The sequence below is a fragment of the Arachis hypogaea genome, chromosome 19, assembly GCF_003086295.3.
Source record: "Arachis hypogaea cultivar Tifrunner chromosome 19, arahy.Tifrunner.gnm2.J5K5, whole genome shotgun sequence".
Classification (NCBI taxonomy): domain Eukaryota; kingdom Viridiplantae; phylum Streptophyta; class Magnoliopsida; order Fabales; family Fabaceae; genus Arachis; species Arachis hypogaea.
The window spans coordinates 155,693,622-155,765,710 of NC_092054.1; the positions used below are offsets into that span (position 1 = coordinate 155,693,622).

Below are 72,089 nucleotides of genomic sequence, written 5' to 3' on the forward strand. Positions count from 1 at the left end.
TGAAGAACATATTATCAACTATTTGGATCATCCTATTTATGTAAGTGGGCAAATTTATTTTTTTGCTGTATTTAAAGTTTATTTTATTTTTTATGTATTTCTATTTTTTTATGCATATATATTTTGTAATGAGAATATTATTTTGTGTATTTTATAAATATTTTAAGAATATAACAATAGTTGGCTCAACCACACCATGCCACCTAGCTTCTACGCTCCCACGTGTTGCAGGCACCACGCTCTCTGCGTATTGTGCCTTCATCTGACACGTCTATCTATGTATAATACATACAGTTGCTCCATTTTCAACCAATACATCACAATGTTTTTTATATCTAAATTAATGAGCTGTAAGAACAATCAATTACAATAAAAAAAATGTAAAAATTGCAAAATTTGAGTTCACTAAACACAAAATGGTATAAGAGATAAAAACAAGTTGGAAATGCACGAAGAATTGGCCCGTAAGCTGTGTTATCCAATTTGCTATAAGCACCTGAGAAAAAAGAGACGCAAAAGATTGAAAAAGATGGAAGAAAAAAATTGAGATGCAAAGAATAGGAGAGAGGAAATTTTAGAAAAATAGAAAAAAAAATATATACCACTCAAAGTTTGTAGACGTAGTTCTCCAATCTCTTATTTGTAATTTTTTTTCTATTGTTACGCTTTAATATGGATCATATGCCATCTATCCTACTTTTGTAACTAAGTCTGCCTTCACAATTGAGGAGCCTAATTCATATTCATTGACATTGCTGTATTCATAAACAATTTCAATGTACCTAAGTTCATAGTTAATTATTACAAATTAATGCCTACCGATTGGAGAATATTATAAGAAACAAAAAAATAGAGTAAAATATCGTTTTTATCTCTAACGTTTGGGATAAGTTTTATTTGAGTCTCTAACATTTAAATTGTCCTATTTATATATTTAACGTTTATAAAAGTGATTCAATGTTATCCTGCTGTCAATTATACTATAGTTCAGATTGTATTTTTCAATTATTCTCACTTAGATGCATTCATTCTCAATTAGGTCTCACTTAAATATGTTCAATTTTAATATTGTACCTAAAATTTGTATTCAAGTTCAATTATGTCCTTAAAAATAGTGAATTATGTAAATGTTGTAGGAATTAATTTCAACTTTTAATGAATTATTATCCGGAGTGGATCATTGGTTTTGACCCAGACATTTGTATTCTAACTTTAAGGAGAGATTTTCAGAACTCCAACTAAAACTCATGATGTGTAATTGACGGCAGTAGGAGTGTGCATGGCCCGACCTGACCCGAAGACCTGTCCCGGTCTCGAACACTTTAGGGGCTATTTTGGTGTGATTTCACTGGGTTTAGAGTTGGGTAAGAGTCTCAAAAATAAATCTGGTCATTATTTCAGGTCGGGTACAGACCATGACTCGGGTCACCCGAACTCGGCCCGGTGGTCCAGTCATCGTACACAATTAATATTTTGTGTCATTAGTGATGGATGATAGCTATTCTTATGTGGAATTTAAATATTGTAAACCTTAATATTTTGTGTTATTAGTTATTATAAGACTATAAGTTAATGTTTTAAGTTTAAAATGCATAAGATTTTAGACCAATGCATAATATTGTGTTATTTATATTGATTTAAATATTTGGTGTTATTAGACAATATTAGTATTGATTATGGTTATGCTTTAATTTTAGAGAATAGTTTGTTCTTGTTATATTTTTCTAAGTGAATTTTACCATGTCAAATAATGGTTGGAGTCTTGAAAATTTGGATTTTTTCACATGCTAGCTTATAAGAAGGTATCAAGGTAATGTAATGTTAACGGCCCGATTTTCACCCGGTTTTTACCCGATATAATCGTGGCCCGAAAGTGTATAGGTTTCATCGGGTCTATGGTCGGGTTCGGGTCTAATAAAAGGTCCGATATATATTTAGGGCCGGGTCTGGGTCACATCAAATCCGGTTTCGCCCGACCCATGTACACCCCTAGACAGCAGGATAACATTAAATCACTTTTACAAACGTTAGAGATACAAATAGACCGATTTAAATGTTAGAACACAGATAAAACTTACCCCAATATTAAAAACAAAAACAATACTTTACTCAAAAAAATATTTTGACATATTTTGTAACATAATAGAGTTTGTTTTTTTGTATAGCTGTCAAGTTGGTTAGTTTGTTAGACATAATTATAGCACTATTAGTTAGTAATTTATTTTCCCTTTTGCTATATATATTGTAATTGGTACTCAGTACTCTGTGGTGGTTCTTTTAATCAATTATTCTCTCTTTTCACTTCTTTCTAATTCTTCTTCCATTACTTTAAATTTCAATGACCTGAGAGTACATCACTAACCTTCTTATTTTCTTATAATTATTTTTGTAATTCACTTGAATTTTAAGCTTGGTATCATTTTACATGGTATCAGAGCGAGAAGATCCAACTATAGCAGATAATTTAGCTAATCCGAATACAAGCCCTTCATCAAATTCCGCTGCAGATTTTGAGAATTTCACCGCTTTCATGCGTCAATTCTCTCAGTTCCAAGCACATCTTGGCAGATCTAGTTCCTCTTCTGCAATTTCTGATCCGATTAGCCCTTATTTTCTTCATCCAAGAGAAAGTCCTGGTTTGGCTCTAATTCCGCTTAAATTGACACCTCAAAATTATTATCAGTGGTCGCACGATATGTGGAGAGCACTCAGATCGAAGAACAAGGTGAAATTCCTCGATGGATCCATTCTAAAACCAGGTGAAGGTAATCCTAATTTTGAAGCATGGGATAGGTGTAACAATTTTCTCCTCCGCTGGATCAACCTATCTCTCAGCCCTGAAATCGCTAAGAGTGTGATGTGGATTAGCTCAGCTCCAGACTTGTGGAATGATTTAAAACGTCGTTACTCACAGGGAGATGTCTTTCGAGTTGGTGCGTTAAAAGAAGAATTTTATGCACTCAAACAAGGTGATCTTACTGTTACCTCTTACTTTGCTATGTTGAAAGCTATTTGGGAAGAATTAGAAAATTTACGTGCTATTCCTAGTTGTGTTGCTTGTGTTAATGGATGTTCATGTGGATTACGAATTGTTCGAGACTATGCTTCTGAGGAATATGTTGTCAAATTCTTAAAAGGATTGAATGAGCAATATTCAAATGTTAAATCACAAATCATGCTAATGAAGCCGTTACCTGAAATCAACACAGTACTATCTATGTTAACCCAACAAGAGCAAGAATTGAATTGTGACCCGTCAAATAGCAACATAGTGACTAAATCTTTAGAGGTGCAAACCTCAACTGGAGGCGGTTCATTTTCTGGAGAGGCAGAGGAGGAAATCAAAAATCTTATAGTCGAGGCTACACTTCAAAGTTTTGTAGCTACTGTAATCGAATTGGTCATTTAGCAGAGACATGCTATAAGAAAAATGGCTTTCCTACTCACCAAAAGCAGCGAGTAGCCAATCAACTTGGCACTGACGAGATAGTTGAGAATTCTAGTGCTGAGATTGCTGATTCTAACCAGGATAAAAAGAGCAATGATACAGTACTTGTGTTGACTCCAGATCAGAAGGAAACCTTACTAGCACTCCTTCAACAACCACGCATGCCAACTTCAAATAGTGTAAACCACATTACTTCTTCCGCCACCCTTACTCAACCAAAAGGTAGGCATTGCTTGAGTGTATCATCAAATTTTACTAAAACTTCTTGGATACTTGACAGTAGAGCTACTGATCATGCATCCTATATTCAAGAGTCTTTCAAAACTTTTCATTATATGAGACCAGTTTTGGTAAATCTACCTGATGGTTCTACCACTACAACAAACATTTGTGGTACTGTGCAACTCTCTAAACATTTGATTCTTACCAATGTTTTATTCATACCTCACTTTAAATATAATTTGATTTCAGTGTCTAAACTCACAAAGTCATTACATTGTGAATTAAAATTTACTGATTCTTTTTGTGAGATACAGGTACTCCCATCATTGAAGATGATTGGGCAAGCTAAAGTCATTGGTGATCTTTATGTGATGGATGCTCAACCTTGGAAACTAACTACACCAGAAGTTAACACACATTCTGTAAATGTTACAGTGCAGCAAGATTTAGGAACTCTATGGCATGCTAGACTAGGTCATTTACCATCCAAAAGAATGTCAATCATGAAAAATACATTTCCATTTATTGAATGCATTTCATCATCTCATGTTTGTGATTCTTGCCACTTGGCTAGACAAAAGAAATTGTCTTTTCCCATTAGTAATACAGAATCAGAATATATTTTTGATTTGTTACATATAGATATTTGGGGACCACTCTCACTTTTATCTACTGCTGGCCATAAATATTTTCTTACAATTGTGGAAGATAAAACGAGGTTTACTTGGATTTATTGCATGAAACTAAAATCCGAAACTAGAGTGTTAGTAGAAAATTTTGTTCAAATGGTGCAAACTCAATTTCATAAAGTTGTGAAACAAATTAGAACAGATAATGGGATGGAATTTAAAATGAACTCCTTCTATAACTCAAAAGGAATATTACATCAAACATCTTGTGTTGAAACTCCTCAACAAAATGGAATTGTTGAGAGGAAGCATCAACATATACTGAATATTGCAAGAGCACTTTTGTTTCATTCTAATGTGCCAAAATGTTTTTGGCACTATGCTATGCAATATTCAGTACATTTAATAAATAGACTACCAAGCACCTTCTTGAATCATCGAACGCCTTATGAGGCACTTTTCAAGAATAAACTAGATTTGACTCATCTTAAGGTGTTTGGTTGTCTTGTTTTTGCTACCACTTTGAGTACTAATAGAAGAAAATTAGATCCTAGAGCTAGAAAATGTGTTTTTCTTGGTTATCAATCAGGAACAAAAGGGTCCATTTTGTTTGATTTAAAATCCAAAGAAATTTTTATATCAAGAAACACTGAATTTTATGAACACTATTTCCCATTCAAACAAATACCAATCACTGATTTTTCTATAGATCAGCCTTCAATTGAATCATCCAATTTTGACCCTTTTGCATTCTTTTATAATAACTCTGCACATACTTCTTCATATGAGCATACTCATGGCATAATTGCACCTCACACCATATACACTACACCTGATTTATCTGCCACTTCTACATCACCTATGACATCTCTTCATGATATAACAGATTCTGCATCACCCGCCACCTTAGACTCAGCATCTGCATTGGCACCATTGGAACATTCATCCATTCATATTGAGTCACAATCTGCTGCACCAGTTTTGAGAAGGTCTGAACGAGAAAGAAAAACACCCTCTTATCTTAAAGATTTTCATTGTTTCCATATTTTATCACATAGAGATCCAATCAATGCGGCCCAATTACCTTCAACATGTAAGTATCCCCTTTCTCACCATTTGTCATATTCATTGTTTACTCCTAAGCACCAGGGCTTCACTTTTGCTCTCATAAATAACTCGGACCCCAAACACTATTCTAAGGCTGTTATGCATGATTGTTGGAGGAAGGCTATTGAGGCAGAACTCACTGCTCTTGAGCAAAACAAAACCTGGATCATCACTTCTCTTCCTCCTGGAAAGAATGCAGTTGGTTGTAAGTGGATTTTTCGCACAAAATTCCACCCAGATGGCACTATCGAGAGGCATAAGGCACGTCTTGTTGCCCAAGGTTTCACTCAAATTCCTGGAGTCGATTACATTGACACCTTTAGTCCCGTTGTGAAAATGAGCACTGTGCGTATTCTTCTTACCGTTGCAGCAGCAAAGAATTGGCATCTTCATCAACTTGATGTGAATACAGCTTTTCTCCATGGAGACCTACATGAGGACGTTTATATGAAACTTCCAAAGGGGTTACAGTGTTCCAATCCAAACTTAGTCTGCAAGTTGACAAAATCTTTGTACGGTTTGAAACAAGCTAGTCGCCAATGGAACATCAAGTTGTCTGCTGCACTTGCTGATCTGGGGTTTACTCCCTCTGAAAATGATCACTCGCTTTTTACCAAATCCACAGGTACAACTTTCACAGCTATTCTTGTTTATGTTGATGATCTTGTGTTAGCTGGAGATGATTTGAGTGAAATTCAAGCTGTCAAAATGTTTTTGGATGATAAGTTCAAAATTAAAGACCTTGGCCTTCTTAAGTTCTTTATTGGGATGGAGGTAGCACGAAGCAATGCTGGTATTGCACTGTATCAAAGAAAGTATGCATTGAATTTGATCACAGACTGCGGTTTGCTTGGTGCAAAACCAGCATCTACTCCTATGGAGTACGCTACTTCTCTGTCTAAGGCTTCAGGCTCCCCTCTTCCTGATGCAACCATCTATCGTAGATTGGTGTGCAGACTTCTGTACCTCACTAACACAAGACCAGATCTCAGCTACTCTGTTGGATGCCTATCTCAGTTCATGGATTCACCAACTGATGCCCACTTGAAGGCTGCCTATAGGATCATCCGTTATCTAAAACAATCACCAGCAACTGGCTTATTTTTCTCTGTCAACAATTCAATTCTTTCACACTATCTGGTTACACTGATTCTGATTGGGGGGCTTGTAAAGACACCCGAAAATCCATCAGTGGTTATTGTTTCTTCCTTGACCAAACTCTTATTTCTTGGAAGAGTAAGAAGCAGGCTATAGTTTCAAGGTCGTCCTCAGAAGCAGAATATCGCGCCCTTGCTAATGGCACTTGTGAACTCGTTTGGTTACTCAAACTACTAAAGGAATTCAACATTCTTCCTCCTCTTCCGGTTGATATCTTCTGTGATAATAAATCTGCTATCTATATTGCTTCAAATCCTGTCTTTCATGAAAGAACCAAGCATGTTGAGGTTGATTGTCATGTGGCTCGAAACAAGTTCAAAGAAGGGGTTTCTAATCTTAGGCACGTTGTCTCCAGTGAACAACCGGCTGATCTATTTACTAAATCCCTTCCTCCAGGACCATTCTCTCATTTGCTTTCCAAACTGGGATTACTTGATTTGCACAAACCACGTAATACCAGCTTGCGGGAGATGTAACATAATAGAGTTTGTTTTTTTGTATAGCTGTCAAGTTGGTTAGTTTGTTAGACATAATTATAGCACTATTAGTTAGTAATTTATTTTCCCTTTTGCTATATATATTGTAATTGGTACTCAGTACTTTGTGGTGGTTCTTTTAATCAATTATTCTCTCTTTTCACTTCTTTCTAATTCTTCTTCCATTACTTTAAATTTCAATGACCTGAGAGTACATCACCAACCTTCTTATTTTCTTATAATTATTTTTGTAATTCACTTGAATTTTAAGCTTGGTATCATTTTATATATTTCTTTGCCAGTAGAACTTGAAGTAAGCACAAACACATCATCAAGAGTTCAAAATAATGCCTAAGAAAATCTCAAATCTAACAACTTGATACATTTATGAACCAATGTCTAAACTTTTCTGTAACAATAACCCAGAAAAGGAAGGATGATCTACCATATTCCTTAGAACAATGAATCAATTTCATTTCATAAGTTTTGTACCAATGTTCCTTTTTATTTTTTTTAATTTGTATAACATAGGAATATTTTTCTATTGACTAAAATTAATATTCAAAACAGCCAAATCTCCAACCATGACAAGATCGTTTTTCTCAAAAGATATTATTTTTTTTGATAGTTTTCCTAATTAGCTTGATATTTCAATATAATAATCAGTGAATAGAATATATTTAATGAATTTTTTTAAAAAATAAAATAAAAAATTATTATTTTTTAATTTTAATTTTAATTTTTTAAATATGATTTTTTTTATTCAAAGTAAGTTCGTCGCATTTCGGCGATGAACTCCACTTTAAATTAAAAAAATGGCCAACTCAAATTTTTAAGCTTCATAACGCACAATAATTATTATTATCATCGTCTCCAAAGTACATAAGAATACACAAGAATAAGGTCCAGTTTGGGTAACCAACTTAATTAAGCTCCTTTTGATAAAATAACTTAAACAATAAATGACTCTGTTAGAAGTAACTTATAAATAAGTTATTTTGTGTTTGGATTTTTAACTCTAGAAGTACTTATTTTATAGAAATGTGATGAAAAGTAGAAGTATTATGAGAGAAGTCATTTTTTTTGAACTTCTCTATAAGCTCCAAAATAGCTTCTTAGAAAATTGCAATTTAGTTTTGAAAATTGCACCGGACATTAATACTAATACTTTTCATAAGTCAAAAGTTAAAAAAAAGTTACTTCTAAAGTTTCCCAAACGGGCCCTAAATCATATTTTTATAGGGGAAATAATAATTTTTTTATTTATAATGAAAAAAATTCTTGTTAAATATGGTTTATTTGCGTGCATCGGTGTATTTCTGGAGACTATGAAAATGGTTATCATAGCAATGTTAAAGAAGTCATGTTTATTGTTTGTATATTTTCACGTACTTTTATATACTTTTATATACGATGATAATGACTTAAAAATTTGAGTTTCATGTGTTTTGAAAAAAATTAAAGTGGAGTTCGCTGAAGGTGCGGTAAACTCTTCCTAAATCCCCAAAAAAAAATTGTATATATAAAATTAAAATTAAAAAATATAAAAATTTAAAAATAATAAATTTTTTATTTTATTTCGGTGAAAAATCCGAGATTTAATTGGTTAATATCTTCACTGTAAAGTTTCGAGCCACATTCAAACATTGATTCTTGGGAGGTGGTACAAAAAAAAAAAGCTGCCGTTGTTGTAGTTTTCATTACTCAACGAAAGGCCGGATAAACCTATGCTACAAATAGTTTTTTTTTGTGACTGAAATAAATTAAACAAAGAAAAACAAAACAAACAAAACAAGGAATTGCCTAAATAGAGGGACAGTCCCGTTTAAGACTACTCTTAAACTCCTCCCAAGGTGAAAGAAGCTCCACATGCGAAAGTTGTAACTTCATCGCCATCTTTGCCATAGTATCTGCCACCGTGTTTGCATCTCTCATAATCAAACGAAAGTCAACCCGCCAATTCCAATGCATGATATCTCTTATTTTGAGCACCAGTGGATCAATAAACCCAAAACCATCTTGAGTAACAAGATTAAATGCTTCCACACAATCCGTCTCACAAATAACATCTCGTTGACCCACATCCCAAGCTAAGAGATATCCTCTCCAAATAGCAAACAATTCTTCTTGAAGAATACTATTACTCTCAATCATTCCCAAACACCCCCTTTGCCAGCTCCCATTACAATCTCTAATAACACAAGCAAAACCAACACTATCACCCGAACCAAAATAACTAGCATCACAATTAATCTTAAAAGTACCAATGGATGGGGGATTCCAAAAACCATTTAGAGTAGAGGGAAGGGACATACGTTGTAATTCAAAGATATTCCTAAGCTCCTTTTCTGAAGTTAATGCCAGACAAATCACTTTTTCCGGAGGCCAAGTTTCATTGGGATTAAAGATGTCATTATTCCTTGCTTGCCATATCCACCAAAGTCCCGAAAAGAACTTGAACGGATGCTCTCTGCTATGATACAAGAACCAGTTCTTCAAATCCAAAGGATGACAAGAAATATCCAACCTATGCCAGACAAGCTGAGCTTTGGGACAATCCCGAATACAATGTAAAACCGATTCCTGGCTAGAAAGATATCTTGGACACTTATCCGACGACGACATCCCTCTTCTAAAGCGAAAACTTGCAGTAGGAAGAGCCTCATTAAGACACAACCAAGCCAAAAATTTATGCTTTTCCGGAACAAGCTGGCGCCAAAGCCAAAGCCAATTCTCCCGCTCCTCCCAACCAAACAGCTGCTTACACAACCACAAGTAACCATTGCGAGAGTTATAGACTTTGGCAGCAGACCCACTCCAATACCAACCCACTTCCGGATCTGCTTGTTCATCTGGATTGTAAGAAAGAATATTATCTTTCAGATTTTGAGATAAAGGAGAATAAAGAGTATCCAAATGCCACCTACCAACCGACCAAATATCCTGTATCCGGAGATTCGAATCAGAAATGTGAACATAATCGATCTCATTAGATAACCGTCCTTCTTTCCTCCAGCTAGAAAACCAAAAATTCTGGTTCAAATCTCCAATACACCAAGCAAACCCATCCTTCAACACTTCCCAAGCCTTGCAAAGACACCTCCAAATGGGAGAGTCCTTGTTCTTAGGATAACTAAAACAGTCATATAGAGATGATCGGTATTTGGCATCTAACAATTGGACCCATAGCTTGTTTGGCTGCTGGAAGAAAGTCCAAACTAGCTTCCCAAGAAGAGCAATATTTACACAATAAGGATCTCTAATCCCTAAACCTCCATATTTTTTTGGAGTAACCAGTACCTTCCAACTAACAAGATTCAATCCTCTTCCATCAACTTGTCATTTCCAAAGAAAATTCCTCATCATAGACTCCAATTTACTAATGATTCCTTTGGGAAAAATAGAGACCTGCATCTGGTACGTGGGAATAGCAGCGACAACAGAATTAACCAAGCAAAGTCTACCAGCCCGATTGAGTAAACTTCCTTTCCAGCTTGCTAGCCTACTCTGAATCTTATCCAGGACACCATTGAAAGCTGAACGAGTCACCCTAGAATGGCTAAGGGTAACTCCAAGATACTTGCCCAAGTCCTGGACAAATCTGATAGAGGATACCCCAGTGAAAACCTCTTTCCTTGTTGTAGAGACATTCTTGGAGCAAAGCGCTTTAGACTTCTCCACATTAATCTTCATCCCAGATGCTTTGCAAAAAGTCTCTAAAACCAACATCACATTTTGCACTTGTCTCTTTGTAGCTTTATAGAATAGAAGCAAGTCATCCGCAAACATTAAGTGGGATATTCTTGGTCCTCCTCTAGAAATAGCAACCGGTTCCCACAAGGCCAAATCAACCTGATGACTAATAAAGCATGCCAATCGCTCCATACACAACACAAAAAGATAGGGTGACATAGGGTCTCCTTGTCTAAGACCTCGGTTAGGAGTAAAGCCATTCAGACGACTCCCATTCCAAAGAATAGATAAGGAAGAAGCAGTGACACAATTCATAATCAAATTAAGTGTAGGAATAGGAAAACCAAAGCTTTTAAGGGTATGAGCTAAAAACCTCCAGTCAACTCTGTCATAAGCTTTCTCCAGATCAATCTTAAATGCCAGTGTGTCTTTCTTTGATTTAGTCTTCTTCATAAAGTGGAGGACTTCTTGGGCAATAATGATGTTGTCAGGAGTTCCTCGTCCCGGAATAAATCCTCCTTGAAGCGGGCCAACAATCTCCGCAAGATGAGGACGAAGCCTATTAACAAGGACCTTCGTGATGATCTTGTAAACTACATTGCAGAGACTAATCGACCTGAAATCTTTCATAGATACCGGTGATTCAACCTTTGGAATGAGAACTAGTAAAGTCTCCAACATTCTCGGATCAAGAGGAACACCGGAGAATGCCTGCTTAACCATCTTCCAAACATCAAGACCAATGATCTCCCAATATTCTTTGAAGAAGAAAGCTTGAAACCCATCAGGACCCGGAGCTTTAAAAGAGTTCATGTGAAAAACCGCTGCTTTGACTTCCTCCATAGTAACTGGTGCCGTAAGGTTATTGCAAGCTTCCTCATTTAGAGAAGGAAGAGGCACATCACCAAGGCAACCCAAATCAACATCATCCAAATGACAGAATAAGTTTTTATAGAAAGACTCTGCTTCTTGACTCAAAACCTCTAGATCAGTTTCCCACACTCCATCCTTGAGAAAAAGCTATGCTACAAATAGTTAAACTACAAGTTGAAGTCCTATTATGTGTCATTGATAACCCTCTCTATTTATTTATTTATTTTTGAATCTAGCCTAATATGACTCAACTCAATTTACTTCCAAGTTTGAGGTGAAAAAATTTAAAGAAAAAAAAAGTAAAAGGAGAATTTTAGATAATAATTAAAAATTTTAAAAATTATTATATACTTTTACATGTTATCTTTTATTAAATATTATGCATGAAAATATAAATAATAACAAATGATAATATAATACTTTATTAAGAATAAAATAATAAATTTAATTAAAATCGAATAAAAATATCCAATTAAAAACACTTAAAAATAAAGAATTTTAAATGCTAAAAAAATTTATAAAATCATCATTTTGTAAATAATAAAATTCGTCAATAAGTTATAACTCAAATAATATAATTTTTTTATATTCATCTAATAATTAAAAAATTACGAGTTCGAGTCTTTTTATCTTTGGTGAAAAAAAAAAAAAAAACTCAAACTTAAATCCTTTAAAATCAACCAAGTTGGGTTGGTCTAGTGGTTAGCTCACTAGTCCGCTTAAGCAAGTGTCGGGGGTTCGAATCCCGCCTTGTGCATGCAGCAACTCATTGGCCAGCGGCAAACCCTTAAATGGAGCTCAGTACCGCGACGGATTAGTCCTTGGCCTATCGGGTTGGGGGATACCGTGGGAAACCAAAAAAAAAAAATCCTTTAAAATCTTTCCTTTTACTTTAAAATTCTTAATTCTCCAAAACCATTCGTAAATACACCGGAACAAAGTATAACAGTGTCAGTGGCTTAGGTCTTAGGATGTGTACTTGCTAGTTACTACTCACCCAAGCAATAAAGTTGATATTTTTTAGACATGGAGATACCAAATGCATCTAATCCAATAGCGAACAATAAACCACGGATCTATCTAATCCAAATAAGGGAATAACCACGTGCTACCAGAGTATTAATAAAAAAAATACTTTACATATTCACTATATTTTGTACCTAAGAAATAAAATTGATTACAAATGAGTATAATATATTTTATTTTGTTCCTATTAAACATATATTAAAAATTTAAAATATGTAAAATAATATATATTCATTATAATTATATTTTTTACCTAATAAATATATATTAAAAGTAGGTAAAATAATATATAATAATTAAATTAATACTTAATTTTAATATACACACATTTTTAATTATTTTACATTCAATGAGACTTGAGAAATGAGAAATAAAATAGTCCAGCGGCGCTGCCAAATGCCAATACTACCCTGACACACATATGGGGATGCCCCCAAATCAGAACACACCCACCCCCTGCAGATTCCCTTTTCTATATTGCTTTCTCCATCACTCATATAACCGCATCAAGACATACCTTAAATAACGCAAATAAAGAATAAATTATGATTTTTTATAAATTATTTTATTTATAGGTAATTTTATTTAAATCTACCAACATTCAAACATTTCATAAATAAAATAATAATTTATTTGCAAATAAACATTTTTTTCCAACCATGTAGCGGTCATAGTAGTCTCAGAATGAGCATATGTCACCACCAGAATTGCAATCTGAAAAGATTCCATCCAGCCAATAAAAACGAATTGGTAGTCAAGGCTCAAGATCGCGATGACCATTCAGATTTCAACATAAAATACAGAACAAATTAATTCATTTTGTTTCGTGGTTTATCCTAATTTGCTATCTTTGCCACACTCACTGTGACACCTTGGTGTAAAATCAAGATTATGTAGCTATCATTGCAAATACTTCTCTACTGACTACTTTTTTTTTTTTTTTAACCAAAGATATAAGACTCGAACCCGCAATCTCTTAATTGAATATGGAGAAACTATGCTATTTGAGCTATTAATCATTGACTACTTTAAACCATAGTATCGATCTCAATGATAGAGATTTTAAGGGGGTGGCTAGATACGGTTAAAGTAAAATTAGTAAATTACATTTAAATGACGTAAGTTAGATAAAAATAGTAAACAACAGTGCCAATTTATAGGGCGCAAAATCAGGAAAAGTGAAAATAACTTACCTAACCTATGTGGTTAGTACACTTGTGAAATTTGAACGTTCACACCTTCCACTTAAAACACAGATACCTACAAAAACATTTGGACACTTCAATAAAAAACATTTTTTTATCTTTTTACTTAATGAAAAAATATATAAGTGTTTTTGGTACATTAACGGTTTTTAGATATTATATTCGTTGTAAAATTCATTAGAGAAATAAAAGTCTAACATTTTCATATTAAAAGAGATCATACTTATTTTTATGACCATTTATTCAATTGAGATTTACCGATTGTTTATTTTTTGAATAAATGATCATTTATACCCATAAAAGATGAAAACGCTGACATATGTACCCACACTAAATCGAAACTAAATTTATACTCGCGCAATATGCCTTTCGTGTGACAAAAGTACCCTGTCTTTGGAGGGTTGGAGTGCCACGTAGGGTATTTTTGTCACACGAAGGGTATCTTACGTGGGTACAAGTTTAGTTTCGATCTAGTATGGGTACATACGTCAGTGTTTTCATCTTTTATTGATACAAATGGTCATTTATTCTTATTTTTTATACCATACAAAATTATACAAAAAAATATATGCAAAAAAGATATAAACATAATTTTTATTCATTCATACCATGCATAAGAAACAATTTTATGTTTTTTTCAAAACCAATCATTTTACTGTGCTTTGAAACTAGAAGAGAGTTTATCTTCTTGTCTTAAAAGGAGCACATATATCTTGATTCTGATATCATGACCATCTTAGTCATGATGTTGGGCATTGCTTGAAGAAGTACTAAAGGTTGTGTGATACTAGAGATACTCCTGTGATAGTGCCTAGTCATAACAACAATAATTTCCTATGAACGAGGATAATTTTTGCCACTGTTTATTATTGTCCTAAATAATGGACCCTACATAGCGTGCCACATATGACATAAAGCTAAGATGTTCATTGATCAACAATTCAGCATGATGTTCTCACCACTAAGGCCAGCATAAATTGCCTGAGTTAGGTTCTACATCAAAATGTTGCAACTTGCAAGTATCCAAGAATGCAAGAACCATTAGTGGTACTAATGGAAACAACAATTACTGAAGATAAGTACCTTCTTCATGATGATGATTACGCAAATTTAGAAAATTAATAGTATAATTGTACTCAGATTGGTCATTAACTTACCCAGTTTGTACAATCTGTCTTTTAAGAACACTTGGGAATAATTAAGATTATATTACCATTTGTCTGATCTAATCAATGATACCTAAAGTCAACAGATTTTCTCTCCATTTCTTTCAAATATTTTAGTAATGTTAGAAGTTCAGTAAATTAATTATTTTTTGACAACAGTTAATAATATACAAAAAAAAGTGTTGGATAAAAATATATTATTGTACTGCTAGATTAAAAATATTATGTTAATGACAAAAAGTGTTAGCCAATGTAAAATAAAATTTCTTATTCTTAAAATTTTCTCATATTTTCAAAAGAAAAAAAAGTTTAATTTAAAGTAATACAACATTTTTAGAATGCTAATTATTTTTAATTTTAAATGTTCGGAACATGTTATTCAACCTTTTCAAGTTTTGTTTTTGGATATAAGATTGTTGTAATATTTTCACATTATTCTCTAAAAAAAAACAATATTAAAGAGATAATAATTTAAAATTAATTTATTTAACTTAATATTTATAATTTTATTCGTATAATATTATTACATCTAATATTATAAATTGTTTCAATAATAATTAATGAATATAAAATAAAATAATCTTATACTAATTTCGGATTGATTTTTATTGTTCTCCAACAATTTTTAAAAGGGAAAAACTACATTATTTTTTTTATTAAAAAATTATTTAAGAGGATAATAAATATCAGATTTGTCTTGCAATCATTAGCGATCAATTTTCCTTTCACTGTTTACAACCTCTATACCACTTGTCATTATCATCCCTACACATTACCTTTCTTTTCTCATAAAAACAAAAGAAAAATGTAGGAGTTGTAGATCTTGCTCACAAAGCAAAGATAATATAATAATAATAATAATAATAACTTTAATCAGTAGAATTGACATAAATCAGTTCACAAGGTTTTCCACTTTATATTATGTAGGTAATAAGTAATTTCATTTTGTGTCTAAGATAAGGTTAATAGTTAATTATGGCATAAGTATGTACAATAATAGATCTTGTGCTCTGATTCCTAAGGCTTCTTTGGACTTTGGAAGGTGAACCTCCACGAAAGAAAAGAGAGATCCTTTTATAGGCTTTCGGTGATTGGCCTCTCTTTACTCTCTCTCTCTACCTTCCTTTCTTTTCTTTCCTTTCCTTACTCTTTACCCTTTCTTCTCATAAAAACAGAGTTCAAAGAAAAGTATGATGAATCAGCCTCCAATGCTAAGCTTAAATGAATGTTCCTCTCGGTTTGGAACATCTTCATACACACACACCCCCCAAAGCTAAAGCTGCAATTTCTGACTTCCAAACCCTATAATTCCACAACCTTCCCCTGTTCTTTCTCTCTCTCACACTGTCTCTTTCACTCTCTTTGACTCCAAACACCTCTATATACATTTTTCTTTTTCTTTTTTTTTTCTTTTTTTAATTTTATTTTTTTCCATTTCAACTAACACCCTCACCTTACCCAATACTCACCATAAATTTTGAAACTTTTTCGCGGCTACTCCTCAAATCCCAAGAAACCAACACCAAAAACCTGTGACAAAAACAGAGTGGTAGTGGTTCCCCTGTTTTGAGAGTGAAGAAAGAAACTATGGCAATAGAAGTATGCTCTGAGACACCAAGCGCAGGAATCAGCCCTAGAATCTCATTCTCTCATGATCTCAAGAACACAGAAGGTGCTGTCCCGTGGAGAATCGCCACCTTGGATCAGACCTCTGCATCTTTGACTCAACCGGCTCCGATTTCGTGTTCTGCATCACAAATTCCATAACAGAACAACTCTCTTCAGCCGATGAGCTTTTCTCCAATGGCAAGATTGTTCCAATGGAAGTGAAGCGAGTTTCAAATGCCCCACGTGAACCCTTACCCCATCATCGACCTCGTCCTCGTCCTCGTTCTTCAAGCACTGGAGGAGGATTCACAGAGAAGAAGAGGCTCAAGGAGTTCTTATCCGCAGAATCCGATGATGCAGAGAACGAAGAAGAGAAGCCATCTTCAAAGTATTTCTGGCAATTCAAGAGAAGTAGCAGCTTGAATTTCGATACGAATCGTGGGAATGGGTTAATTCGTTCGCTGCAGTTTCTATCACGAAGCAACTCAACTGGTTCTGCTCCGATTCCGAAGCAAACAGAGCCACAGAAACAGAGGTTGCAGAAACAGTGCTCTGTTTCGAGCCGAAGGTCTTCATCTTCATCATCTTCTTCCAGTTCAAGTACATATTATTTCTATAATTCTTCTCAGAAACCTTCATTAAAGAAAAGTAATGGATCTTCTGCTAATGGTGTTAGAATTAGTCCTGTTTTGAATCTACCACAATCATATATCCCAAAAGCAACTGCAAGATTCTTCGGAATTGGTTCACTCTTCTGTAATGGAAAGACTAAAAGGAAGAAGAAATAATATTTATTTTTTTAAAAAACATATAATGGTTATTTATTTATTACGTATATTTTTAATTTCTCAATCATGATCCAATTCTTAATTGTAAGCTACCCTGTCTTTGATTTAGGTTCATGTACTATTATCATGTGAGCTTAACTGTAAATTCAGAAAGAGAAAAAAAAATGGAAAAAGGAAGGAAATTTATTTAATGAAATGGTTAAATAAGACTATAATTTTGGGAAATTGTTACTACTTTTTCCATAGGGGGGTGTGGATTGTAATTTTGGAAAGTGAAAACTACAGTTGATGGGTGGGAATGGACAAAAATAAATCATGCATATCACTATGTTTAGGGCCAAGGAGACAAATAAACAAGGAATCATTTTTTCTTGGTCTCTCCCATGCTATTTCCCTCCTTCTATCTATCCTTTCCATTAATTAATTTTTTTTCTGCTTATAATTACATGTGGCTGGCTTTTATTCATCTCATCACTGATTGAACATTTATTTGAGGGGGCTCTTATTATTTTTATTTTTATTTTTTTTTTCTCTTCCTACATAAATTAATTTAAATAAAATTTTGAAACTGAAGGGGTCCCTAATTTTTTGTTCTTTTTGTTTTATTGGACCATCCAGACAAAACAGCCGAGTCAAAAAGAACAGGTTAGATTAGAAAAAGAAATAATTGATTAAGATGATACCACTACATATTATATGTAACCCTTAATTCTTTTTCAATGGCGCCAGTTTACATATATAGTTGATCATTCATAAGTCATGAGACATAACCACCCTTACCTGGCCCATTCTTTGAGTACACAGTCTTAACCAATTAATGACTTCACAGAAGATTATCCCATTTTCTATGTCTTTTATTTTCACTACATGGCCCATTCTTTGAATATACAAATTTCTGGTGAATGACTTTTTACAACACTGTTATAGTATCTTATATATTTTCTCGTTATTTTCTTGTGAACTGGGTCCATGACATAACTCTGCCAAGTCACGGAAAAAAAATATTATCTCAAAAGAAAAAAAACGTCCACAACGTCTAAACAATATAGTGACACAAAAGTGACAATGTGTATGCACCATTTTTCTGTTGTTGTTTACTGTCATGTTTGGATATGCTATGGTGTATGCGTGAAATCTATTTTCGAAAATTCTGCGGAAATGTCCTATCAGTTCATAAAGGAAAGTGTTTTGTGACCACCATTGGATGTAATCTCACATTATTAAAAAGACTATTGATGACCAATTGATGATTACAAAACACAAAAATTATTGGTCCCCTAACACTCCTCGTTCGTAAAACTTAAAGCAGAGGAAGAAATGAGTTAGGTGGAAGTTTTGGCCTGGCAAAGCTGTCTTGTATGATAGTACAAATGAACAACAACTAAGGATTGCCTATTCCCATGAAAAAAAGAAGCTATGGTCCATTAATGATGTTTGGTTGTCTACTATATGTTCAACAACATCGCCAAATTATTGTAGCTCCATAAAAACGACTAATCGGTAGTGATCATATGCATGCCATTTGAATTTATATAGGGTCTAAGTTCACGTGACGTATTTAATTAAATTGTCATCTAACAACTTTTATCTGTCAACAACTTGAATTTTCACCCTTATATATATTGAATAATTAGAGCATGATGTTGCTTCTCCCAACTTATACTATTCACTTTCATTGAAATGTTCAATTAGAACATCAACGAGTACTAGTATATCATAATTATTGTTGAATTTTGACTTAACTTTCAGTTTATTATTTTTACATTTTTTTTCTATTTTCAATTGAGTTAGTTGCCTATAAACATATACTCATCCGTGCCTGACTCTCAGATGTGGATCATCCAAGATACATTAGCATGACGTACTTCTTCTGTTCGAACCGGAGTTTGAAACCAAATTTTTTCTCAAGAGAATAGATGGAGCGATTCAGGTGAGATCCAATGTAGATCTAACTTTCTATTCACTCGTGGGATCTGGATGGTTCGGAGGGAGATCCTTCTGAACGAATCATATCATTCCAATCTATTGACAATTAAAAAAAAACTGTTTATACTAAAAACATAGCATAACGGCGGTCGAAAAAGTAGGCCCCCATCGTCTAGTGGTCCAGAACATCTTGGAGAGCGCAGTACAACAAATAGTTGTATGTTGCGTTCGGGAAGGATGAATCACTCCGAAAACAATTTTAGTATGTAAATGACACAAGCCAAGTAATTGTGCTATATTTAATAGCGTGACCAACATTAGAAACACACATGTATAGTATGTACCTACATTCCAAAATACAAATTAAGAAAATAAATAATCCTATTTTAAGTCTGAATTTATTAGATTATCTGAATTCTGAACAAACCGAAACTTGACAACTATTCAATCTTGGGGTAAAGTAGGGTCTTATGAAAATAAGCATGTCCTGCTTATAGAGTTGTTGTAGCTGTACATTGCTTATATACATACGCGGTTTGAGAAAATCTAGCAGGAAAAAGAAAAAGCTATATATAGTATATAAAACCACATAGTCAAGATCCACATCCTACGTGTCACGAAATCTTCACGTGCAATATGGCCACAATTAACAAATAAAAACAACTTTCTATATATATGCGTGCATATTACACACTATATAGATGTTGATGGTGCTATTTTATATTCTCCCTTCCTTTGCAACAAAAACACAAACCCTTAGTTTTATTATCAACGTAACTTTGTGTGTTACGTTTGTGCATTAATTAATTGCAAGAAGGGAAGGGAAGAAGATGGGTGGCCATCATCATCATCATCATGAGCATCATGGAAAGGGTGGTGGTGGTGACATTGAAGCAGGGTTCTACAACTATGGGAAGGGGATGAATAGTGGTAATGAGTTGTATCCGGGGATGATAGAGTCACCGGAGCTACGATGGGGGTTTATTCGGAAAGTTTATATTATTGTGGCATGTCAACTGCTTCTAACCGCTCTCGTTTCATCCATCTACTTCATTTTCCCAAAAATTAAGGATACAATTCGCTCCAACCTCGTTTTCCTCATCCTTATGATCGTAATCCCCTTAATTGTTACGATAATCATTCTATTTGCATTGAGCAAATATTACAAGAAACACCCCGTCAATCTCATCCTTCTTGCCATCTATACCATCGCCACTGCTGTCGGCGTCGGCTTCTTTACTTCTTTTTCCAAAGGTATATGAATCGAGAATCGTTAAATAATTTGACAAATTTAATTAAATTATTATCTAAAGACAGCATACAAGTTTCCATAGAAATTTGTGCGAACTAATTTTTTTAATTAATAAATTAAGGTAAAAACTCAAATACAGTTGTAATTAATTTTAACGAATGTCTGTACAGGGCCAATCGTGTTCGAGGCTATATTACTGACGGGTGCGGTGGTTCTTAGCCTCACGGCATACACATTTTGGGCGGTTAAACGAGGCCACGATTTCAGTTTCCTTGGTCCATTCCTCTTTGCTGCTTCAATGGTCTTGTTATTTTTCGCAATCATTCAAGTAAATTAAATTACTCTCACTTATTTTCGAGTATATTTCTTCCCAATTTTATTTTAATTTTTCCCGAATCTAATGACTGGGTTTTTATGTATTTAGATGATTCACCCTTTGGGGCCAATCGGAAGGATGATATACAGTGGTCTTGGTGCACTGTTAATGTGTGGTTACATCGTATTTGACACGAATAATCTCATCAAAGTTTACGACTATGACGAGTATGTTTGGGGTGCAATCGCCATCTATCAAGATATCATCACCCTTTTCTTGCACCTGCTTTCGATATTGAACAATTAATTAATTTAGTGATTCAATCATGCCACCTTTAATTAGATGCAGCAGAGCAGAGGCCTCAGATGCTCAAATTGTACATCGATACATCTCTATTGTTTATTCAACAATAGTCCTGTATCTGTATGCTTTTTGTTTATTTATTCTAACTTCATATATTAATATAATTGATTTTCTTTAATTCTAATAGATGTCATCACTTTTACACGCTAAGGGTTTAAAATGGAATGATATTGCTTGGAATTTTTTCTTTCCAACTTATTAATATTAAAAAAAAAAAAAAGAGGAGGTGGACATATTAGGAGTAAAAGGAAGAAGAAATGAATGACTAAGTGAATTTAAAAGTTTAAAAATTTTAAACTTAAATAATTTTTTGATCATGGTAGAATACATATTTATATATTTCCTTTTTGCCAATAATTAGAATACATTTTCTATAGTTATTATATGAAGAAAAAGAAACGTGTAAATACCTTTCACAAAAAAAAAATTTAAATTGGATACCCAAATGTAGGAACTTGTTTTATGATAAGTCATTATGTAAAAAATATAAAAAAAAAATATTATAGGCTCACAAAAAATTAAATATAAAATTAGTCACTATATTTATTTATAAATACATATGTTATTTTATATTTAACATGTATATTATACCAATAATTAATTTAGTGACTAATTTTTAGTATACACATAACATAAATAAAAAAATATTGAAAAATTTTATAAAAACATATAAAAAAAACAACCAAATCCAAAATAGCAGCACTAGAGTGCAGACTGGCAGTTTAGTAGTTTATTTAGTCTCATATTAATTGTCATTTGAATATAAAGTCATACGTTTGATACTTTGATTATATAAATCCAACATGGAAAATCTACCATTTTGTAGCTCGTCTACATTATAAGAGGATTCAAGCCTTCTATATTTGTAGTCCACAACACTAACGTCTTTAAAGAGTGGAACTGGATAAGTAGTAAAGAATTGGAGATCAGTAGTTCCCAAAAATCATGGCAACCATACCAGCGATTTGTTGGGCCGTCATTTTCGAAAAAAATATCTTTTAAATGATATTTTTTTTTTAAATTTTTTTATAAAAATATAAGTAATTTTATACTTAGATATCTCATGTAAAAAATTTCTTTTATCTATCAATTATACTTAGATAAAATAAGATAATAGTACTTTTTTTTGTTTATTTATTATATGAAAGAACATCTTTTTTTAAAGAAAAAAATATCATTTAAAAAAAAAGATATAAATTGTAACTTCTCAAAAAAGAGTTTTTTTTTTTTCTAATACTTTTACTTTTACTATTAGAAATTTATCAAACACACTAAAAAAATTAAAAAAAATCTTTTTTATTAAAAAAAGATTTTTTTTTATCGACTTAATGACACCCAACACAAGTACTAGATATACATTACAATTAATCACCAAAATCAGTCACAAAAATAAAATATATATTTTTTTATCTATTAATTATGTTTAGATAAAATAAGATAATAGTACTTTTTTGTTTATTTATTATGTGAAAGTACATCTTTTTTTAAAGAAAAAATATCATCTAAGAAAAAGATATAAATTGTAACTTTTTAAAAAAAGAGTTTTTTTTTTAATACTTTTACTTTTACTATTAGAAATTTGACAGAAAAAATAAAAAAATTCTTTTTTTATTAAAAAAGATTTTTTATCGATTTAAAATATATATTAAAATACAAAATACATATTAAAAATAAATTAAATTACATATATATTTATACACAAATATATGATAATTAATTTTAGTGTTTAAATTAGAATTCTTGAAATCCTAGAAATTTGCGAAAGCACATGCACTACACCTAATAGCAAGATCGGATAATTTGAAGTTTTGAACAAAACATGTTTAATTTGCCCCCTTAAAAAAACTGGTAAACCAAAAATATTATTGCAGCTGTGATTGTTCGTTGTAATTTTTTTTTTATTCACAGTATTTTTTAACTCGACAGGCCAACAAATAATTTGTCACGGATCGAAACTTGCGACGCTTGCCTAAGCTTGTTTGTTGTAGTTATAACTAACCAAAAATTTCTCTTTTTTGGGGTTTGCCATCAAAAGAGTCGTTGATAAAATAACGTAATAACTATACATATATTGAATAGTTTCGGCCCAAGCGAGATGTTATCGGTATTGGATCAATAATAATGTCCACAACCTTCATCAATTTTTTAACGCATCCCATCCATTGAAGCCCAAGCCCTGCTCACTAGTTTCCATAAAAGAGAGAGAAAAAAAAAAAGGGAATTACAGAATCAGTGGAAATCAAGGCTGGAGTCCGATTTACTTGCTGTGTGTGCATTTGTGGTTTTGGGTTATTTTGTAAAGATACATTTCTCTTAAAAGAAGAGAAAAATCTGTGTGAGAGAACTATAAATACTAATGAAATCAAAACTAAGGGAGGGAATTAAGACAATTTGCTGCTCATCGTGCACTTTTACTGAGATTGGATTGTGCTGGCCGCTCTGAACATAATTTAAGACAAGAGAAGGGAATAATTTGAACAAGACAATATCTCATATCACCAAGTCATTCAGCTGGACACACTTTAAACACAGTTGCAGAACCCCAATCAGTAATCTCATAGTTTTTGTTCCACATGAAAGCATACCATGACAAAAACTTGTGATTCTGTCCAATGAGTTGGGCCAAACCCAAAAGAATACATAAACAAGAATCTCTGAACGGGATTGGAGGTCATGAGACAAAGGAGCAATGCAATCTCATAAAATTTAAATATACTGTTATGAAGAGACTACTAAACTAACATTACCACCTATCAAAGCAATTTTAAATATACAAGTGCCACAATCTTAAATCTAGTAATTGAAATACTATCATAGCTTCGTCTTTGAAACTACACATCTTTATATAATATCAGTCAATCATTTTTATTTCTCTCTTTGGAGAAATTATTCTTATAAACACAAAAGAATGAACTATACTTATCAAATCAAAACTAGCATTAGAAGGAACAAAAGGCAGATGCGTACGTAACTTCAAACTAAGTTGCTAATCTGAATGCTACCTCTGCAAACACCAAAAACAATTAACAACTAAATCAGATAAAAAGTTCAACAACATCACTAAAGATGAATAAGACTAATAGGAGACTGAAATTATTATACCTTGGTAGCCTCCTCTTCAGGAACCTTGTATGAATCGGCTGTAACCTCTGACAACCACAACCCTGGGAAGAGGCTCTGCACACCAAAATCAAAATAATTCAATCTTCCAGAGACTAATATACACAATTACCATAACAAAAGAAAAATGCTTACATCCAGTTGCCTCTGAACAATTCTGGGCCTCTTCTTGGGCCTCCTCGGAGGCCGGTGGCCCACCAACACCATGAAATCGTCTTCAATCTCCTTCCTCGCCAGCGGCAACGAAAATTTCACCTTTTCCATCTTCTTCTCCGGACTTGCCTTCAATTTCGGGGACATCACGACGGTGCCGCCGCCGATGATTCCGCCGCCGGTATTCTTCGACGGAGACGAATACGGCATCTTCTCCTCAATCCTAAGCTGTCCCTTCCCACTCTCGCCGGAGACAACCGCCGGATCCTTATATGCGGCCCTTCTCGTTCGCAGATTCCACGGCCTCATTTCAGCCACCGTCACCGCCGCCGCCGCAGTATCCACTGCCGTCGGCGCGAATTCCCGCGCTCTTCGCTCCACCACTACGTCGACATCGTCGTTGTCCGCAGCCACCGCCACCGCCTCCTTCCTCAAAATCGCATCTTTCATCCTATCAGCCTCAGTCTTCAGATCAAGCATCAGCTTCTCCCTCACCGCATCGATCCCATCGTCGTCAGCCTGAATCCCCGACCGCAGCGGGGAATGCTTCGACGCTGCCGGCGCCGCCGCCACCCTTATCCTCTTCTCCGAACCTCTCGCGACGTCGGTGCTGACCGACGCATCGAATTGCCTCTTCCTCGGCGTGAGCGGCGGCGGAGATCGGCGATCTCCGGCAGCGTCGGTGGAAGGCACCTTCATGCAGCGTAGGTGGCGCTGACTCCCCCACTTCAAGCACGGCAACATGAAATTGTGAAGAGGCTTGGACCTCTCGGGTCCCATGGCCATAGTCTCTTGTCCAGAAGCCGCAAACACCATTTACCGTTGAAACGAGAATACGAGGGAGAAAGTATTCAGAGCAAAAGAGAGCAAGAATGGACACAAAACATACAGAGCTTCTTTGTTCCGAAGCTGAGAATGATATGTTTTTTCTCTCTCTTTATTCCGGGGAGAATGAGAGAGGAAAGACGAAAACTTTGAGAGAAGAGAGAAGGTGTGTTTGGCAAAGTCACCGGGAAATGCAAGTTTATATACGAGTGAGCCAAATCAGAACCACGGCGGTTTTAACGTTCGGGTTGGGATCCAGGGTTCACGCTAAAATGCGCTTTGGGTGCTTTTTCTTTTTCGTGTGCTGAGCATTTTTCTTTTTTCTTTTTTATTATTTTTTTAATCTTCCCGGGAGATACGTTTTTGAGTTGGAGGGAATGTGATGGTGTGTCCCAATCGCAGCCGTTCAATAGAGATCATCTTATTTTTTTATATGATAAAATTGAGAAAAAAATAAGAAAAGAAGAGAGGAAAGATATTATATTTTGTATTTTTTTATTGATTGAATTTAATTGTATTATAAAGATAAAATTAAATATATATAGAATATTAGATTAAAAAAGATAAAGATAAATAAAGATAAGATAAGAATAATTAAAAATAAGATAAGATAAAATAATAAAAACTAAAATTATAATTGAATTTATATTTTTGTTGGATTGAATTTATGGATGACGAGACTTTTTTTTATTGTTGTTAGAAGAGTAATTTAATACTATGAGTTTAAAATTGGTTAGGTCAAGCACACCGTTCATTTTGTGTTATTGGCGGTCAGCGATTTGAAAGCATGGTGATTATGCCATTAGGAAATATTCTTCATCAACGAGGACAATGACGTTCGTAATTTAATTTGAACAAAAACATCATCTCATGGAGGGTTTTTTTTTTTTTTTTGCCCCAATGTGTAGCCTGGTTCATGATCAGTTACTACATTATGATGGTTTGATTTGGAAGTGATTTTCCCCAAAGCAAGTGATCTAATATTGTTTTTAGACTATTTGAATACTAAAATAAAACAAGTCTCATTTTATAAATTTTGAAGTAATATTTAATTGTTTATGTTAGTGCTTTATTAACGTTTTTATGTCAAAAATTATTTTAAAAATTAAGGTTACAAAATCTAAAAACTAAAAAGATGTAATTAAAATTTCAGGGATTAAATTAAGATTTACGTATAAATTTAAAGATCAAATTAAATAAAATAACCCACAGTCACATATACTTTATATTTTTTCATGTAAAATAAAAAATGCACAACAAGAATAATAAAAAACATATGTATAATCGATCATTATAAAAAATGTTCATATAAGAGTTTCATTTTTTACGTTATTTTATTCTTGAATATGTATGATATATAAGTAGTAATAGTAACAACAATTAAAAAATTCACCTCAAATAATTTTATTTTTTATTTTGTTAAGAAATATTTTTTTAACAAAATGAAATAGTATATAAACAAAAGTTAATAAAAGATGGAAAGAAATTTAAAAAAAGTATAAATAAATAAATCTTTAGTTGAAAACATTTTATTTACTGATCTCTTCCCAATTATTTATAACTTTTGAACAAGTCAACAAACAACTTAAATAATTATCAACATAAATTAATTCAATTGTTTAATATTACATCAAACTTAAAGTCGATAATCTTTTGTCAATATATAGTTGATAAATATACACTAAATTTTTAATATTTTATCTATTTCCATACACAAATATGCATATATATAATCAATATATAATTCTATATATTTTGTATCTATATTATACAAAAAATAATTTATCCACCAATTGATAGAGAATAATAATGTGCCCATATTAAATTATTAGAAATATTATTTGCATATTAAAATTAAATATAATGTATTTTATATTATAATATATATTTTATATTGATGATTGATTTTAATATATTTTTAATATTATTGTTAAATCATATTTTGCATGTCTTTCCAACTTTATATTTAAAATAAACAACATACTGTTATCCAATATTTGTTATGCTTTTGTTTTTGGTTACTAATTTGAGATTTGCATGTATTATATATTGATGTTTGAAAATGTTCCATGTCTTGACTAAAAAACTGTACTGAATAAAGTTTTTCTTGGAGAGTAATAATTACATAAAGTAGAGGCACACTTAGCTTGGAGCTTGAAACTCCCTTCTTACAATAATGCAATAATGCAGATTCATTCAAAGTGGTGAATATGCCTGAAGACCTTCCAACTAACAAAGCACATAAATTCAACCCAAGAAAGCAACACTGATGACATCTCAACTCTTATATACTTAATTACCATATAGATATGATTACATTAGTGAAACCTAAGAAAATAAGTAACTTTAATATAATAATATAGTTATTAATTTAGCTCTCCCACTTAATATGCCACTTTTCTCTTTTTAAATTGAGCAATATTTGTTTGGTGAATAAATGACCATTTGTATCCATGAGAGATAAAAACGCTGATATTTGTATTTATCGTAGATGGAAACTAACTTTGTAACCATGAGAGATGGGCTCCGTATGACAAAAATAGCCTGGCTTGGGTTGGCACTTGCTTCGGGTTTGTAGGACCCTACGTGGCTCTCCGAACCTCCCAAAGCCCTATCTACCTAGATCTGAACGTTTCTATATGAAGGTAATACTTGAAATGAAAACCCTAGCTCATCTTCTTCCCCAATTCGAATCATATCCCCAAAATAAAATATTTGTGAAATTCAAGTGCACCCAGAGATAACTCACAACCCCAGCAATGTCACCACACAGATTTAACTCTGATGCAAATTTTGGAAGTCGCAGCAGTTCTTCAAGTTGGAAGAAGATGAAGGAGAAGAACAAAACACAAAAAAGAAACGATAGTGTGAAAGGCAAGTTGGCAGTGATCCAGTGAAAGTGGAATCGCGGCGGCGGATCGCAAACAGTATTTAAAGTGTTTAGATTGAGAGTTGCTTTCTCATATTTCACACTCTAAATCCCTCGATGGCTGCTGCTTCTTCTACCTCCCTCTTCCACGCATCTTCCCCTTTTCCCCTCAAAACCCACCAACCCCCAGGCCCAGGCCCACCCACTTCCCTATCAAGGCCCAATCCCAGCCCACCACTCCTCTCACCTCCCCCAAGCAGCGCCGCCCTGCCGACGAGAACATCCGCGACGAAGCCTGTCCAACAACATCACCCACGACAACTTCTTCTCAGCCTGCTACGTCCCCATCAACGCCAACCCTTCCTCCACCGAGTCCTACTCCCTCGATGAGATCGTTTACCGCTCTCAATCCGGAGGCCTCCTCGACGTCCATCACGACATGGCCGCCCTCAAGAAGTTCAACGGCGAGTACTGGCGCAACCTCTTTGATTCCTGCGTCGGCCGCACCTCCTGGCCCTATGGCTTCGGCGTCTGGTCCAAGGAGTGGGTGCTCCCCGAGATCGACAGTGATGACATCGTCTGCATTCCTCAATCGCGAGTTCTTTTTTTCCTTCACTTTGATTTCTTGTGTTACTGATTTGTGGGGTGCCTGATTTTTTTCAAAGTTTGAATTTTTCTTTTCCATAATTGATGAAGAGGAAAATGAGTCTGGGAAAGAGATAGATGAAGACGAGGGGGACGATAATGATGTTGTTTTCCTTGACCGGTATGAAGAGATGGTTGAGAAGTACCATCCCGGATTTGTAGTGCGAAAGAGGAAGGGGAGGTGGAGAAGGTGAGGATGAAGGAAGAGTGGTTGGAAAGCATGAGAGTGAGGAGGGTGTCCTTGATGGGGTCAGAGGTGGTGGGGAGGGAGAAGAGAATGGCTTTGTCGGCGTGAAGGACGGAATAGATGGTGAGGAAGCGAGTGTTGAGGAAGAAGGGGCCATAGTGGGGTTTGAAGAGTGAAGAGTGGGGTTTGGAGAAAGAGAGAGTGTCTGAGTAAGAGAGATGGGTTGAAGATAAGGGGGGAGTGCCACGTAGGATCGAAAACCCACGAACCAAGCTCAAATCCAAGTCATGACATTTTTGTTACACGGAAGACATCTATCATAGGTACAAGTTTAGTTTCGAGCTTTTATAGGTATAAATATCAGTATTTTCATCTCTCATGGATACAAATAGTCATTTATTCTTTGTTTGGTATTATTATTACTGTTTGAGCCATAACATGTTCAATAATATTAATAGTTCGTTTTGACCTTTGATTAGAGTTAATAAAATAGTGTGATGTTGTGGAAAGGAATGAAGGGGTTGCCGCTGATTCGAGTTTAGCGAGGTTAGGATAATGATTTCTTGAAGAAGCCGCGAAAGGATGTGGAATGCAATAAAACAATAATAAAAAAATGAAAGGTAGAGAATGAAAGAGATTGTGTGAAGGGAGAGGAAACAACCGCTTGCCTAATCTCACGTGGTACGCTATAACCTTCTCTTTTGTAATTAATTTTTGTTAACCATCATTTACAACCTATGCATGATGGTAGATGATGATAGATCTCAATCGAATATTTAGATGCATGAGGAATGAGTCTTGCCAACAAACGACTCTGTGTGTGTCGGACGCACGCGACCATGGGATCAAGAGCTTTACCACTATGATGCTTTTGGTCTCATCAAAGCTGGATTTTCTCTTTTCGAACTCAAGTTAATCTAGCAAATCACAGAGAGAAATGGAGAATGTAATGCTACATTGCTACTACAATGTAGTATGAAGTTAATTCATCAGTAGAAGAGAATATCTTCCTAAAAATTGTTTGATGCATACTAAAATTAATCATTAAGACCAAATATATTATGTATTTGTATATAAATATATATTATTTAATTTATTTGTAATGTGTATTTTATATTTTAATAATATATATTTTATAATAATAATTAATTTAATGATATTAGGTATATATTAAAATTAATTACAGTCATTATTAATTATTAGTGTGAAATATATGTTAAAATATAAATATATAATAAAAATTAATTAAATAACATATATATTTAATTATACATAAATATATTAGTGACTAATTTTAATAATTACTTTTAATGAGTTATGTTATGTGTACACTAAAATTAGCTACTAAAATCAGCCACTAGTATAAAATATATGTTGAAATATAAATACACATTGAAAATAAATTAAACTATATATATATTTATACACAAATACATTGATAGTTGATTTTAATGACTAATTTTAATATACAAATAATATTTTTTATTTTTAATACATAAATAATATTTTTGTAATTAACTTTGATGACTGATTTTATATAATTTGAAATAAAAAATCATTTATGATTATTATTGAAGACCTCAAACCGTTTAGACCGTGGATGAAATAGTTTATTAGGCCCAAAAAAATGTTCAGAACCACAGTCATCCTTTCAAGTACCTTCTATATATCAAGGCATTCTCCTGTTTATCTTGTTGTACCAAATAAAAAAAATCTTTGACTATTATTCACTTGTTTTTTTTTTTTTAATTTTCTTTTTTTTGTTGCCACAGTATTTTCTAATCCGACAAACTAAAGATTAATCCGTCGTGAATTGGAGTTCTATTTAAGGGTCTGTCGCTGGCTAATAAATTGCTGCTAGCATCACTGCCAGTCTGCCACCGGCATTACTGTTGCTAAAGTCGCTGCTCCATATTCTCCTTGTTATTATTGTGAACAATATTTATTAATAAATTAATTTAAATTTATAGATGATTTGTTATTATCTTAAATTATTTTTTTTTAATTTGTTAGATAATTTGAAGCTTAATTATATTGTGTAATAAAAAAATACTTTATAGTTATTAACAAAATTGAAAGAGTACAAAAAGAATATGCAAAGATAAAGAATACTTTGTTATGTATTTTTTGATTGATTGAATTATAAGAATAAAATTAAATATATACAGAATATTGTCTACGAAAGAGAAAACCAAAGATAAGATAACATGATAACATAAAGATAAGATAAGATGATAACATAAAGATAAGATAAGATGATAAATGCTAAAATTAAAATTGAATTTATGAATTCTGTTAGGCTGAATTTGTGTACCGTAGAACTTTTTTATTGTTGTCATGGGATAAGATAAAAGGATGGTTTAATAGTTATTAAAATTTATTATTTTGATTATTATTTTTAGCTATAAATCTAATTTTTTTGGGTCTAATAATTTAACAATATATTTTCAATTTATACTTTTAAACATAAATGATTAACATTTGTTTTTGTTATAACATAATATAATTATAAAAATTATTATTATATTATATATACTTTGTCTCTGTTGTCAAATTTTTCTAGCTGTTCAGAACCCTTCACAATCTCAAGTCTTTGACCCGAAAAACTTAACCTTCATGGCCAAAACTCTCTACACTGCATTCAACCCTAAAACAGACCAGAACGAAGTCATTAAAGAGGTTCACACGGTTCTCTTCCTCATCATTGACGACCTCTTAGCAAAAACCAATGAGAAGCGACATAAGAGCTACCACATCTTTCGTTCGGATTGCCCTTCATTAATTGACTAAAACTGTCACGCTCTATCTCGAATTTATATAGAGATTTTTTACTATAAGATAGATATAAATGTGTAACAATAACGAATATAAAGTATCAAAATCTTATAAATGTAATAAGTTTCTTTCTATTACGTGGATGTGTGTATGTATGTCTAATTGTCTATGCATGGAGGATAAATCTTCTAAACTTTCTATGCAATTAAATTTCAATCATGTTTTATTTAAAGAATGATGGATTTGCATGTGACTACTGGAATTAAGGTTGCATGTTATTGGTACAAAAAGGAATAATTAATTACGTCAAAGAAGAGACATGTATGATGTATTGATTTAATGACGATAAATACTTAAATCTTTATTTTATTAATATGTCTGTTCAAAATCGTTTTCACCTATATATATTAACGTTCGTTGGCAAGTTATAATACATATAGAGGACAGAAAGTAGAGTTCATTCTCAAGTGTCAACAATGGCTTTGATGCAAACACTTGTTGGGCTACAAATTCTTCTCTTATTCCATGTGTTAGGAACAACAGGTAAACTTTCAACACCTTGTTCAAATACTAAAATCAATAATGTCAATTTTAATGGTTCTTTTTTGCTTCCTTAAGATTAATTATATTTTGGTAAAAATTCACGTGCAGTTATTTTTATGTGAAGTTAATAGTTAAAAATTGTTAGACGATAATTTAGTAGTCAAACTTATCAAATTATCTAACGATTTTAAAATATTAACTTCCCATGAAGACAACGGCACCAGAATTTTCACTTTGTATTTTTCATTGAATATATAGCAGCACAATCAATTGGAGTATGCTATGGAACGGTGGCTGATAACTTACCACCTCCAAAAGAAGTGGTAGATCTTTACGAAGCAAATGGCATTGAGAAAATGAGAATATACAACCCTGATCCTTCAATCATTGAAGCACTGAAAGGATCAAATATAGAATTGGTTGTTGGGGTTCCTAATGAAGATATTCAGACTCTTGCAACTTCTGAACCATCAGCAATTCAGTGGGTCCAAAACAACATACAAACTCACATAAACTATGTCAAATTTAGGTACATTGTTGTTGGCAATGAAATAATGCCAAATGATCAACAAGCCCAATTTATATCCCGGGCAATGCAGAATATTTATGCTGCACTTGTGTCTTTCAAGCTACACACAAAAATCAAGGTTTCAACAGCCATAAAATTGTCACTATTGGGAAGCTCTTACCCTCCATCCCAAGGATCATTTAGTCCTTCTTCATATTCATATATAAAACCAATCATAAGCTTCCTTGCAGATAAAGATGCACCACTCCTTGTAAATTTATACACTTATTTCACATACATTGGTGACCCAAATGACATTAATCTTGATTTTGCATTGTTCTCTCCATCAAATACTACAATTAAGGATGGTAAATATGAGTACCATAATCTGTTTGATGCATCACTAGATGCAGTTTATGCAGCACTTGAAAAGCTTGATGCTCCTAATTTGCAAGTGGTGGTATCAGAGAGTGGATGGCCTTCTGATGGTGGTTCTGCTGCAACGGTGTTGAATGCAAAACTCTATTATCAGAATTTAATTCAACATGTGACTCAAGGGACACCAAAAAGGCCTAATCAAGCGCTTGAAACTTATTTGTTTGCTATGTTTGATGAAGATCTTAAAGGACCTGCTGAAACCGAACGCCATTTTGGTTTGTTTCACCCCAACAAAAATCTAAAGTATCAAATTAGCTTTACTAGCTGCTCAGAATCAGATGTTATTCCAAACTCTTCTCCTCTATCAATGAAAAACAATGTTGTATACTACTTCCTTTTTCTTCTTTTTTCTTATTTTTTGGGTGCAACGTAGAAAGCTCTTATATTAGGACATATTCTCATTTGTGAGGTCAATTGCCAAACTTTGTAAAATAAAATAATTATTGTACAATAAAATAAAGCTACACATCTTTGTAAAATAAAATAAGAGTAAAGGACAAATAGGTTCTTGACCTTTTTTTTCGCAGACATTTTCGTCCTCAAGGATTAGAAAATACATTCATGTCCCTGACCCTTCCAAAACGCGGACAAATTGACCCCTCCGTTGAAGTGACTCCGTTAGACTCAACGGAAAACGCTGACGTGGCTCCCGTGGCACTGACCTGGCCGTTACGGGAGCACACGTGGCATGCAGCTTTTTAAAACAGGACATATTAGTCCTCTCACACTAAAAATTGTAACTTTTTAAAACAGGACATATTAGTCCTCCCAACCCAAAACGACGTCGTTTCACCAAAACCCCTAATCTTTCACATTTATGAGCCCTAATCCTTCCACAGATCAGCCACTTCCTCAGATCAGCCACCTCCAACCCCAACCACCTCCTGCCCCTGACTCCCTCTTCCACCACCACCTACGTTGCCCCTCCTCTCCTTGCCCCATCTCCCTCCCTCTCCACTCCCTCGCTTACCCTAACACACTCTACTCCCCTCCCCATGCGCACCCTCCACAACCACCGTGTTCCACTGTTCTGTTCTAGTCTCATGATACAACTACGTTGGTAAAAAATCCAACAACCAAAACCTGCACATGAACCTGCCTAGAAAGCTCAAAGTCCTTCATCTTCACACAAACAATCAACACACTTGCAAAACTAAACCCATTATACCCAATACACAATCTCCTCAACTCCCCATAAAACCCCAAAGCCTCACCAAACACCCCATTACGCGCATACCCAACAATCATCGTATTCCACGACACCAAATCTCTCTCAGGCATTCTATCAAACACACCCCGAGCCTGCTTTATCATGCCCAATTTCACATACCCAGAAATCATATTGTTCCAAGAGTACAAATTTCTAGCCTCCATTTTGTCAAACACCTTGCGGGCACCAACAAAATTGCCGCAACTAAAGTACATACAGATCAAATGGTTGGCAAAATACGTAGTGGGGCGTTTGAGACCGGTCAGCTTGAGATGCAAATGGACCAATTTGCTCTCACGGTAGGATTTGGAGGCGGAGCAATGGCGCAAGAGGATGGCGAGAACACGAGAAGGTAAGCGAATGCCCTTAGGGTGGAAGTGATCGAGAGATGAAACGGCTTCGTAGAGGGAAGGAGCGTTGAGGAGAGACTTTGAAATGCAGAGCTTGAGGGATTTGAAGCGCTTGAGCTTGTTGAGGGGTGAGAAGGAGAGAGGCAATGGCATTGCAGAGGAAGAAGAACATGTGAGTTGCTGTTACGGTTTGTTGTCATCTATGTGTACGTGCGGTGGTGGAGAAGCTCCGGCCACCATGGACGGGGGATCTAGGAAAATGAAGGTGGTGGCGGCGGATAATAGTGAAAATGGTGGAAGAGGGAGTCAGGGGCAGGAGGTGGTTGGGGTTGGAGGTGGCTGATCTGTGGAAGGATTAGGGCTCATAAATGTGAAAGGTTGGGGATTTGGGTGAAACGACGTCGTTTTGGGTTGGGAGGACTAATATGTCATGTTTTGAAAAGGTACACGTTTTAGTGTGAAAGGACTAATATGTCCTGTTTTGAAAAGCTGTGTGCCACGTGTGCTCCCGTAACGGCCAGGTCAGCGCCACGGGAGCCACGTCAGCGTTTTCCGTTGAGTCTAACGGAGTCACTTCAACGGAGGGTCAATTTGTCCGCATTTTAAAAGGGTCAGGAACATGAATGTATTTTCTAATCCTTGAGGACGAAAATGTCTGCGAAAAAAAAGGTTAAGGACCTATTTGTCCTTTACTCATAAAATAATTATTGTACAATAAAATCAAGCTACACATCTTCTTCAATAATCTCGTAAAATAACTATATATAATATGAAATAAGATATATATAAACTTTAATATGATAAAATGTTTCGGTTTGAATGAAAAGTGTCAGATATTTTATTTTTTTGATACATAAAAATACAAGGGACGGAAGGGATATAAAGAAGAACATAATTACATAATTTATTTTGAGTTTTTTTTTCTTAAGTTTTATTATTAAATAAGTCTGCTATAGTATCTTTTAGATCATGTCAAACTTAAAAAAAAAAGTCACATTAAGACACACAAGCAAGTTTAAAATTAGTCAAAATTTTCTTTATCAAGACATGATGTATATAGATTATAGTTGAATTTTAGTTTAACTAGTGTATCTTTCTGTATGAAATAATATATAAAATTATATAAAAATATTATTAAAAAAATTAAATAAAATATATATAATAATTATTATTATAAATATTTTATAAAATTATAATTAAAATTAAATTTTTAGAATTTTAATATTAAAATATTAAAAATAATTAATATTTGTTTTAATCAATTTAAGTTTGTTGAGTGATTATCTCATTCGTCCCCTTAAACAATTATTAGGAATTAGAATCTCGCATTGTGTGTATAGCAATTCATTAGCTATTAGCTGTAAATTCTTAATAAATTGAGTACCTGAATACACGGGTATCCGACCCGTCCATACCCGGTTGAGGAGGGTAATAACTTGAGTCAAGTTGGGGCAGATTTTGCTTAAGACAAGACATGATCGGATTTAGGATGTACCCACTCCAGATATATACATATAAAAACTTTTTAGGAATTAGAATTTGCCTCACATCACAGATTCAGTGATTCACAACTTCAGTCTATACTCTATAGCCATGCAAGAGAAACTCAGTCATCCTTACCCAGAATCTTCTTCCTCTCGACTTCTTAAAAAAAAAAAACCTCATAACTTCGGTCATCGTTGTTGCTAAGCCCATCGCCGCCTACCTCTTCACAGCTCCCATCTTACTTCACAGCTCATGTCGTCATCGCTGCTTATCCTATTACCGTCGTTGTTGAGCCCGTTGCCACCTTTCTCCTGCCGATTCCCTTTTCTCTAGTTAAATTCTCTCTCTCTCTCTCTCTCTCTCTCTCATTGTGAGTGAGTATGTTAAGTTCTTCTATTCTTCTTCCACATACTCATCACTTAGTCGCCATCGTTATAAGTCCGGGCATTGCCGTTGCAGTTTCATCTGAGTCTGTCACCGAATAAAATAATTTTTTTATTAAAGTTTGACCAGTTGAAAATAGGCATGCATGAGATCATTTTTGTATGTAATTTCTGAATTTTCTCATCCAAATTTAATCTATGTGGTTAAGTATTTTAGTATAGCGATCATCATAGTTTTGTTGCGACACTAATGTGATAAAAATTGTGGTAATTTCATATTTAATATATGAGACAGACCAGATTATTAAAATAATCAGAAAAATAACATTCAGATGTGCGCCTAAAATTTATAAGATGTGATTATCTCAGGAAAATATATATGCATAGCTCAAGTGGAAGATTGTTAGGAAATTATTATTTCTTAATATATTTATGGACAATACATATATTAATTATAATCGCAAATTAAATAATTTAATATTAAATGACTTATATAGCGGTGATCTTATTTATTGTCATAAATATTGAATTAAATAAGTCACTTTTACTTTTGATTTGGATAAATGATATTAAAATCATAGATACTATTTTATTTGAGTTTTAGGGTTTAATGAGTGTCACACTCAAATATAAACAATGACTTTAAGATTTTGGTTTTCAACACATCAAACTCGTCTTTAGACCATCTCCAGTATGGAACTCATCCCAGTTCCTGTTTATGGCCTACCTGTCATAAAAAGTAACTCCACATCAGCTTTTGTGTCATAAACAGTAAATAGGAACTCAAAGCATCTCTCTCTTCTCCATTAGGAGGAACTAACTTTAGTCCCTGTTGTGATCCCACTTAATTAATTAATTAAAATACTTAAAATTAATATAATTAATTTTTTTAATAATGTAATTTAAATATTTAAATTTAAAAATAATTCACTGTTAAAAGAAATTAATATTAAATATATTTATATATAACAACAATACACAATATATAATTCAGGATTACACAAATTTGTAAAATTACTTAATACAAAAAAAAAACATAATTAAATTCTATAATTGACAACAAGCATTGTGAAATTGCCATATGTGTTCAATCAAGTCCTCTTTCAATTGTCTATACTGCTGCCTATTTCGAAGTATTATAATTATTAATAAATTAAATATAATTTAATTATTTGATATAATTTTTTAGATAACTAAATTAAATACTTAAATCACATTTAATTTATAAATAATTACAATATTTAATTATATACATAAGGTTAAATAAGTTAGTATCTAATAAGATTAATACCAACCTTTTATTCGCAACATATTCTATAACATTATTAATTGTTATATTATTACGATATTATTTAATTATTTTTTAAATTAAGTGCCACATGTTAAAATTTTATTGCTTACCATAAAAACAAAGCAAGGCCCTGCTCAGAGGGACTTACTTGCTTTAAAATATGTGCGGGGATTCGTATTTATATTACTCCAATGGCAGGGCTTCAACTTTTGTCAGAACGGGTCCTTCATTGGATTGTCGTTGGAGATGCTCTTATAACTCTTTTTTCACAGTGGAGTTGTGATTCAATTCAGCCTATCAAGGATACATAAGGTTTCGGTTGACGAAGATCAAGAACCACAAGAGCCAAGCTCTCTGATCTCAATTATGCTCTCGAATGAAGGGACGCTTCTGCGTTCTCAGTTATATTTTTTATTGATTTGACATGAATGATTTTGATGTTAAGAAATCCCAAAATTTTCAGATAAAATTGAATTTTTATTCAATCAAATGATGATAAAAAAATGCATGCAAGAAAAAAAAATATTTTAAAAGTATAAAAATATTAAATTGTCATTTCAATTTACTTTTTTAATCAACGACAATAAATATCTTGAATTAATTAAATTTTTATAAAAAATTATATGTCTAAAATTATTTTATTTCTTAAAAAATCTTTTGAACATATAATGGTTCAATGAGAGGTTGACTATTAAAATTGAATATAATAATTTTAAATTTATATTTTCAATAAAAAAATTGTACTTATTTCTATTCATCCTAAATAATTCTATGTTCACTATTACTTATCTATTTAAATAATTCTAACATTGATAGAATATTATTTTTAGATACAAAAAAACTTAAAATATATTTATTCTATTTAAAAATAAATATTCATATTTAACTTAGAATTTCAACAAATATGACAAAAAATATTATATTTTTTAGTTAAAAAAGTAAAATATCTATAAATATATTTTTATATTGTAGCTTTAGATTTTTCAAAAAAATTTAACAATTTAATGGAATTAAATCATATTTCTATAACATATATAAGAATATATATTACACATAAATAAAAAATGTTAGGTGTAATAAGAACAAATACATAAATTAAAGTAAAATTTAGAAAAAAAAGAACCAATAAAATATTGAAGAAAAAAATATAAATAGAAGAGAAATAAAATTATTAGACAAAAGAAAAATAATTTAATAAATTTTATGTGTATATAAAAGAGAAATAAAAAAAAGATATACAGTACCTTGTTTAATTTAGCAAGATTTATAGAAATAAATACATAGAATAAGAGAATAAAAATAATAATTAAAAGAAACTAAATATCTAAATTAATATCAAAATAAAAAATAATAAAATAATAATAGTCTATCATAATCTTAATCTTTTAATATAATTAATTAATAACAATATAATTAGTCTACTATAATAATCTTAATCTAATTTTTTAATACAATTAATTCTAATTAAATAATCAAATAAATTGAATATAAATATGTCAAATCTAATCATATAAAAAAATAGTAGATATTCTATATATATATATATATATATATATATAGGATAAAACGTCACTTTAAAATGAGATTATATATAGGATAAAACGTCACTTTAAAATGAGATTAGAGATTATTATTATTAATGACATATAAATATTAAAATTGTATTAATGCATTAATTAAAATATATTATCATAATAAAAAGTTGCAAGAATTAAAATAACTGAAATTTATTAACTTTAATTAGTTAAATTAGCATAAAATAAGTAAAAGATGATTAATCAAATTAAATAAATTAAAAAATATTATTGAGTAAAGCAAATATCACAATAATTATATTACTAATTTAAAAAAAATTAATTCAATCCATTCAAATTTTTATTTAAAATAGACAATTAAAAATCACCAATGAATAAAAATAAATTGAATATAATAAAGAATAATTTTAGTAGTATAAATAATTAAATTAAATTATTATATATAATTTTTATTTTTTACCTTATTATAATTTAAGTTAACATTAATGGTAAAAAAATAATTTTAAATAGCCCCAATTTGTATTTTACAACATAATTAAAGACAATTCATACTTTTTTATTTTGCGATTAATCAATATTTTTTAAATTTTTTAGTTAAGTCTTTTGTATTTTATGATTGATAAATTTTCTCTACAAAATATAAATTTGTGATGAATTATTACAATCATAATTAATTAAAAAAATCAAGAAAAAATTATAAAAAAATCAAATAAAAGATAAAAAATAAAGTAAAAATTTAGTTTGAAACTAAAAATTTGTATCTTATTATATAATCAATTTTGTTACTCACTTCAACTTCATTATCCTTTTGTATCCAAAAAAATTTATTGTAATACCCTAATATACAAATCCTTATACTCGAGTCATAAGTCAACGATATTACGGTGGTACGACTCAAAGTGAAATAATAGTAAGAATATATATATATATATATATATATATATGTTTGAATGAAAGAACTAGTGAAAAATAAAATAAAATCACGAACGAAAAGATACTCTCATAAATAGATAGCAGACGAAAGGTAAAACGCGTTCAAAAAACGATAAGAATAAGATAAGAACAAAATGTATATAGATAACATAAATAAATAGCCACTAGTCGCGACCCGCGAAGTTTAGGCCGGCTAGGGTACAGAAATTTAATATTAGATTGACAACAGTATTTCCTATCTTTCCCAAAGATACATCATCGCCTCTATAGGCAAGTTGCAAATTAAACATTTACATAATTTATATTAAAGGTTTTTCAAAATAAAAAGGAGAGATTCTAAAAGTACAACACAGAATCAAATAAACTTTGTCGCCTTCCAGATGAATCCAGCTCGCTGCTGAGCACCAGGACCTACATCTGAAAAATAGAGAATTTATACGGAATGAGAACCCCCGACCCATGGGTTCCTAGTATGGTAAAAGGGTCAAATAAATATAATGCACCATAATATAAATTCACTAAGCATCTTAAACTTGTTACCTCGTCATATCCATCCCAAGTTCTCACTAATCCATAACTTAGGCAACTATTATAGGGGATTCTAATTCTAACCCAATATCCTTCATACTTCCACTACCTTCCAACTGAATAAACCAAGAACTGAACCATCCCTCAAGTAATTCAACTTTTATACAAACACAAACAATACAGAGAAGTAGTAAATGCACAAGTAAGCCAAGTAAGTCAATCAGCAAATAAGCATGAAACATGTATAATTAGGCAACCCAATGTAATTAAACAAACCCAAAATTCAAAATATGCATATGATGTATGTCTGTTCTATGGCTGATGATATCATCTGTCGGTTATATAGTACACCCCAACACATCCTGGTAGCTAATCATGGACAGAAACACCCATTACGGAGCAAGTGAGTTTGAGCTACAACCCCCTTGCTACTACCCGCTTAACCCAGAGCGAGTGAAAGAACCATTACTATCGCTACTACCCAGGCGGGTGTTTAAAAGCTCAACTTGGAGTAAGTGGAATAATCCACTACTGTTGTTATTATCCAGGCGTCACAATCACTGACCTGGAGCATGCGGGACGAACCACAATTCTTGTTACTATCCAGGTATCACAATCACTAACCTGGAGCAAGTGGGACGAACCACAATTCTTACTATTGTCCATGTATCTCAAACATACATTCATTCAATCTAAATCAATCAGCATTATTATCAAATCTCAAACATTGACTTGGAGCAAGCGGGACGAACCACAATCCTTACTACTACCTAGGTATCTCAACCATACATTCATTCATTCATCATCACATCATTATACATCATGAACTTAGCCACCGCTCACAGCATATATAACATTACGACACTTCCTCATTCATCATCATTTTCTTTACCTTTTTCTTCATCAATAAGTTATCTTCCTCGTAGCTCTAGTCATACTTTATTATCCAAAATTCACCTACTAGGGTTTAAACGGGTTTTCGAAAGCTAGAGGAATGATTTAAAAACACAAAAATTCATATTTCAGAAAATAGGGGATGTGCATACGCACACCCCTTCCGTGCATTCGCGCAGGATTAAAAATGGGTGGTCGTGTACGCGACCCCCTGCTTGCGTACGCGAGGAGTGCAACCTAAAACGAAAGATCACGTCGTGTGCAAGGCTCGCGTACGCGAGTTATGCAGAATAGGTAAAAGCTGTTAAGTTCATAAATTCAGTTTTCTACACCTAACTTCCGACGTCCATAATTTTCTCTACAAAAATCCGTTTTTCACAAACTTTATACAGTTTAAAAGATCTTGAAATTATCTTTAATTTGAAATAGGTTTCATTTGAATCCAAAATTCGAGGCTCAAGTTATGAATCACCAAAGTTCATTAAAAACCAAGTTTTACCCAAAAGTTCAAAACCTCTATTTTCCAACATTTCATTCTCAAATCGAAGTTTCTCAACCTAAAACAACCTAATTTCCAACCAAAATCCTTCCATATTCTTATCATCCCTCTCTCAACATATCAATATCCAATTCTATTAATTTCAAATCTAACAAAATTCACAATTAACCAATATTATTCATAAATCAACGATCAATTATTATCATTATTCGTAATCATTATCAAAACTTATCAAGCATCAATGATTTGCCACATTCTCATCATAGGCTCAACTTTCACATTCAATATCCTCATTAATCATCATTAAATCACCAACCATCAACCATCACTTACCTCCCTTACTTCTTTCCAGCTTCCGGCTCAAATTCACGGCCTCCGGCCCGATATTTCATCAAATCAATATACATAAATTCATAACCATATAATTCACTATCCAATACCAATTTCAATTAACACAACAACGATACATCATCCAAAACATCAATTATCACAACATGTCTTCTACACATAACGAACTCCATCCAAATACTAAATTCAAACTTAATCCTAGGGGCATCTAACATAGGAATTCTCATCACACCACACGGTACTTAAATGAAACTTAAATTGTACCTTAGCCGATTTCTCGTAAAATCCAAATACATCTCAAGGTCAACGTTTCTCAAGAGTCCACAGCTCCAAAACCTCTCCGAACCAAATCTCAGCTACCAAGGTCCAACAATCAGACTCCCAACATCATCGATATACTCCAAATCAACAATATTCAATATAATCCCACAACATATCACTATAACCAACATTCAAGCTTGCTAACTCATAAATCGACAAGGGTTTGAGGTTCTTACTTTATTTATGCATCAATTGAGCAAAACCCACTAATTTTTTTCAGTTAATTTGACCCTAGAACATCAAAACAACTAAAAATTTTAACACCTAATCATCAAATTTTCGAAATTGGGAAGAAGAAATTGAAACTGGGAGTGTGGCTTCCTTACCAACTTTAGTATCAGGTTTTGTAGAGCTCATCGCTACGAACGCGTGACCGCAAACAATGCAGCGATCGGAGCTCCGGATCAAAAGTTATGGAGGATTGAATTATGAATGAGGGTTTGTGTTCTTCCCCCCCTTTCCCCTTTCCCCTTTACTTCAACGTGATTCCTTTTGAGTTTGGGAAAAAAGAGCTGAAGCTCTTCACTTAAATGGACATTGGATTGGGCATTGGGCCTAATATAGGCTCGGTTCAACCGATTTTGCTTGTTCAACCTAATTTTGGGTCAAATTCTTTAAAATTAGTGTCAAAATTCTTATTTTAATAAGTTCTATCTTATTAAACTATAAAATTATATTTACTAATTTTTTAGGTTTTACATATATAATGTCATACTTATTTTAAAAAAGATGAAACTCTTCAAATACATGGTATAATATATAATTTAAGAACAATAAGATAAAAAATATCTAGACTTTTATAATAGTATTTGAAATATTTCAATGACGATAATACAAAAAGTTTAAATATACCAAATGAATTCAATAGTTATTCTTTGCACATCTTATTTAAATTTAAATTTTAAAATTTAATTTGTATCTTCTTTTTTTTTCTAATATAAATTATTTTTGACAAAAAATAGGAAAAAAATCTATTAGAACAAAAAAATATTCTATTGAATAATTATTATAAGGAAATTTATAGTTAGAGAAGAAAATAATAAAAGAATTAATAATAATAAAAAAAGAAATGAAACTCATATTAAAAAATGTTAGAAAAGAAATAATAAAGTTCGTATTAATAATAATAATGTTGAGGAATGATGTTGCTGCTTTAGACTTCTAGCCTCCGCTTTTGGCCATCGTTTTTTGTCTTTTTTTGTCTTTTTATTTAAATTATCAAGTCATAAAAAAAAATAAAGAACAATTTAAGAAAACGAAAATAGTAAGATTAATAGTAACTATACAAATCAAAATACATAGAAGAAAAATAAACTATTATATGATAGAATTAACATGAATACATTTTATCATTAAATAAACAAAGTTAATGCAAAATAAAATTACACGTAAAGAAAAAAGAAGAGTTAAAATATCCAAAATGATAAAAAAAATTATTTTTATAATTTTACTCTCTCTCTCTATATATATATATATATATATATATATATATATAAGACTATAAAATAATGAACTTCTAACTAAATTAAATTATATTTATTATTATTAGAAAGGGTGAGAGAGAGAGTAGTAGAGAAAAGATTTATGTGTATTCAAGTTGTGTTGAATGATATAATATAAAAGAGAATTTATAGGTGCTAAGAAAATCGAAATAATAAAGACGTAATATCCTATAATAAATATTCAAATATGTCAAATAATGCTAATTGATCTAATTGATCCTAATTATACTCTATCATCCCTCCTCAAACTCAAGTGACAACTCGAGTTTGAAACAACTAAATAAAAAATACATAAACTGATAGAACGGGTAGAGGCAGAACTGCTGGAAGGAAGTGCAGACTGCCACAAGGAAACACAGACGGAACTGTCACAAGAAAATGCAGACGAAAATGGTGGAAGGAAGTGCAGACGAAACTGCCAGAAGGGAATGCAGACGGAATTGTCAAAAGAAAACGCAGATGGAACTGTCGCAAGAGTGGTCAACTGCCAAAAAACTCTTGAAAAGATGGTGAACTGCTGGAAAATTGTTGAAAAGTGGCAAAGTACAAAGTGATGACAAACTATCAGAAGGTGACGAAAAACATATGGTTTCTCAATGACAACAAGTAAGTAGCGAATGAGCTAATCGGTGAGATCAGAAAACCATCAAAGCATTGATAAAAGAAAAGCAAAAAAAAATGGCACGAAAGAAAAGTATGGTGATTTCACCGGAAGAAAATCAACTTATTCTTCTCAAGGAGGATACCATGACTCTAATACCATATTAGAAAAGGGAGAGGGAGTAATAGGAAAAATGTTTGAGTATTCAAGTTGTGTAGAATGATACAATATAGAATGATACTTATAGATGATAAGAGAATCAAAATAATAAAGATGTAATATCTTATAATAAATATTTAGATATATCGAATAATGTTAATTGATGTAATTGATCCTAATTATACTCTAACAATTATATTCAATTAATTGATATGCATAATATTAAATTGTGTAATATTTAAATATCTAATCAAATCAATTAATTGATATAATTAAGCTATTATACTAAATTGTATTTAATAAAAAAGAACATAATTACATGATTTATTTTAAGTGTTTTTTTTGTTAAGTTTTATTATTAAATAAGTCTGCTATATATAGTCTTTTAGATCATGTCAAACTTTAAAAAAAAAAAATCACATTAAGACCCACAATAAGCAAGTTTAAAATTAGTCAAAATTTTCTTATCAAGACATGACGTATATAGATTATAATTGAATTTTAGTTTAATTAGCAGAATCAATTTGTTCAATCTTATTTATACCCATATTTTACCAGAAAAATATTTATTTTAAAACGTAATTAGACTTATATTCCAATTGTTAATAATCCAAGATTCTTTCTAAAAAGTATTTGTATTGTATGCCTTTCTAGAATAAGCATCTCATAGAATTTAAAAAAAATAGAGAATTATCTTTTAATTGGTTAATATTAACTATTTTTTTAAATTTTTATTTTTTAAAAAATTCAGAATTTAAGATTAAAAATTTGTGATTTAAAATATGAAATTTAAGATAAATAAAATAATTTTAAAAATAGTTGATATTAGCTGTAAAAATTTAACCCCTAATATTATTTAATTAAAAATTATCTAAATACAAATAAGGTTGCAGCAGTACAGTGAAAAAAAGAAGAAAAGAGCACTCATTTATATTTATATAAGTTGTAACGGAAATTAATAAATAAATACAAAGTAGATTTTTTTTAAAAATGGCATAAATATTTGAGAGCCGGTCGAACAAAGTTACGACTCCGAAGTCAGAACACAAAAGTAGGGCGAACCGGGGTTGTAACGAACGCATCCGAAAATATTTGGCGTTCATCTGAAGCAGCTGCAGCCACCGGCGACAGATACAGTGTACGGTGGCAACAATGGCGGAGGAGCAACTTGAGTTCAGGATTTACAATTCAATGACTCAGCAGAAGGAGATCTTCAAGCCCAAAAATCCCGGCAAAGTTTCCATGTACGTCTGCGGTGTCACCGCCTACGACTTCAGCCATCTCGGCCACGCTCGCGCCGCAGTTTCTTTCGATATACTCTACAGGTGATTCTCGCAAATGGGTATTCCTTTTATGGCTTGATTTCCTCTCCCTGCTGTTAAAGTTTGAATCTTGTTGGGGAATCCCCCATGGCCCATGGGTTTTAAATTTTCCAGATTTCTCATTTGGTGGTCAGCATGATTATTGGCTCGATTGCGTAGCTCCTTATTGTGTTTACTATTTCAAGGGGTTATCTGTTGTTTATTTCTGGGTGAATAATTTGTTCCTTTCATATGATGATTGTTATGGTAATCTACCATAATTCTCAAAGGAATCGGCTTTCAACAATGCTGTGTTTTTTTATTTTTATGTTTTTAATAACTAGTTTATATATTCATTGACATACGTAGCTATAGTGTATACATATATTAGATGCTATGACCCCTTACGGATTTAGCTGCTGAAGTTAAACAGGTGTTAAGTAAGGTTATAAAAGATGATTTTCTAGTTCTAATTTATCGTATTATTGTCTAAGTAAAGCATAAAGTCAGTATTTTGCTTCTGTCCTTGATGGAGGTGTAGTCCTGCTATTGTTATTAAGATTAAATTCAGATATGAGATTCAGAGTTTTTTAACCACTCTTTCTATTCTTGCCTTCCTTTAATTACTTGCATTGGATACAGAGGTAGCATGCTTAACATGAAAACCTGCAGGTACCTTGTGCATTTGGGCTATGAGGTAACATATGTGCGGAATTTCACCGATGTTGATGACAAGGTAACCACTTTCACCCTTCGTTAGTATTAATATTGAAAAGTTTTCTTTGTAATCCAAAATATAACTGCATGCTTCTGTTTCTGTCAATTATAATTTGTTTTATGTGATTTTAAAAAGTTAGCTATGTGCCATTGAAACATACATATATCTATCTTTTAGAAATTTCACCAGTCCATTAGTCCTACAAAACATAGACCTTGAAGCAATATTATTTTACATGAGTCTCTTATGTTATTCTTTAATGTCTATTTGAGACTGCTAATATCAGAATTGCTGCAGATAATTAAGCGAGCAAATGAGATTGGTGACAATCCGTTGGACTTAAGCAACCGTTTTTGCCATGAATATAATGTTGATATGACTGATCTTCAGTGTGAGAAACCTTCTCAAGAGCCTCGTGTTTCTGATCACATGGACGAGATAAAGAAGATGATAAGTCAGGTGTAATTTTGCTATTAAGATCACTGTCATTTGCTTTAATTTGAGTCTTTTAATCGAATAATCCACAATAGCATTAAAATATTGAGAGTTTTGTGTGCTGTTTTATATTAGTTTATTTCTTTTCTTAAGTGCATTTGGAATTGATACATTTCTATCACTGATAAGTAAAGTATCATTCTGGATACTCTAGGCTTTACCGGTTACCTAAACATTTAGGTGGCACTACTCAATACTTACTGTTCTAGTGAGCATGAATTTAAGTATAACTACCTTCTACTCAGCCCCACCCTGTCCCCTTTTGTTTTCATTCAAATGATAAATTGATCCTTCTACATTCTTTCTGCACTTTATGTGCTATTATCATAAATTTCCTCCTTGATTTGGGAACTAAGAGATCCTAATTGAGGGATTAGTAAACAAAGAAAAGAGAATTAGCCCAAGTATTTTAAACACTTTGTATTTGTTTGTCAAGGAGTAAAAAGGGGCTGACATTTCCCATGAATTGACTTCATGTGTAAATTATTTCACCCAGTTTTGTCCCCATACCGGACTCACCCTTAAATAATAGTGTAGAATTTGGAAGTTTGAAGCTGCACTCTCCAAGTGAAGCATCTAATGAGGTTGCATACGCCATAAGGTGATAAACATGGCTTTCTGAAGCAGATGGTATCATATTTGCTCTGGGGCATATTTATTTGGGGTTGTGTGTTGTTGTTCTTAATTTGTATAGCGTTGAAGCATGAAATATACAAGTTGATGCAGTTGTTGTATGTTTGCCTTTTTCTGTAAGGAATTAAAATTTCTTAAAAGTGATTAATCCATGTCGTACCATACAGATTATCAGTAATGGCTATGGCTATGAAGTTGATGGTGATGTTTTCTATGCTGTTGAGAAATTCCCAAGTTATGGCATGCTGTCTGGACAAAAGCTAGAACATAACAGAGCAGGGGAACGAGTTGCTGTTGATTCAAGAAAGCGTCACCCTGCTGATTTTGCATTGTGGAAGGTATATGAACATTTATAGATTATTTTAATACATTTTGGGCAACATTTTGTAATCTCTCTTTTTTTCTTAATGATTGCAGGCTGCGAAGCCTGGTGAACCTAGCTGGGACAGCCCTTGGGGTCCTGGGAGACCAGGGTGGCACATTGAATGCAGTGCAATGAGTGCATGCTATTTAACTCAGAAATTTGATATTCATGGTGGTGGAATTGATTTGATCTTTCCTCATCATGAAAATGAGATTGCGCAGAGCTGGGCTGTAGACCATGAGAGCAGTATCAGTTATTGGATGCATAATGGGCATGTCACTAATAACAATGAGAAGATGTCAAAGTCCTTAGGCAACTTTTTCACAATTCGTCAGGTTAATAATAGCTCTTAATTCCTTCCTAGACATTTATAGAAGGTATTACATGGTGAAATTCTTGAATATGTTGTGAATATATTTGATGAAATTCTATTCCCTGCTGGCAGATTACTGAGCGGTATCATCCGCTTGCTTTGAGACATTTTTTGATCAGTGCTCATTATAGATCTCCGCTAAATTACTCAGTTGCACAGCTGGAGAGTGCATCTGATGCTATTTATTATATATTTCAGGTAACAAGCTCCTGAATAATCTGTACCCGAAATTCTTCGTCATTTCTTATAAGTTGATTGTCAAACTCATCCTTGAGGTTAACAATCTTTCTTCATGATGTAATCTGAAAATTAGTTGCTGATTTGGGATTGTGTGCAGAGATGCCACATGTTTGTCAACGGAAGATACTTTAGTTATGTTCTATGATGGATATTGCTCCTCTTAACTTCATATTGTGTTCTTGTTTGCTTCTATTGGATTTCCAAATATTTCTAGGAAGAATTTTTGACGAATTTTATTTCATGCAAAAATTATTGGTATACTGTGTGTTTGTTACACGTAAAACAGGAAACATATAATCACATAGAATATAGTTTATTTTTAACTAGGTTTTGGCAGCAGTGTTGTTTAATATAATTCTTTTGATGCCAGTTGTCAACCTAGACGTGTGTATTAATTGTGAAGCTTAATTGATGCAACCAACTTTAGGGAAATATTGTGTTCCTTCACCATGGTCTTGATTATGAGAAGGATTGTGTTCTTTTGATTGTCAGACTCTTCAAGATTGCAAAGATGCTGTATCCTCATTTCAACAAGGTGAAACTGAGAAGAATCAAAGTGCACTACAAGTTAATGAGGCCGCTAAGGAATGCATCAAGAAAATGCAGGTTGAATTTCAAACAAAAATGTCAGATGATTTGCAAACACCGGTATTACTAACTGGCGCCATCCAAGAGGCCTTGAAATTTGTCAACAGTTCTTTGAAGATGCTGAAGGTAGGTACCCGGAAATAACTTCCGGCATTGCATGTCTTTATCCCATATGCCTTGTAGATGCACTGACACATCCTCTGTGCCTTCCAGAAAAAGCTTCAAAAGAAGGTACAACTGCAATTGGTTCATTCCCTAGCTGAAGTTGAGAAAGAAGCCGCAAAAATTTTGAACGTTCTAGGATTACTGTCCTCTAAATCCTATGCCGAGGTGATGCATGTTATCAGAATGCACTTGGATTATGTTTCTTTAAAAACTGTTCTTCTGGAAATCTGAACCGAAAACCATTGTGGTTGTTTTTGTTCATCAGGTTCTGCAAGAGTTGAAGGATAAGGCATTGAAGAGAGCAGATATGGCAGAAGATGAAGTGTTACATCTGATAGAAGAAAGAAAACAAGCAAGGATTAACAAGGATTTTCCAAAGAGTGATAGGATTAGGACTGATTTGACTGCAAAGGGCATTGCACTTATGGATGTTGGAAATGAAACTATTTGGAGGCCATGCATCCCAAGTGAGCCTCTTGTAGCAGAAGAACAAAACTCAACAGAAGGGAATAATGGGCCACCTACATCATCAACGTGAGGGTCAGAATCAATGACCCTGTATTACTATGATTGTTTGTTACAGAATTATTAAATGTCATAGTTTATGATTACCTTAATAGCATGCTTCAAGTTTGTATAACAATTTCTAGGAGGGTAAGCACTTTTACAGTTTTGTCTTAACAGGTCATGCAATTTCTCAGTGTACACTAAGAGTCTAGATTAATAGATTATCTTTTGTATGGTTTGATTTTGCTAAATCGACAATGGTTTTTGTTAACTTAATTAATGACTTTGGTCCCTTAATCTCAATCGTATAGTTTCAATTCAATTCAACGGCTAAGATTAAGGGGTTTTTTAATATAATTTTCTTTTGGTAATAGCATACATACATTTTAATTATCACAAAGTAAAAACTATTCTTCAACTCATTGTATTCATATAAAATTATTCATTAACGACCATAAACTTCTAAAATAGGGAAATGTCAGGGAAATATGGCCTCCCTCTATGACTATGACTCCCTCCTCCTACAATGTTTCCATGCAGCCCTTTATTCTAAGCCATGATATCTCTTTCTCTCTTCTGATTAATGAATGAATGAATGAATGCCTTTTATTATTCCCTTTTTTTGTTGCTTCTCTCTTCTTATTGTAAGCCATGCGCATATATTGTGTTAGCAAAAAATTTATGCATTTAAAAATTACATGTTTAGTGTTTTAACAATGTGTCAAAAATCAACCACCAAATTAATTATTCGTAGATCCTGAAGTTAAATGTGAACGTCAATCAAATTATTGAAGTAAACTCCTGATTTGAAATCACTCTTTATAGTGCTAATTTTGACAGTCTAGTAAAACATATCAAATAAAAAATATGATTCTACTCTAGACTAAATATATGATTCAGATAAACATACACTATTTTTCTAAGTTTCTTATGAATATCAATGTTTCTTCGTATCCGTAATATTTTGTTTACAAGGATACTCATTAATATTTGGTATTTATATGATTGCCTATCTAATAGTAATAGGGACTCGTGAATTTGAATATAGATGTGCATTATAAATTATGATTCATTTACCTGAATTGTATATGAAATTTGAAAGTCTGAAACATTTTATTCCTCTCATTGGTGCCATATTTATCTGATTCTAAAAGGACCAGACAAGTCTTCGTGCTGCTTCATTGGTGGTGCCATATTTATAAACTCCTCACTCTTCCTTACTTTTTTTGATGTGGGACTAACTTCATGCACTTCTCACACTTGCAATACTAACATAAAATTGGTCGGTTTAATAGAATTAATCGAAAATCAATTATCTAATCAGTCTAATTTAAACAAAAAAATCAATCAAAAATCAATTGAATTATTCTAAATTTTTATAAAAAAAATTGATTAAAGGATTATTTTTTAAAAAACACACACACATATATAAAAACAAAAATATATTATTTAATGATATCAAATTTAACTCCAATAAAATTTCTGTTAAACCGAACATATATATATTTATATATATACACACACAAAAATATATTATTTAATTATATTTCTAATTAAATTTCAATTAAACTTTTTAACCATTGAACATCTAATTTCACTTATTCGATTACCATTCCAATTTTCATCATTTTGATAATAATAATGAAACTATATATAAGTATGGTATGAGGAACTTGTCATTGGAACTAGTCAACTAGGTCATGTTTATCTTCCCCCCCCCCCCCCCCCTTTTTATATTAAAGACAGTAAAAAGAAATATGAGATTCCAAGACACGACTTTAAATTCAAATGTCATTAGTCACCAAAAAAAAAAATTCAAATGTCATTAAAATGTGATGAGTTGATTGAACTTCTGAGTATATAAATGGTTAAATATTTGAAATAAAACATTAGCATATAGAAATAGAATTATATCCTGTTTAGATCTTACGTGAAAAACATGGGTCATGAATGAATGAAATGAGTAGATGAACAATATAATCAAATTATTCTAAGAGTTATGTATCACTTTATCACCTCATTTCACGTCGATCACTTTTGCTGATACACCGAATCTCCCTAAATAGATTATGATAACAACAACAATAATAGTAGCTTAAGTAAGCGCCATTAACGTCTTATATGATATCTATCTATTGGTTTTAATATTTTGATTTTCATAACCACTAAATCTATCTCCACCATGCAATTTTCAGACATAAGGACCACCCCAACCCACAAAAACCGTTCAACTTGTCCCCTTTAATTTTTCTTAAAAAGAATTGCAGTGAGAAGCTATAACCCTTCAAAAAGCATATATATAGGTCACAAAGAAAAATGCTCTAGTGGGGACACCCACCACATATTTTTTCTTAGCTTCAAAAAAAGCCACAAAACATTATATATTGTTCTTCCAAAAGGACTCCATACCTCAATTTTATTAATTTCCTCACACAAAAGCCATGAAGGATCTCCACAAGTGGCACAGATAAGATTTTAAATAATACCTAATAAAAAATTTTCTATATACACCACTAAATTGTTCAACTATTTATTTAATCAGGGTTCTATAATATAAAAAGGAAAAATATTGGATACCAATATACTATCTGCGAACTTATTGCCAACAATAATTAATTATTATATTTTAAACACATGTATAAGAAGACACATCTAGAAAATACATTTATAAAGATACTTCCATTAAACACAGCTATAAAAAAGACATTTTTATTAGACACATTCGCAAAGACACTTTTATTAAACACAGTCATAAATAAGAGTTGGCAGAAGTTGGCAGAAATACTGTTGGTAACGTAACGGGATTGATATAAAAATGATCGAAGTCAAATTTATTCTCATGGATAAAATATAATAAATAAAAAAAATTAATTATCAAACTCAAACAAATTTTAAATTAATTATGATAAATAAAAAATAAATCTTAACCGATTCTGAAATTTAAACTCGTCTAAATTTCTTAATAAATCTAACATTCAAATCTTAAAATTGATATACAATCATCGTTTATTTTTTCGTTCAAATCGATATATAACAATGGTTTAAAATAAATTTGACTAAATTGAAAAATAAAATTAGATAGATATAATTTAAATCATAATAAATTATACCAATTTTATTTTTTAAATCAATTCATACCATAAACACTATTTTTTTCATTGTAACAATATACATTTCACGTTTATATATAGATATAAGCATATTTCATTTGGACAGTTGGACAATAAACGAATAAATATATCTTTTTATGAATTTTTTATATCTCGTTTGCAAACAAGATCTAGTTAATTAAGATTTTACTTATCTTGTTTACACTATACACAAAATATATAATACAATTTAAAACGTAAATACTCTTTAAATTATATATATTGATAAATAAAATATTTAATTTATTTATTTATATAAAAAATCCATGATAAAAATGATGTACGAAAATATTATTGTAAAAAAAATATTAAAAGAAAAATAAAGGGAGCCAGATATGTAACTGTTTAAGGTACGATGTTAGTGGTCCTGTAAGATAAGTTGCAACGTTGCATATATAGAAATGGTGTCAACGTAGTACTCACTCAATCAATTTAAGTCTCTTTACAGAGAAAAATCTTCTTTGGGTCCCATTTTATAATCTTTTCTCCATAGGAAAATATAGTGCAATAACAAGTACAAGATGAGGAACCTACAAACAGAGACCTCAAACCACTTTTTTGCTATGAACTATGTCTCTGTTATGTGCACCGCAAACGTTTGTCTCCAACTTGACCACTCGAGCTTTTGGAACCGTAGGAATTCCAAAAGGCAAATTGTGCAAACAGTATCTGCTGTCTACTTCCTCTCAGGCATGCATCCATGTCACCCCTTACAAATATCTCCACCTTTATCACTTTTATCAATAAATCTACTCATAGTAACTAATTATTAACATTCATCATTGCTAGAGGCACAAGAAAACTGGCAGATAGCGACGGTTTTTTTCAACCGTTGCTAAATAGAATCTGCCAGCAGTTTTTGTAGCGAATTTAAAGGTTTAGTCGCACGCTATCTTTTAGCGGATTTATCAACCGCTGCTATTCGTTTGGCAGCGGTTAAAAACCGCTGCTAATCTTGTACATAACTACTGCTATTTGTCGGATGTGGTGTAGTGAGGACTAGACAAATTCCTCCTCTTTTAGTGGTTTTAACTTCAAGAACAATCGGTTAAAGTTCTTTAAAAATGAATTAGATAAAATCTTAATAATAAGATGCGTATGTATGTTAACCAACTTGAATTGGTCGCGGAATTTGTTTAAGTAAGTTCTTCGAAATTTGAATTTTGTCTTGCCGATATAATAATTTATTGGCCAAACGCGAACCTTTAAATGAAGTACAGATCTGTAGCAGATTAATCCTTGATCTGTCGAATTAAAAAAGAAAACATATATATTCTATGGCACTTGGTTATAACTTGTTGTATGATACTCATTCACAACACTCAAAGGGAGACAGATATAAGTGCAGCACATTGTGTCACATATTCTGTGACATTAGTGAAAATAAGATAGCCGGTTATGGAAGCATAATCCAGTTACTTAGCTATGGAATCTGGAGACTAGAATAGGAACTGATGAAGTCTCTTTTGAGGAGAAAGGAGAGAGCTGATTTGACAAAAACAAAGTGCCTTAAGATAAGAATCTATGCCTTAGAAATTAAAGCTCAACATATACTATTCTTTAATCTAAGCAAATTTTTGCCCCCTTATACAGTAGGTTCTTATATATCCATATGAATAATATATCTGTAAACTATGTGATGATGTGACACACATTTGTAGTTCTGAATTTATACCTTGCATCTTCATTATGCTGCTTCCTAAATCAGTCTTAAAATGGTAACATTGTTGTAGGCTGCTGCATCTTCATTGATTAAGCTAAGGGATTTATTTGAAGGAGCTTCTCTTAATTAAGTTTTAATTAATGGATCCCTGCTTTTCCTTTGATGGCGAAGAAATAAATGTAATATCTATAATATGCACGCTATGAAACATGACCATCTAACTTTGTTAAAGGTACAAGACAAGTCGACAAGCACACACATGTTTGGTTATAAATTCAACAGTGACTGTATGTATAAGACTTCAAATCTAATAAAAGTAACAAGTTATTATTTCCAACAAACAAAATAAAATGGTCTTTAATTTCTAGTTGCTTGTAATTTACTCACTGCTAGTTAGCTTTAAATTATAAATGTCAATATTGTCCTCAGTATTATTTTTATCATAAAAAAATTACTACCACCACCACTGTTGCTACTTATTTTCTACCACTATTTATAACTCTTAAACTAATCAATAAATTCAATCAAATAAAACATCATTGGATTTAACAAATATTAATTAAAATTTTAAATAAATAAATAAATAAGCATACAATTAAAACAAAAAAAAACAAAAAATCCAGATGGAAGAGACACAACAAAAAATAAATCTGGAGGTAAAAAAAATATTTACATGGAAAAAAGACAAATTCAAAGGAGAGGAAAAAAAATATATTTAAAAGCTAGCGACACCTAGGCTTGGCAATGGGTAAGGTTGACCCTAACCCTACCCGCGGGTTGAAAATTTTATTAAAACTCTACCTTACCCTAATCGCGGGTTGAGAATCTCTCAGCCATAACCCTACCCGCACTCTAAAATTCTAAACCATACCCTACCTGCAGAAATATCAAATTTTTTCAAAGTAAATATAAAATTTAATCGTTTCGAATTTTATACATATTAATAACATAAAAAATAAAAAAACTAATGCTCTAAATTACTAAATTAACTAACTAGTTTTAGTAGTTATTCACTTATTGTAAGTCATTACATAAGGTAGGTTGTGGGTTCAACTCTCACTTCCTTCACTATATACCTAATTTTTATAAAATATGTGTTATATATGAGGTGCGGGTAGGGTAGCGTAGGGTAGAGTACACCCTAAACCCGTACTTTACCCTACCCGCAGGCATACCCGGACCGTACCCTATCCTACCCGTAGTGGGTCGGGTAGCCTACCCTATCCGAATGGATTGGACCAAATTGAGTACCCACGGGTAGGATATGAATTGCCAGCCCTAACGACACAAAAGAGATCTTTCAAAAAAAAATGAGAAAGAGTAAAAGGGATTAGGGTTAGGGTTACTATAAGGTCAAAATTAGAATTTAATAAAAAAAAAAAGAGAAAAGAGTGAAAAAATGCACTTGTGTGTCAATATATTCATAAAATATTTGTGTCTTATTAAATAAATAATAGACATATACCGTTCTATCTATGTCTCTAATGGATATATAGACACTAAACAAACGTTATCTTAACTCTTGTTAATTATTTTTTTAAAAAGTTTTTTTGACATTAATAAAAAAAAAGATAAATAACTGCAACATACTCTAATATTTAAGTCAAATGATAGTAAAGTATTATCATTCATTGTACACAAATTTTAAAAGGTTTTACAATAAATTAAGTCACCATTGAAATAAAACGAGAAATCTAATTAGTTAGACATACATATACTATATAATTATTATTTTATATTTAACTAAGTCATGATCCTTCCAGCTGTAATACTGAGAAATATTTGAACTAGTTAGTTGTACTTGTGCATTCTATTTTCATCTTTTGTACAACTCGTGTATTTTTGGCTGGCTTTGTGTGGGGTTATCGATTTCAAATAATGTGAAATGGAAGGTCAAGTTAGTGCAGAAAATTGTGTAAACAATAGCAGCTAGGTTAGGTAGGACCCCACACCCATCAATAACACTTTAGAAATCACTGTTCTTTTGTCCTCCTTTCTTTTTCAATTGCTACATACACAGAATTCCTCATTGCCATTTTTTATTTTTCCCATCTTGAAGCTTCAATTACGTTTTTGTAATTAATGCGACTATATATATATATATATATATATATATATATATATGTCTCAGGAAAATCAGTCTTGTCAATGAACTACTATTATTAGAAGACTCAAATGGTTTCAACTTTCAAGGCTGAATGATTTTTATAGGCTTGAAAGAAATTGAATAAATCATTAAATCTTTTAACAGACAATAATGCCTAGAGTTTATAGGCTCAGAAGGAATGGAGAATAAAGTTTTCTTAATTGGGGTGACGGCTTCCTAGCTCAATATTCAGGAGGCAACAAATTTATTAAAGTTTCTAGGAAATAACATATAACCAACTAACACATCACTTCCAAATGGACCACTACCTAATTTAAGAAAATTAAACCTTTAGACTTTAGATATAGACTCTAGCTAGCTATAGCCTGTATTACACGTGTCATCCAAAATGGAATTTATATCATTGCCAAACTCTTGTGTTCACATTCTTCTAAATTAGTTTAAGAAAAAAAATTAACTATGGTCAAAATTTCAGAAATTATTTTTGATATCGAAATAGAAATTGTGTTTTAGTTGAATATTGACATTTGAAGTGTATTATAGTATTATGGAAGTCATTCACGTACCCACGTGTTTTAACACGCCTCTCACGTATTGGTCAAGATGCTGCCACATGTCTAACACGTTCCGCACGTGTTGGCTAGGATGTTGTTACCTGCAAAATTTCCTTACCTGTAATTACATCAAATAATTCAATTTTAATAAAAATACCAATATTTTTTTCATATTAAAAAAAATCAGCCTCAAAATTTATTATTTTTAATTAATATTTTTAGTTATTAATTTAATTTTTATAGTTTAATAATTTAATAATATACAATAAATTTTATTAATTTTTTAACATTTTTTTCTTTTTTAGTATTTGATAAAGTAAAAAAAAAAAAGTTAATTTGTTATATTGTATAGATTCTCGTATACATTTCACCATAATTGGAAGTTTAAGAGGAAATATATTTTTTTTTTCAGGAAAAAAAAATTCTGAATAACAAACACTCATGAATTTTGAAAAAATCAAGAGATCTATCAGGGTTACCAGACAAAAAAGAGAAAAGTAAAGAAAAGAGCGTTGGATTCCTTTTTCCTCCCTACTATTTATGTTGATAATAAATTTCATATATAGTTCACGTGATATAGTAAAGATTGAGAGGAAGTCACTAATTTTATCCCTTATTATACGTGTAATACTTTAATTTTCCTTTTATTTTTCCCTCGTTAAAATAATTTTTTTCGGTCATATATAACTCATAACACTTAATTAATTATTAATATCTACTTTTTGGCACCATATACCAAAAAGGAGAAAAAGGTTCCACAGAAATGATCATGACTAATGTGTTTTGAAACATAACCAAGACTTAATTCCATGCATTATTACTCTTGTGGTGAACAACTTGCATAGTATTATATAAATGTCAAAAGGTGTATATATAGCACTATGTAATTTGTATAATAATAATTCTCCATGTGGTTTAATCCAGCTGTATAAATATATTAAAATTAATAATATATATATAACCATCTTAATTAATTATTAGCTGCCTCCAAACAAAAAACATCCATTGCGCTAACATAGGGCAGCCAATCAAGCTCCATATCTGTGGGGAAAAAGAGAGATTTTAAATCATAATCTTAGTCAGCTTCCAACTCTTGCATATAATATAATTGACCAATGGTAGAAATCTATATATATTACGCAAATTAAAGACAAAAGACTTTAAAAGGGTAGTTTAATTTGTGAAAAAGTCTCACTATGTGCTAAACACAAAGAGCCCATGGTTTCGTTTGTGATTGGGTAAGATGTCTAATAACACTGAATGTGATGGCGTATCTATCTCAATATATATTAATAATTAATTAATAATTAAGTACTAACTTGTCCATTAAGCTCAAGCCAATCACAATGTGGAAAAAATTATTTTTAGTTTAATTTCCCCTTATTATGAGAAAAACTCCCATGGTCCCGACATGCTTGCGGAAGGCTTAATTAATTAACTTGCTTCTTATTAAAGATGTCAAAAACTTAATCATGTCTCTAATTGGATTATAGTGACTAATAAGAAACGAAAAGATGGTTCAACTTACTTTGGTTTTTACTTGTTTGTTTTTTTTTTCTTGGGTTCCTTTTTTCCTTTTACAGGTTAAACTTAACTAGAAAGCTTCATTAGTAGTGGACGAGTTATTTCGTGCGTAAATCATGTGAAAGAGAGTTCAATCCATCATATAGTACGTAGGGTCCGATTCACAGCTAATAATATTCCACGAGAAAAATTAAATGGGTTGGAAATTAGATGGAATTGAGTTAGATTTTTCCCACTAATTAATAATTAGTATATATAAGTCAAAAAGTCTAAAAAAGGAACTAGCTTTTTTAATTGTGAGTGCAAGTTTTCAAATATATACAATCATGCTGCTTCTAAAATCTAAACCATATGAACCATGCATGATTCTTGTTTTCCTAGTAATAATCAAACCAAGACTACCAAAAACTCTTCAAGCAGGCAAAGGTAAAACCGAAAGAATCTAACTCCATTATAAAGTCTCAACTATTATTCATTCATTAATTATATATATATATTCATAACCTCAACCTAGCTCCCTTGTGTAAACCAAACTACTCCACCTGTTTCCAACTATGATATAAACTAATTATAATTAAGCTTGTGGTTAAGCTAGACAGAGATTAACATCATCCACGCACCGAATCTTCTTTTTTTGGGTTTTGGACATGCTTAATTAGATTGTAAAAGCACCGACCTTATTGGATATGTTATCTTAAATTAATTCCATTAAAATATCTACCCCAATTTCGTTCAGAACCTCACTTTAAGTAATGCAAAAAAACAAAGATGAAGAATTTTGAGAATATACCACCTGTCAACAATACATGACGTTTTAGAGACTTGAAAATTTTAAACTTGAAAAATATATATTACTAGCTACTATTTCATGTTAAATTATTCAAATGCACTTACTAGTTGCAAAAAGTTCTCGATGTGAAACAAAAGTGGCTATTTTAAGGTAAAAGCTCAGGTGAAGTCGACTTCACGTGAAGTTGATACCTGAGAGCCGTTAGATGAAAATTTAGTCAAATCAGTCAAATCATCTAACGACTCTCAGGTATCAACTTTACGTGAAGTCGACTTCACCTGAATTTCCATCCTATTTTAATTTCCCATAGATTATTCACAATACCAAAAGGATTAAAACCTTAAACCGCCCATGTGAGTGAAAAAAAATGCGTACTATTAAATAATGAAAGTTAGCTGAATAAAAAAAAGGTATGATTTTATTATAAAATTTTCATAATCTGTCTCCCAATAATGTCATCTTATGAGGAATTGAATTAATAATCCATGACATTTTGTACTACTTGTTAAACAAATCAAGATGTCACTACATTATTTAGAGACGTGCATGCATGTTTAATTAGCCTAGACTCAATTAAATTTGTTAAACAATAATAAAGTTCAGATGGTTAAGTTGTCCATGAACATACGTAAGATTTTGTCTTACCCTGAAGTCTCTTCAATTCATAGTGAGAAGCAATTCATGGCTATTATTTTCTCAACAAATTCCTCTCTTATCAGCTTACTTCAATTCCTTTCCTCGTGTTTGGACAGCAACCTAAGTACGAAGTAGATATTAATTATGGTGTTTAAGTTAACACAAGCCTTAATTAGATATTTAATTGGCTCACCCTATCTATGAAACTTAACATTCCGAAATTGCAGTAACAGACAGGAGTGTACATTTGATTGGTCCCGCATTTTATTAACTCTTATCGAAGAAGAAAATAAGGCACCAACCCAAATTCGAAGGGTTAGTTGCACCTTTTAGAGTATAGAAGATATTATTGTATTTCATTATTTATTTCACAACCTTTGAGAGCCCTAGAGACTTAATTATAGGGAAACAAAAGAATCAATAATAGATCAATCTTCGTCTGGATTCTCGATCTCCTATTGCATGGTTAAATATTTAACAGTGTCGAAAAATTAAAGCAGATTAACCATTATTGGTACAGCAACAATTTTAAGCTATTATGTTTTTTAACTGAAACTGAAATGCATTGGTCAATAATTGACATATATAAACAAGGGTTCTAAATTGTGATCACGTGATTCTGACAGTAATGTTACTCTCACGAGCGTCTCTGATCTGAAAGACAAGAAACAAGGATGAAGGTAAAAATAATAACGTGGTATGATCTCAGTGATAAGCATCCATTTGTCGGAAACATGGAATGGTATTGCTTTTTCTTTAATTTTGTTCTTGTTTTGAAATTTATTTCATCTCAACTACTACTACTACTAAGTAATAATAAGTACACTGCTTTCAAAGACTAACGACTAGTTCAGCATGATGAGAACACAGCTTTTGTACTATTTGACTATTCTGCATAAAATTTCGGCAGATATGTATCTGAAATCTGAAAGTTTTTCACATTCACACAGTACTTTCTGTGCCCTACTTGTCTCATCTAAACCTTGTTGCTTTCTAAATACTCACTTTCAATTTATTTTACCCCTTTTAATTTCTTTTTTGGCTCTTAGCCAGCTTCATCAATAATAAAAAACACATGGTCCAAGTTTTCAAAGTAATTGGGTACAAATACAATCCATCATATTTATATATATACGATAGATTGAGTCAGCTTCCCACTTCCAAAATGTTCAAGTCGTGATCTACACATTAATTTAATTATTAGTGTATGTATAAGGATATAAATAAGGTGGACAAACTAATTAGGATTTAATTTATTTATTTTTGGGGGCAGGTAAAGGCTATAAAAAATGGACCACAATGTACCCCATGAAATCAATGCAGCTCCCGCTTTTCGTAGTTTCATTAATTAAATGGTTTTCTTTATTCTTAGTCTTATCATATATATCCTTTTTACCTATCTAGATGAAAATTAAATCCCCAGAGAAAATTGAAATAAATAGGATACAAATTTTGAAAGCAAATATATGTGGTCAATGAGCAGTTGGCCAATTGTCGCAATTTGTACTAAGCTATCTAAATAATCAAATCATTTGATTCCAAGTTTAACCTTTTTTTTTTTAAGAAAAAGAAAAAATAAATATGTGAAAATGTACAAGATTTGAAGCAGATGATGATAATAACAAAATAATAATAATTAAGTGGCGCATGAAGGCTGAAGCTAGAAACGGCTAACAGTTACGGCGCAGCTGGTGCAAGGCTAAGGTGCAAGTCCAAGCCCAATGAATCATCAAAACTGGGCCCACCATCTCCTTTGGAGAACCTACTCAAAGAGGACCCGTCCATCCTGCCATGGTGGGCCCGGGCCTGTACCTGCACTTGCATCTGCGACCCCATCATCGTTGACAATGCACTTGACGGTTCCCCTACACCGCCACCATAGGGGAACCCTACACCCCCATTTTTAATGCTACAATTACCGTTACTGTTACTGTTACCGTTACCGTTACCGTAACTGTAGTTGCTACTATTATTACTGCTGTTCGCCGATGGGAACACGCACCCGTGAGATACTGACACGTGGAACGGAGGAGGAGCTGCACGCGGCGGCATGTACACCCACGAGGGAGGCGGCGCCGGCATCACCATGGACCCCGGCGGAGCAAGCAGGTGCGGCGGTGGTGCGAAGGCGGAGATGATGGGGTTTCTGACGAAGGAAACGGCGGCGGCGTTTCGCGTGGCTTGTAACTGTGCTCGCTTGAGCTGTTGACGCTCTTTCTTGTGCGCGTTTTGGTGTCCACCAAGTGCTTGTGAATTTGCGAACTCTCTGCAACAGTACTGACACTCGTATTTCCGCTCCCCGGAAGAGGAGGACGCAAAACCGCCGCTGGCTCCTGCAGCGCCTCCGGCGGAATCCGGCGACCTAGAGGGGGAGGTGGAAGAAGGTGATGGTTTCGTTGTTGAATCTGCTACGTCTTCATGCATGAGTAGTAATTCTTCCTCCATGGTGGAGTCTTCATGGACGCTGAAGCCAAATAGCTTTAAGCGCGCGGGTTGTGGTGGTGGTTGTGAGTCAAGTTGGTTCTCCATGGGAGCTGGCTAGCTTTAGGGTTTTCAAAGAAGAAAAAGGGGCCGGTGTGGTGGTGGTAGATTTGTGAAATTAAAATGAAGAGACGGAGTTGCATGAGTTGTGTGGTGATGTATTTATATACAAGACAAGGTTTTGGCAAAAGTGAAAAACAAATGAATATTGGTAGGGAAATTCAGAAAGAAAAGTGCACAGTGAAGAGAGAGAGAGAGAGAGTTGCTGTTTGCGGATGTCCCAATGCAAGGAGAAGAGTGTGTGAAAATATGGGAACACCACCCAAAATGACTCGCAAGCCAAGGACCCACTTGCTTCCAATCTCACTTCATTTCTTTTTTAACTTGACAATTATTATTTCTCATCTCATCTATCTCCCATCAATTATCTTCATTTTAGAAAAATCTTTTTTTCTGTGCTTATTTTATTTTAAATTGGTAGAAATATATAGAGCTTTGAAGCGGTGGTGCATGTGAGGGGAGTATGGCACAGATAGGAAGTCTAGGATGAAATGATTGGGTTGGGATCAGAACGAAGCATGTATGATTCTGTTTTCAGCAATTCACACACTTGGCTACGTACGAGGCACTGTTCACATCATCAAACATTATACGAGTTAGGTATGACGCACCTTGAAAACAGTGGTCTCTTCTTCTCGATCTCTTTCAACTATCCAACTCCTTCTCTCAACCAATGCCCTTCCCACATACCACCATCTTCTATCTACGACCAACCTAGTATTTTATTACTACACACATACACCTACACATTATTTAATATAATATGGTATGTAGTCTAGTACTCACTTCATTGGACCCATCCCTTCGTTAGTTTATCATTCCAACTCATCAAAACACATTAACCTGAGTAACATCAGCAATCATTTCGTCAAAATATTTTATTTTAATTCATATACCTTATGAATGCATCCATACATACACATATTTTGTATAAATTTATAAGTAAGCCTGTCTTCAAACCATGTGTTTAATCCTGAAACCGATAATATACAAATAATTAATATATAAACTAGACTTATAATAAAAATACACCCCATGTATATATATGCAAATGTAGTGAAATAATTAGATGCTTTAATGATCAGTAGTAACCTAATAATTATTATTAGGTTTGAAAAGTACAAATAATAAAGCATGGATGTTTATATTATATGAGTATGTGGCAATTGCTTTCCCTCTTTTCATGAATTTGGAAGTTTGCGTTAAGACGGCCAATCAGAAAGCTTACTGGATAGCTTGATCAACTAATAAACATTGCCGAAGCAACAATCTAATTCAACTCATCAAAACTCGGCTAATTTTATTCCTGAACCCAAATCATATATGGCACGTCACAGGCACACACATAAATATATTACGTACGTAAATAAACTCTCCATAATGCTCATGCCACCTTTTTTAATTCTTCTTCTTCTATGACATGATCAGTTGAGATTGGTGACTTGGAGACATCATCAGCTTACAAAATACATGCTCGTTCCTTTTGAAATCACAACAATTTTAATTTCGTTTTTCTTCCTCTTCATTCTGACTGGGGGTAATTTTGTGATCTCGTATTTAATTATTTATTTTTTAACGTAAGACCAAAGTATTGATGAATCCAAGGAGGCACCGTGAAGCCCATGTCTCTATCCAATATGTATAGCCACACCCTGATGAAGCAAATAATTATTATGATACAAATAATTCGGAAAGCAATTGCAATTTGCATGCATGCTGCCATGCCCAAATATTAGATCCTGAAGTTGCACCTATCCTAATCCTTAGGATTATGCTATGCGTACTTTAAAATTAGTCATTAAAATTAGTCACTAATATAAAATACATATTAGAATACAAATATATTTTAAAAATAAATAAAATCACACATGTATGTATATATATTATACAAATATATTGATGATTAATTTTAGTAGCCGATTTTAGTGTACAAATACAAAAGAGTCCACCTTTCGGATCTAAAACTCTAATATCATGTCATGATACCACTCATTTCAAAAGCTTACGCTGATGAGAAAAAGTAACACTGGTTATATCTCTAATACTCTCTAAATCTCTATTGTACGCATTGTATAAATATTCCATTGGCTCACCATACTTTTTCGAATACAAAATTACAAATATATATATAAATAAGTGTTCATGATGTCTTTTAACATACAACACCTGGTGAAATATGTCGTACTAATAATATTAATTGAGGTTCAAAGAGCAACTAATTAATAACATACAACAGCAGGTAAAATTGTTCTCTAAATTAATTTAATTTATGTTCTTGATTTCAAATCCATCCTTAAGTACAAAATTGAAAAACATAGAGCTTCATCTACCTTATGCTTGGTTATTATTCTACTTGATTTAAGAAATATCGATTGAATCTACTCTAATACAATGGTTATCTTTGTTCGAAACTCATTTCTGTTTTGATTTTAAGTATAATATATAACATAAACAAACTTAATTGTCACTTTTGAAAGTGGAAAAATGTTTAAGTTTGTTTTCAATCTCTGTAAATATAGTTAATTTTAGTTTTGGTATTCATAAAAGAATTTAATTTTGATGTACTCAGTGAGCGTGTAAAATAATTTTATACGTGCATTTAATTATATAACGTTACATCAATAAAAATAACTATCTTTTATATTAATCGCGTGAATGATGATCCAAAAAAACGAATGTGATTATACAATTGTATAAAATAGTGTATTAAAATTAAACTCTTTATAAAAACAGTTTATTTTTTTAGTCTAAATATTTTTGCAAAATATAATTTTAAGTCTGTATCTTTGTTTTATATTGGTTTTATCCTTAATATAAAGTAATACCTCCGGCGTTATTAATTTATGGGTAAAATAATTTTAAAAATTATACAAGATGTATACTAAAATTAATTACTAACATAAAATATTTACTAAAAATAAATTAAATTTTATATATATATATATAATAGTTAATTTTAATATATAAATAATATTTTTGTTTTAAAAAATATATATAAGGAAGCCGATATTTTTAAAAATGAAACGAAATTTAAATAGGTGATGAGATTTTATGTTTGGTGAATGTTTAAGGCCGACAAGCTTACCTTACCAGCACCAACTCACACTATTTCACTCTAGACGAAGTCAAAGTAGCCCCCTACATTTACATACATAAGATAGGAGTTATCATATCATATTCATATAGCATGATAGCATCCAAGATCCTAAGCCAAAATGTACATGACGCTCAGATCTAACACCTGTCCCACTGGCCCCCACGTGTCACCATCACATTCATCCATTCATATCTCATGTAAGATACGCATGTTTCACATCATTCCAATTCCAACTCTCTCTCTCTCTCTCTTCCTATCATGGCAATATAGCTTTCATCACCTCATGCAACATGCAAAGCTACTATAGTAGTCAAATTATGCATCCATACATGAAATTAACAAATTAGTGGGAACTGGAAACCTTCTGCATTTTAATAATATTAATAAAATAAATGAAATAATTCATTTAGATCATATTAGTTGAATATTCAGTTTATGGTTTGTTCATGTATGCACTAATAATAAATTCTTAAACAAATTTAGATATATAATAAAGTGGGTATTTTAATAATTTTATATTATAAAATTGAATTTTGATATGTTATAAAAGTGTGATCAAATAAATAAATTATATTTTTATGCAAAATATCGTTATAAAAAAATATTTTTGATATTTTTATTTGAGTAATTCTTTTATAATAAAATAATTTTTGACTAATGGAATTTAAAAATAACTTAAAAAATTAAAAATAAAAATAAATGAAATATGTTACGATGGGTAACCGGAAATTAATGGGCTAGATGGTATTGGTTGGCCCAAACGTATGAAAGAGGAGGCCTGCAAGTGGGTTGACGATCCACTGGCTCCGTCCGACTTGTTCGTGAGAGGAGAGGGGGTGGTACCTGCAAAAACACTCCGATGCCAAAGTCAGCAAAGGGAGCAAAACAGGTCTAGAAAGTATTGGACTTCTTAGAGATACCTGAGAGGTGTCAGTGTATTTATAGGGATAAACCTATAACCACCGTTGAAGTAGTTCCACCTTTTAAGGGGAATAACCGTCTCTTTATCTTAGGGAGGTTGAGATATGGCTCCTGGAAGTGGTTAGAGAGATTCTAGGGGCAATTATTTTCTTGAGGGAGGGTTTATCTGCCAGCTAGTCCTCGTACCGACTTCTTTAGAGCAAGTCGTGAAGATAGCCGACTTCGTATCTGGTTGGTGTAATGAAAGGCTCAACCCTTTTGGGTTGGGCCTTTTTACTTGGATCCTGAGCCTTAGCGTTGGGAAATACATAAAAATCTAAAATATTCATTAAAAAAAAAGTGTTAAAATAGTGTATGGTAAATTGAGTATAAGAGCGTTCAGGGTGTGGGTTCACAAAACTTAGGGATTGTGTCCCCACCATTACCCGTTGATGATGATGAATTATTGTTTATGATGTTTGCGTGATTGACGTTGAAATGCATAATTTTCAATTGGTTTGCTAGCTTTGGGAGAGATCTATCCGAATCTTACTAACTACGAGAGTGAGAGAGCTTTCTATACTCTTGTAGTCTCCCACTTAATTAAAAACCATAATTATTAATCATCATCATAATGCCTTGCCAATATTCATCATACAAATTTACAAAATAAAAAAATAATAATAATCAACATCAACAAAGTAATAAAGCCTTATTCAATTATCAAGTCTTCGTCTCAACTCCTAATGTGACCCACCTTGTCCCCCCTTCTAGGGTCTGTTTTTTTCAAAGCCCTCCTAAATTAGTCAAAATTTTTCATTGGAAGAAAATAAAAATCTTAGATTTCCTTAATATATAGATAGATCACTTTTGGAGTGAAAGGTGAATTTTATGTTGAGCCGATTATTATTAGTGATCATTAGCAAAATCTACTTCAAATGCCAAATCAATTCTGCCCAAAAAATAAAATGAAAAAAAAAATTAAGTACTTTGTCTCGAACTATCATAATAGAAATTACTTTACTACTATATATTGTAATTATAATTATTAATTAAACACAATAATGACCCGCTTATTTAGATTATTCAACATACTTTATTCATGACAACTAAACCGCCAATATTTACGATTAGTTTTGGGCTTTCTTTTTTTTTTTTAATCAAAGATATGAGACTCGAATCCGCAACCTCTTAATTGAGTATGGAGAGACTATGTCATTTGAGCTATTACTCATTCGCAGTTTTGGGTTTCCTTGACCTTCATTAATTCACGCTATTTTATTTTTAATTGATTCTTCTCAATATTAAACCGTCTTTTTTTTTTCCAGCAATAAGACAAAATTAAGTCCCAAAGCATCAAATCTTGAATATTCTCACTCTCAACCTTATTTCTGCGTTCAATTTCGTGCTTGAGTGTTCTATTAAAATTTCTACTCAATTTGCGTAAACATGTTGAAAAAATGCAATTTTCTATAATAATGCTCATTCAATTTATTATGCCTTATTATGCTGGGCTTCAATAATTAAATCCCATAAAATTGTATCGAAAATACCCTAATGAACTCTAAAATCAATTATTGCTCCATTGTCAATCAGGTTGACCCATTATGATACCTTCATCTTCATTATATTCAACTAGACTTATATGTATGTATAAAATAATGATCAGCAATTAGGTCTGGAGATCACTTCCTTTAATTATTCTATTCTATTCATCTTTCTTCATTTATTTAAGAGAAAGTTTCCTGTAATTTCTGTTCGGATATAAAAGGACTTTAGCCCCTCGAATAAGAAATATCTTGCATATAGTACTATTAATATATTCAAAAATATTTAGAAGATAATAAAATTAAATCAACTCAAAACAGCTTAAAAATATTTTATTTTGTATAATTTAATTATTGTTTAATTTATTTTATATTTTTTAACTATTACCAGATAATTGAATAATATTAAATATAATAATAATTATAAATATTACACATATAAGTTTATAAATATTAAATTAAACAAAAATAACTTTAAATTATTATTTTCCTAGCATAATATCCATAATATATTATAGTGGATTGCTTAAACGTCGAGTGTCTTTTACAAAGTTCATTTTAAGATGGTTGAATTTTATTTATTTGTTCAAAAAGGTAAAAACTCGATCTATATATAAATGCTGATAAGCTTTTATAAACCTGGAGTTGTGAAAGAAAAATAATAAATGGTTATATAGTACTATATACTACACCTAACAAAAAGCTTTGTGCTTTATATATATATATATATGCAGATCCAACAATGATACGATATTTCAAGTTGCAAAAACCAGAATTGGACCACTCCCACTTCAATCGCACTATATATAATGCTAAAGGAATCAGCTCAGCTTAACACTAACATCACAGAAAACATATATGTTAATGGAATGGTTAACGATGCGAGTGTGAGAAGCGTATAAAATTAATCCGAGATCAAAAAAAATAAAAAATTTATAAGATAAAAAAATCTATAAACTGAACATTTTAAAATTTTAAATTAGATACAGTGTTTTCTCATCTTATATTTTATCACTTGTTTCCGTCTCAAATTTCTCTAATAATCAAAACCTCTCTATGGTGGTCGAACAGGAATTTATGGTCTCATTCATCATAAAAGAAGATGAAATATAATATGAATGGCGGTGTTCTCTTAATTAGAGCAATCACTACTACTTGTAATTGGGACCACTAATGACTAGTGAATACTGAATAGTATCAACCGGTACCAATATTTGTCCTTATCCTATATATGTTATTGCCATCTACAAATTAAATGGCTTTAATTTCATTAATTTGTTTTCTAATGCCAAGTATTCCCCTACTTTAATTTCTTTGCTTACAGTATTGTCTGATACCGCATGTACATGTTCCTAGGTCCAATTCATGTATTCTGTCGAAAAAGTTAGTTCATCAACTCATTTTATTTGAGATCATGATTAAACTGTACTCCTCTGTTGTTAACATAATAAAATCATCACATTTTCCATGACTTTGGAAGTTGTATATATATTAAGGTGCTGAACTTATTACCTAACATTATTGGTATGTAGTGCATCCTTTGTGTGACTGATTCATGCATCCACCTAATAAACTTGTGGAATTGTCATAACATGTAGTAGCTAGGGGGGTCAAGTACTTACAGTTTAGGATTTGTGACACCCGAGAAAAATTAAAATAGTGTCCTAGCTAGCTAGCAAGTTAGAGCTATGATTTTATAGATATCTTACTATTAATAATAATTTAAATTTTAAAGCAGTAGTGAAAAGATGTAGACAAATTAAAACGTACAGATTGGGGTAGAAAACAAAAGACGAAGTAGCATGTTGTTATAGGTTGAAAATTCTCAAGGTAGGGCATAGCTAGTAAGAAAGGAAGAATTAATGGCATTGAGAGTAGAGAAGCTAAGGTCATGGTTTGAACATGTAGCTAGGCATATGAACTCAAGTGATATATCTCCGATCCCATGATGGGTGATAAGTGATAACACATGGGAAGCTACACATATGATTGGCTCCACACTAATTTAACAAAACCAAACATAGGTAGGTGCTACCCACATTGGGACCACACATGCAATTGTTGTTGCACTTGTCCCCACATGAACTCTTCAATCTATAGCATGAATGTAAGTTCAAGATAATCAAATATTTGTCTAATCACAACTTTTACAACTCCTATTCATTCTTCACAATTATATGTCTTCTTATTAACACTAAATTTGGGTTTTCACTTTTTTTTTTTTTTGAGAAAAAGATAAATAGGTCTGACTTTTTGTTCCATGAACATTTTCGTTCTTGACTATTGAAAAATACTTTTAAGTCTCTGATTTTCACAAAATTTGGACGGATCAGTCTCTCCGTCAGGGACTAATCCGTCCAAATGCCTCCATCAGAGACTGATCCGTCCAAGTTTTGTGAAGGTCAGAAACTTAAAAGTATTTTTCAATGGTCGGAGACAAAAATGTCTGCGGAGCAAAAAGTCAATGATCTATTTGTCTTTTTTTTTTAAATTTCATCCTTATAAATTGTCTTTCAACTAGTTGTATGTGTGACTTCAATGTCATGAATTTAATAAAGTAATAAAATTAGTCCCAATATATTTATTTTGTTGACAAAGTCAATACAATGTTAATTATTCGACTAATAACTAATTTTTTTAGTAGTTTTTTAAAATCTTTATAGATGACACAATTTAAAAGATGATAACTTTTCACTCAGTTACACTCACAAATTTCATAAGTTTTGATTTGTAACTAAAAACATGTACTATTATTATATTTTATTTATCATTATTATTATTATTATTTTGAGTATCAGTAATATTGTTATCCATGACATAGTTTAGAATAATACAAAAA

At 32.2% G+C, this 72,089-nt stretch overlaps 6 protein-coding genes and 1 long non-coding RNA gene across 7 annotated transcripts; 4 read left to right on the forward strand and 3 right to left on the reverse strand.

The window, feature by feature from the left end:
- Positions 1–16,590: 16,590 nt before the first annotated feature.
- On the forward strand, positions 16,591–17,399 carry LOC140182435 (uncharacterized). Its single transcript, XM_072228641.1, has 2 exons — positions 16,591–16,675; positions 16,774–17,399. The coding sequence occupies exons 1-2, from the start codon at positions 16,591–16,593 to the stop codon at positions 17,397–17,399; spliced, it is 711 nt and encodes a 236-aa protein (XP_072084742.1).
- A 2,629-nt stretch (positions 17,400–20,028) lies between these two features.
- On the forward strand, positions 20,029–21,374 carry LOC112775084 (protein LIFEGUARD 1). The gene is made up of 3 exons (XM_025818551.3): positions 20,029–20,579; positions 20,748–20,905; positions 21,002–21,374. Exons 1-3 carry the CDS (start codon positions 20,156–20,158, stop codon positions 21,197–21,199), a joined length of 780 nt encoding a protein of 259 aa, XP_025674336.1. The 5' UTR covers positions 20,029–20,155; the 3' UTR covers positions 21,200–21,374.
- A 2,556-nt stretch (positions 21,375–23,930) lies between these two features.
- Positions 23,931–25,777, reverse strand: LOC112776943 (uncharacterized). The gene is made up of 3 exons (XM_025821222.3): positions 24,512–25,777; positions 24,359–24,433; positions 23,931–24,260 (listed from the first exon to the last, which is right to left on the reverse strand). The coding sequence occupies exons 1-3, from the start codon at positions 25,343–25,345 to the stop codon at positions 24,255–24,257; spliced, it is 915 nt and encodes a 304-aa protein (XP_025677007.1). The 5' UTR covers positions 25,346–25,777; the 3' UTR covers positions 23,931–24,254.
- Positions 25,778–32,306: 6,529 nt separating this feature from the next.
- Positions 32,307–34,358, forward strand: LOC112779158 (glucan endo-1,3-beta-glucosidase-like). The gene is made up of 3 exons (XM_072228642.1): positions 32,307–32,373; positions 32,632–33,641; positions 34,164–34,358. The coding sequence occupies exons 1-3, from the start codon at positions 32,307–32,309 to the stop codon at positions 34,356–34,358; spliced, it is 1,272 nt and encodes a 423-aa protein (XP_072084743.1).
- A 6,274-nt stretch (positions 34,359–40,632) lies between these two features.
- LOC112776703 (uncharacterized) lies at positions 40,633–43,628 on the reverse strand. The gene is made up of 2 exons (XR_003190145.2): positions 43,423–43,628; positions 40,633–40,923 (listed from the first exon to the last, which is right to left on the reverse strand). It is a non-coding gene; the product is annotated as an uncharacterized lncRNA (long non-coding RNA).
- Positions 43,629–46,315: 2,687 nt separating this feature from the next.
- Positions 46,316–51,045, forward strand: LOC112775819 (cysteine--tRNA ligase 2, cytoplasmic). Its single transcript, XM_025819701.3, has 9 exons — positions 46,316–46,683; positions 47,332–47,395; positions 47,675–47,836; positions 48,673–48,843; positions 48,923–49,204; positions 49,315–49,440; positions 49,975–50,196; positions 50,284–50,400; positions 50,501–51,045. The coding sequence occupies exons 1-9, from the start codon at positions 46,511–46,513 to the stop codon at positions 50,771–50,773; spliced, it is 1,590 nt and encodes a 529-aa protein (XP_025675486.1). The 5' UTR covers positions 46,316–46,510; the 3' UTR covers positions 50,774–51,045.
- Positions 51,046–62,577: 11,532 nt separating this feature from the next.
- On the reverse strand, positions 62,578–64,101 carry LOC112777074 (zinc finger protein GIS3). The gene has a single exon (XM_025821357.3). It carries the CDS (start codon positions 63,692–63,694, stop codon positions 62,843–62,845), a length of 852 nt encoding a protein of 283 aa, XP_025677142.1. The 5' UTR covers positions 63,695–64,101; the 3' UTR covers positions 62,578–62,842.
- Between the last annotated feature and the right edge of the window lie 7,988 nt (positions 64,102–72,089).

Coding starts and splice junctions, on each gene's coding strand:
- LOC112775819 (XM_025819701.3), top strand. CDS start 46,511: ATGGCGGAGGAGCAACTTGAGTTCAGGATTTACAATTCAATGACTCAG. Junction 47,396..47,674: donor TCACCGATGTTGATGACAAG/GTAACCACTTTC, acceptor GAATTGCTGCAG/ATAATTAAGCGAGCAAATGA. Junction 49,441..49,974: donor CTATTTATTATATATTTCAG/GTAACAAGCTCC, acceptor TTTGATTGTCAG/ACTCTTCAAGATTGCAAAGA.
- LOC112776943 (XM_025821222.3), bottom strand. CDS start 25,345: ATGGTGTTTGCGGCTTCTGGACAAGAGACTATGGCCATGGGACCCGAG. Junction 24,434..24,511: donor TTGTTCAGAGGCAACTGGAT/GTAAGCATTTTT, acceptor TTTGGTGTGCAG/AGCCTCTTCCCAGGGTTGTG.
- LOC140182435 (XM_072228641.1), top strand. CDS start 16,591: ATGGCAATAGAAGTATGCTCTGAGACACCAAGCGCAGGAATCAGCCCT. Junction 16,676..16,773: donor TGATCTCAAGAACACAGAAG/GTGCTGTCCCGT, acceptor ATTCCATAACAG/AACAACTCTCTTCAGCCGAT.
- LOC112779158 (XM_072228642.1), top strand. CDS start 32,307: ATGGCTTTGATGCAAACACTTGTTGGGCTACAAATTCTTCTCTTATTC. Junction 32,374..32,631: donor CCATGTGTTAGGAACAACAG/GTAAACTTTCAA, acceptor TTGAATATATAG/CAGCACAATCAATTGGAGTA. Junction 33,642..34,163: donor TATCAATGAAAAACAATGTT/GTATACTACTTC, acceptor TCCACAGATCAG/CCACTTCCTCAGATCAGCCA.
- LOC112777074 (XM_025821357.3), bottom strand. CDS start 63,694: ATGGAGAACCAACTTGACTCACAACCACCACCACAACCCGCGCGCTTA.
- LOC112775084 (XM_025818551.3), top strand. CDS start 20,156: ATGGGTGGCCATCATCATCATCATCATGAGCATCATGGAAAGGGTGGT. Junction 20,580..20,747: donor CTTTACTTCTTTTTCCAAAG/GTATATGAATCG, acceptor ATGTCTGTACAG/GGCCAATCGTGTTCGAGGCT. Junction 20,906..21,001: donor TATTTTTCGCAATCATTCAA/GTAAATTAAATT, acceptor TTATGTATTTAG/ATGATTCACCCTTTGGGGCC.